Here is a 72,089-nt window from a genome sequence, read left to right on the forward strand (position 1 = left end):
CGTGCCTAGCAGGCAGATACCTGACTTTCTCACGTAAGCTTTCCTAGCGCTGTTAACAAACCAAGCCTGGTGCAAGAGCTGTATTTTCACTGATTCTGGATAGAGTGACTCACCAGGTTTACTGTGATGGAAGCCTGCACCTTAAAACACAACTACATGAATGTGCCATTAAGTGCTGCATATAATTTGCTGCATATTCTACATTAGGGTGCAGGCCTAAACCTTGCCAAGCTAAAGAGAACAATACCCACTCCCTCTTTGCAACACAGTGCTGTTATGTTGCCGAGCATCCTCTGAGCTGCCTCCCAGTCAGGCTGGACTCCTGGACTCATCACTGGACTCCTCTGAGTTTAAGAGCAGTAGATCTGAATGCTTCCCTCCCTTTGTGCTCAGCCAGTTTCTGCCTCCAGCATTCCTTTTTGACACCCATATTATAAAAGAGTCATTAAACCACTCCATTTTCTTATCTAGAATGAGTTTCAGTTTCAATACTTTTCTTAAAGTTTGAAGAAGAGTTACCCATTTGCCAGTTTTGACAGTAATGTCTGTGCAACACCAGGGAGCACTACCATAAGGTACTAGTCAGGTCCATCACAGCCATTCTGGTCCATAAAGTTAAGACAAGCTGTTTCCAAATAAGTTGCCACATGACTTATGATATTAGGACCATTCATCTGGCTACTCATTGTCCCATACAGGTCCCTTGTTTTGGGTTGTTTATAACTGTTTGTTTATTCATTGAGTCAGAAACAGGTGAGTGCGCTCTCCTCCCCTTTGGAGTCCTTCAGCATCTGAGTGCCACTCACTCTGTTCACCAACAGCCATCCACCAAAAGTCGCTCGCTCCCAGCTTGAGGCCACCAGCAGCACATGTCCAGGAGAGCTCACTGGGGAAGACAACAATTTTACCTGCAGAGTTTATGAAATCTGGATGCATTTGAACAGCTCAGAATTGCCATACAGGAAGTGCTTCTTCCCACTGTTATTCTGTAGTGCAAATCCATCTACAACAGGCCCCCTAGATTTATGTGCATCCATACCTAATCAATGCTTACCAGTTACATGATGCACTCTATAAAGTCTTTTGTGAAGTCTGCAGATAAAGCAGTTATGGACAGTCTTAGTTCTAGGGACATCTGTTGTATTCTTTAAACTTACTCCTTTATTTTGGCAGTTGTATTTCATCTTTCCTTTTCCTCTGATTGAGGCCAAACAGACAATTTCCTTTATTGCCCTCCCCCCCGACCTCAGGTGTCATGTTTCCTAGACCCCGTTGTGGCTTTAACTCCAGTGATCCAGAGGAAGGAGCAGCCTCCCCCTTCTCAGTTTGACGGTCAGAGGAGTCAAGCACCAAACCCCCTGCGGAGTCAGTAATTTTTATCTTGTGACCTAGGAGACATCATTCATGTTGAAACTTGGATGATATTTCTGGAGCGAGACATGAATTAATTACTGGAGGCTGGACCCATGGAAAGCATTCCTGTTTGTCACCGATCCCCACCAAGAGCAATGGAGGCTTTATGTGAATGTTTTGGACACAGCCACATTAGACTGATCAAGTCCAAACTGAGAAGTGCATAGAGCATTACACTTGCCTTTGTGCATCCTGCAGGAAGATGACGGGTGTCATCCAGTAGAGCCTAACGTGTCATGCAGTACACAAGTATGCCTTTGCATACTTCACAGGTTAAATATTAAGTTGTAGTTTTTTAGGAAACTAGATGGTTCTCCTGCTGCTTCACATGTTTCTGTGATACTTTAATCAGCTGCTTATTTGTCCCAATACAGTCTGACTGTATTGCTCTAGCCATCTAAACTAGCACAAGTTTATTCTCTTTCTATCTGGCATACAATCATTTTTTCCCCCACCTCAAAAACAGTGAGGGCAAAAAGAAACTGACCCATTGGCCCCATTACCATGTCAGTCATCCTCAAACCACGAGGCTTTTATGCCAATTACAGCACATACATAAAACTGCCATCTCTGCTTAATGCCCAACTTCATTTTCCAGGGGTTTAAAGAAGTTTTGTCAGTCACATTACAGAAGTACCATCTACTTGGGCCCACTACCTGAGACCACCTTTAGTCCAGCACTCCACCCAGGATGCTTACAGTTTTTAACCTAGAAATAGTTTTGGACCGACTGTCTTCACTAAAAGAAGGGCCAGAAAGACTTACTTTGCCCTCTTTGTCCCCAGCATATAGCTATGTAACATGTTCTGGAGACTGAATATCTGAAACAAGAGATAGCCATTTGTCTTTATGGGCTGCATCAAATGGTGGATTTAAAACAGTTGGAAGTATACAGAGCAAGGGTAGGAATGAGGAAACTTGGTTTGCTTCCTTGGCAACAAAATCTACAGCACAGCAGGAGAACAGAGCATGATAATTAGGGAATTACAGCTGTTAGTCACAGAAAATATGCTGCAGTTGCAGGTCAGGGACCTGAGGTTGTGGCACAGGAAGGAAAACTGTAATTTAAAGTCTGCAAGGAACTCACTGCATGCATTAGACTTCTTGCTACTTATAGCATCCCTACACCTGTTTTCCAGGGCGGAAGTCAAACAGACAAGAGGAGAGATCAGCAACAAGCCATCAAGAAAACAGAGTTTCTCTACAAGAGTCAGGACAAAAACTATTTTCATAAGAACTATTTTTAATAAGAAATGGATATTCCACCAACTCTTGTTCGCTCCCCCTCCTTCTCAGCTGGCAACCCTCCTTCTAAGCAGGACAATCAGAAGTGTAAACTTTAGGATGAGGGAGATGACAAAACTTGATCCACATAGTTATTCTGGGAGCAAGCTTAAGAAGCACCAGTTGTTACAAGGGACGTACAATGCGAGTCCCACTGAAACAGGGCTTGGTTTGGAGACTTCTGTGTATTAACCCAGAGTCTGTATTAGTTTCCTGCAAGGGGTAGCTGTTTCTGAAGGGAACTGAAGGATACAAAGGGAAATACAAGCCTCAAAGTGAAGACGATTCCACTTTATTTTCCCAGCCTTCACCTTAAAAATGCCAAACTCTAATCAAATGCACAAGAACAAGCCCAACAGATACTCACAGTAACATCATTAAAGCCAGTCTGATCATAGTTTGCCCACAAGCCATTAAAAGGAGAGGACCCATTGATATAGTTTATGACCAAGGCACTCACGAAGCACCTTGTGTGAAATGCTTTGTCAGCTCCTCTCCTTCCAGTGGAGCTGGTCCCATCCCTGAGGATCAGGGTGTGCTACAGCTACTGCACACCAAAAACCTTCACCTGACTTTAGCTGTTCCCAAAACTCACTAAGAGGCTGTCATGGCCACACACTTTCAGAGGTGGATTTTTATCTGGACAGAGACCTTACGGTATTTTCCTCATCATACTCCAAGTAAAGTTGTAAGCAAAGCCACCTGGAAACTGGACTCCCATTTCAGTTGAAAAGACCTTTCAGTTTTCCCAGACCTTGAAGGGTGTAAGTTTCAATATTCTTTCAGCCAGTTAAGTAAATTCATAGAATACAGACACATTCACACTGCACTGCCTGACTCATGGAAAAGCTAATCTATTACTCATGTGCTTTACTGTAACCTTTGATCCAGCTAAATCCCCATAAGAAATTCCTCATTGCCATTCCACTCAAGAGGAGAATTTTTATTTACTTCACCAAATCTCCTCCACCCTTTGTTCCACACTCATCATGCTTGGGTTTAGTTTTTAAATAAGCTTCCTTTCCAAAAAATTTAGTGTGTGGAAAAGCATCTTTCTCACTTCTCTGTCCTTAAATTAAGTTGCTTCAGAAACAGAGAGGCAATTTTTACAGGTGAGAACTGGAGCATAAGGGAACTTGAGGGAACCTAAACTTGCTGAGGAGCAGAAGAAACACCCACCACACCCTGAGGCTGACCAAGACCTGACAACCTCATTTCTTCAGGCTTGCATCTGTTTTGCCTGACCACACAGCTCAGATTCAGACCTCAGGCCATGAGGCTCAAAGTTCTCCATAAGGCGTAACAGGCTCATTCAAGTGTTAATAAACAAGACTTCCAGCATTTGCTTGCTGTACCAGCTAGTAGCTTTGCATCACATCTAAGCCAAACTCATTCTTTCCATGGGAGAGCAGCTATTAATAACTTCCTACTGCCCAGTCCAGCCTGCTGACCAGTAGCCAGGCCTGTGCAGTTCTCCTTGAAGGCTGACAACATGCCATGCAGATCAACCAATTCAAACTGTTTTGGACAGGAAGCTATTTCAGTGTCCTAGACCCTCAAACTGTCCTAAGCTGCCCTCTGTTTCAAGGTGGTATCACATGAATTCACTCATTGCTCTCCCCTGAGTGAGGTGTCACAGCAAGAGCTCAGAGATGAGCGAAGCCTCTCGGCCCAAGGCTAAAACCCTTCTCTCGGTCCTCTCCCAGTTCTCTGGATGAGAGTAACTGCTCTGAGAAACATTTAGAAGCAAATGTTCTCAACCAAAGGGCCAAAATTCTTCTTGGTGAGTTGCCAAACCTAGAACCTGTGTTTCACTCAGAGTTAGCTGTCAGCCAGATGGTTTACACACTAGGAGGGCGGGGAAGTCATGCCAAATGCTTGATGGAGCCTTCCTTCTTGCCCTGTTTCTGGTTATTAGCAGACTGGCAAAGGCAAGTTGGCTCCCAGACCCTACGCAGAAAACAATCTGTATTCTCCACCTTATTAAAATACAACACCTCAAATGAGAGACATTGCTGCCATTTGGGACAGAATCTCTTTACCTTAAGAAGAAACAGTAGCTGAGATGCACCTTAGTCCTGTAACCTTTCCACCAGAACCATTTAAACATAATAATGTAAAATTTGGTTTTAAAACCTTCCAGAGGAAGATTGTAATTTGCATTTTAGAGCCCCATGCACTGACTTGCCCAAAATGTACCTTCGCCCACTTGCTGGCATTTGTGCCTTCATTTCTACAGGGGAGACAAAGATTCACCAGGTCTTGGTGCAATGCACCCAATTCATCTCATCAAAGTTTTAAGTCCAATTCTGATAGTGCCAAGTGCTTGATGCCATTTTTAGAAAGCAGAATAACTAAGTATTTAAGGACAGATCCTTCCCCAAATAGACAAGTAGAGCCAATCAGCAGCTGTTTCTCTGGAAAGTTTTTGCCAGCACTACAAATGCTCCATATAGAAGCAGAAAGACACTACTTCTGATCATAAATGCATGTTAGATGACACTGCCACTAAATATACCAGGTGACTGTTAGCACAACTGCTTTTATTCCAGTCTGGTTCCCCTCTGGTGTGGGCAGCAAGGGCATCTTAATTGAAACAGCCCCAAGATGAATTTCGTTTAATCACTGAATGTGAAGTAGGGGGCAGGGAAGAAGGAAAGAGAACCAATATTAAGGGTGGAAACTAATACAAAAAGCTTCTGGGATATTAATAGTGTGCTGAACTAATAAGATGCAGTCAAAGCTATGAAGTTTCTGGAACACCGCAGCAGCTGCTACTCTGAAGTAAGAGACTGGAGTGGATCTGTGTATTTACAGCAGTTATCTGAAAGCCCAGGCATGTAATTCCACTCAGAATCCCCACCAACACAAATACATTAAAAGGAGACTGAAAAAGCTCCTCTAAACCCACTAAGCACAATAGCTAAAGTTTCCACAAGAAATAATTCATAGCATTAGAGTTATGCTCACAGAGATGGGCTAAGACCCTCTCTGGACCAAACACAGAGCAGAAGCTCTTGCTGAGAGCAGGCTATACTGTAGGAGCCCCCAGATACCTTCCAGCCCTCTTGATTATTTAAAAAGCCTTCTGGGACAGGAACCTGTAACATAAAGAAATCTGTCCCACAGAAGCTGGGCTAGACAGTAATTGTTTAAAAACCTTAGATTCACATCGGGGGTTTGTTTGTTTGGGGTTTAGTTTTCTTTGGGTTTTTGTGGGGGTTTTTTTTGTCTGTTCGTTTGTTGGGTTTTTTTGCATGCACCTACAGACAAAGTTCGTTTGTCCATGAAGAGATAAGATGAGGCATCCATTTCCTTCAAGAGCTTGAGAACAGGCACAGTCGGACAAATCCCCACAGAGGAAGGGTAAAGCTCACAACATCCACCACACCAGGTGGGAACTCCCTATTTGAGCTGGTAGATGGCAGCAACTTACAGTTCACTGACAGCTCTGCGGTGCCTTCCATGCATATTGCCACAGCCTTGCAAAGGCTGAAGAAGGCTGTGTGACAGGGAACCCTTACAAAGCACAGGAAAGGTGGTATTCGATTAACCCTACAGAAGAGGGAAGGGGAACGACTCAACATAACGTCCATGTGGCATCAACCATGCTAAAGACACACTAGGAAAAGCTGCAACCACAACAGTAGAATAAGTGCTGCTATTGCCCAGAAACACTACAAATCTGGGTATGGACCAGAATCATGATATGGAATGAGTAGGTCAACACATAACATTAATTTTCTATGGAATTGAGAGTAAATGAACGTGGTCTCTACACAAGAAGACACTGCAGTCAAACAAAGAGCATCACCACGATCCCTTTGGACTCTTCAAGATAAGCCCTAGCCCTAGAGTATTTAAAGCCCTTGCCATGGTTTACTATTAAAGTCAGAGGTCTCTGAAGGCTGAACAGGAGCCTCTCTTAATATGAGAGGAGAAAATGCCATTTTGTTAAGGAAGCTTTAGAGAAGAGTTACAGATTTGAATACTCATTTTAAGCTTTCGTCACTGGCAGGGAATGGGAGAAGTCAGGTTACTTAACTGCTGTTATAACAATTATCAAATAGAAGAGACCAGTGACTTGAAGAGAACATTGCAGTTCATAGCAAAATTCCACTATGCTTTTCATTAGGTGTGTCCAATTACTTCCAGTATAAATTAGCTAGACCGTTGAAAGCAGCTTTGCAGAAAATGAGTTTAATGCTGTTAAATGAGTTTAATGTGGAAAAAAAGAAAATGAAAACAAGGAAAGATTTGTTTCCCGTGAAACAGTCAAAAGTCTAAAGCTACTTTGGAGATCTCTCAGACCCTGAAAAATCTGTCAGACTTCCTATCTGCTTCACTGATAAGATCCAGGACTCCAAGACAACACTTGATGCTAACTCTGTGCAACAGTTCTAGGAATGAAAAGCAAGAACTTAGTAGGGTCAGCTCTAGTAGATCTGACTTCAAAGTGTACTTTTAGGCTGTTGAGCAACTGCAGATGCAAGCAGATGGCCCATAACTATTCCACAAACTTACTCACACGAATTGTTACTAATAGAGTCATGGAAGCAATATTACACATCCTGTTCCCAGCCATGCTGGGCTCAGTGACCTTTCATGCTGCAGTCTAACAAGTCAGATCCAGCATCTTCAATTAGGCCAGAAGACAAGTAGGGAAAAGAAAGCAGGACTGATACCATTGGTAATATGGATTGCAGTTCACTCTGAAAGTTTGGGCAATCCTGCTGACTCAGACAGTTTCTTGCAGAAAAACTCATGGTTTTCTATTGTACCAATATGCAGAAAGACAGACTCATCCTATATGTGATACCCAGCTCCAGCAAAAGCAGAGGCACATCACCCTATTTGCAATAGGGCACTTAAAAAGCAGAACACACTAAAACCTTGTTGAAAAGGTGCTTTAACCACTTCACATATTTCAAAACTACAACGGTAGTTTATCTGCACTTAAAAACAGAGATAGGGAGGGGTGCAAGCACAAACCTGAAGACAGAAAGCTTTGAAACTTCTGGTAACCCCAGGACAGCTGCTCCACAGGCACCCAAAGGCTGAGAAGCACTCCCACCTGAGCCCAGTGCCTGGTCACCCCAGCCTTTCCTCCCCTCATCAACCATAAAGAACCAGCCCTGACAAAGGGAGCTCTTGGGAGTGTTTAACAGGATTACACACACGAGGTAAAAAGAGCAGCAGCTCTGTGTTTTAAGGAGACTGGCACACTGCTCTCCAGTGAGCTGCAAGTTTCATAGGGACAGTTTGTCCACTAAGAGTTGCCCATGCTCCAAATTTGACCATCAGCTGCCTAAGCACCACGCAAGAAACTTATGTGTATTCTCTAGAAGCAGACCAACTGGGACCTGCTCTTTCACTGTCAGAAAGAGAAAGGGAGGGATCTACATGGAAATCCCAAAGTGCACCTATGCCTAGTTCCTCTATTGCCTGTATCTTCTCCTTTCTGAGGGGGATTAAGTCTGGAAAAAGCTTGATTATTTGGAACAGTGCTGTGATCCCACACTTTGCCTTTTGGCAGTTGGGTGGAACCAGACTGGGTGCACAGCAGTGCAGAATGAGCCATGCACACATGACTGAGATAGGAAGAGACATTAATGAAACCTTCAGGGTTTTCTCAGACCATCCTGTCATGTGGAATAAGAATCACAGAGGAAACAACTCCTCCTTACCTGAGCTGGGCATTGAAAATAGTCAGGCTCCAACCTTCAATAAGCACACACTTGCTCAAGCACAAGTTAGTAGTACAGAAGTGGGCTATGTGGCTTTTATATTAACACCTGGTTTCAACTAGAAAACAGACAATCAAGAAGAGACAGTCATATTTTATAGTGACCAAGATAGAGTTTAAGGATAATTTCACTATGGTACTCCTCTGTTCAAAGCAGAGTTTCAACTGAGAGGCATCAAAGACAACGTTTTCATGGCAGAAAGTTTGTTCTCCAAAGCAACATCTGTTGCCAGTTACAAAAGCCACACGAATATTCTGAGCCTTTACTACAACATACTCATAATACAGAGCTAAAGGTTACTCTCAGGTCTCAGCTACAACTTGTTATTGTCCCCCACCATTATGCTTTGATGTTTCACTGTTTCCTTGGTGCTGATTATGACTACCTATTCGCTGTAGAGCCTCAAGTCTATGATGGAAGAAGGCTAGTTAGCTAGGAGAAGTAGTCAGCACATGAGCTCAGTAACCCCACACCTGAGCAGGCATGCAGAATTAGGCAATAGCTTGTCCACTGGCAGTAAAGACAACAAACGTGCTTGTTGCAGAAGCAGGTGACCACAGAGTGATAGACTGCCCCTTTCCTCAAGTTCACAGCTCCTCCCAGCTCCAAAGGGCCCACCCATCAAGACTTTACCACTTGCTCCCTCTACACGTCTTTCCCAATGAGGGAGAAGCAAGAAGACAGAGGGGCTGCCCATTTGGTGTTTTTGCTAACTGCTTCCATGGAGCAGTGATATCCCAAACAATACCAACCAAGCTCTACCAGATTTTTGGAAGTCTTAATGCAAGAGACCTTGCAACACCCCCATGCGGTTAAAAAAAGGATATTGGCTCATGCCACCCACCACTGAAACAGACACCCCTAGGCTGGGATGAAGCAGCTGTATGACACCATGCAGCAACACTTCACAGCATTTTAGGGTAGAAAGCAATTAACCTTTGGCTGAATCCCCTTAGCTCCAAGCTACAAAAAGTGTGTTTGTTCTGTTTTCTTCTCTACCCCCCACCTCCCCCAAGTCTGCGCAGCTCTGGTGTTCTCATTAGCTCACTGCCCAGGCTGCTCTCTGGACCCTGAAATGGAGAACAACAGTTGTCATCAAATTAATGGGCTGTTTATCCAAATATTAATTTTGTTTTTTCTTGCTTCTGCTCCAGGGTAGTGGCAGCTGATTCCAATAAAATTCGGGTGAGGCTGTGATGCATTGTCTCTGTTCAGACAGTAAATACACTAGAGCTTACACCTACTTGAGATCTCAGATGTACTTTAAAGCAAGTTCAGAAAATTTGGGCAACATCCTCTTTATAGATCTGAAGAGAGTAACTGCTCCAGCTGAGGAAAGACATCTTTCTGCCCTCTACTGCTTCTTTCTAGGTTTGATTGAAATTTACTACTACTTTCTGTACTTACACAGAACCTTCATCTTCACGTCCTGCCCTAAGACAAAGCTTCCCAGGATCCAAGTCTGCCAGTGACATCATGAAAGCTTAGAAATCCCAGCAAAGTCAGATGTCCCTTAGATTTTTAACTCCTGAATTAAAATCCTGTATAGCACAGGCAAAGAGTGAAAAATGTTAAAAGTCTGAAGGCAGGTAAATGAAGACTTGGGGATACAATCTGTGCCTGATCCTTCAAGTGGGATTCCTCCACTTCGCCCCAAGCACAGATTTCCAACTTCATCTGCCTCGTAGGCAGAGAATGTGTTCATCTCAAAGGCTACCATCAATTTAAGACAGATCTGGTGAGTCCTGTCCTTGCAGGACCCTTATTTCCATCATCTAGGCTCACTCTAGTCAACTCCCTCTCCAGAGTAGCATGCATATGCACCTCTGTGCATTCAGCACAGCCCTCTGCTTCTGCTGCAGCAAAAATCGGGTGTGGGTTGTCTCAGAAAATGTATCAAACTCTCTATAGCTGCATGCCAGCTCTGCATTTAAGTCAGAGTAGTTCCCAGTCACATCAAGGAGATGCATTAAATGACCTTAGGGGTCACATTACATAGAGAAAAACAGTACGCTAGCAACTTTATCTTTCCAGGTGCTGCTTATCAGCTTCATCCCAATAATCTTTCGACCTCTTCAATAAAAAAAGTATGTTCCTAAACAGACATGGTTTGTAACTGCACCACTTCAACAGTTAAAGAGCCTACTCTGACACCTTCATTTTGGTGCATGCTTCTAACATGAAGCTTTCCCAGAGATGCTCAGCTCTGAGCCACTAGAAATGGGAAGCCAGAGCAGAGGCTTTGGTCACCTCCAGGAGCTCTGGGCAAGCACAGACAAACCAGCAATAGTCTGTAAACAGCAGGAGGAGTGTGCAAAGTCAGCCTGAACTGGGGGCAACACACTTGGTGCTCTGGAAAGCACCACTGAGAGGGTCTTTCCAACAAACTTCAGGCACCACTAAGACCAGCTCGGTCATAGGACTTGCAAGTGCACACCTCCTCTAAATTGGTGGAAGGAACAAGCCCACCTTAATTCCTCAGCCCCAAGGCAAAATCTATTCTGCTACCTTTTGTTTCCATCACCTGAATGACATGCAACCTGTCACCAAACCTTCCCAGACGAGGAGTGAGCCAGATTTGAGACATATGAAGATACCTGGGTTTAACTTGCTCTTGTTTTGGCTTCAGGTGGTTACTCATGTGAACCTGTCAGTCCCAAAATCCAGTCACAGGTAGTGGGGGTCTCTGGGCCATGCTGTGCCTAGCCACTGCACCCCTCTTGGACAGCAGAACACCATGGGCTGTACCTGCACCACAGCAGGTTTGGTGCCCAGCCAGGGCAGCAGCAGCAGGAGCGCCACTGAACTGCCAAGAGCAGATACCACCTTTCCTTGGGGCTATAACAGTAGATTTGAGAATAACCTGACACCTTCCCACTCCTATTGTGGGTCTGGTGTCATATTCAAATATGAGTGTTACATTAATCTTTCCCGATGCCTCAAGTCCCTTTTGCTTTGGTTATCTACAGAAGAGGCTGCTGTAGGAGCTCCTTCTGCAGGCAAAGAAGAAGTCAGAAAACAAAATGAGGAGTCAAAGCAAAGCAAAGTGCTTTCCCTTAAGTCAGCCTCACTAGAGTGATGCAGGCAGGAAAAGAGAGCCTGCATTAGCAGATACCCAGCTAGTGGGCTTAAAGGGGAAGGAATCCATAAAACCTTCAGGCATTCCAGCAGGCTGGGTACCCGGGATCACTTTCACAGTTTAGGAAACAGTTTCATCTCAACCCCCACAAACTGACCTTGGCAGAACATCGAAAGTTTGCACATAACAGCCATGTCTTTGCTATGAGTAATCCAGTCCTCTAAGCTAATGCTCCATTTTGTTGGTGGAACAAAATATCTCATTATCATGTGAATGAGACATGAAAGGAAAAAAGACCTAAATCACATTAAAATGATATTTAGGATAATTTCCTAAATCCATTTAACAAGATCCTTCTACTCATGGAATTTCCCTGGTTTGTGCATCTTCATGTCTTTCCTACATAATTTTCAGTTTTACACATATTGCATTTTTTCTAATACACCAGAATCAAAGCACACATGCTCAGGCTGAAACAACAAGGTGTTCTGGGCATTAAATGGGGGAGTACCTTCTCCAGAAGAAAACCAATGTCAATCTTTTGATTACACACTGCTCAGTGAAAGAAGAGAAGGTTACTGCCTACATTTACAGACAACATACATAGCCTTACAGTAATATCTGCCTTTTGTTTTTCCATTTGACAAGCTTATTGCACAGGCTCAGAGCTAATCCCATTGATTAGCAGCTCAGGTTAGAGACCCACTGTGCACCTGAACATGACAGGACACTATTGCCTGCTGCTGGCCAGCAAGGGAAGGAACAGCAAACTGGGACAGCCAGAAGCAGGAAAGTATTGCTTTCACATCTGCTGTCTTACCTGCTCAGCTAGGTCAAAAAATGAGAGTACTGTGTTTAGAGGTTTGTAGCTAAAATGCATTTCTGTTTTTCATTCATTTTGTATTCCAACTTAACTAGTTACAGCAACTCTTCAAATAGCCTAAGCTTACACAGAGTTCAGCATGCAAAGAGAAAATTCAGGAGCCTCATCTGTGTCCTATAAATGCCCCAAGATGGTACATCTATGCTCTGCAATGCTTACTTTAATCTCTTAGATGAGAAAGCAGCTTCAGCAAGTAATCCGTGCCAATTACATGAAAATTAGGTCAGGTATCTTACCTATATTAGTCACCTTGTAATCATTTCAGAAGTACTCTGAGATACAGCATTTTCTGGAAATAAGACCTAATGGATTTGGCCAAATAAGCTGTAACTTGGGGGGTGGGAGCAGGGTGAAATATTTCAAAGCCAGTGAGGAGTTTGCGTCCAGTGGAAGAGAGATGCCTGCTTTTCTAATGAGACAAGGTGCCCATTTCTAGCTCAGATGGGCCAGGTAACATGAACTGTTATAATTTGCTTATATTTAAAATCTAGAGCCAGTGACAAGCTGGCTTGTCACAGCAAGATGCTGAAGGAACCAAAACCATGAAGGACAGATTTAAGTTGTGGTATGTCTTTGAAGTCTTGAGCTATTTGGCATTAGAAGGATCTACAGACAAAAGGAGAAATAATGCATTAAGGAGTGTGTGACAGCCAAGTTCATATAGCTCCTGGCTTTGCAGGTTCTCACAGAGTTAAGCACATTCACATGTGTTAAAGGGTGGGTGTATAAATAGACCATACCTTTGGCTGCATTAACACCAATCTGATTTGTACTGGTAATATTTAGGCAACCCTTTCCCTCTGCCTCTTCCATATAGACACTGTAGTATACTGAACTATATTAAGTAGCTCATGGGTAAATGCTTCCAATAGAGCTGAAGCTTTGCTTGCCAAAACCTCATCCACTGTGCTATGAATTCAAAACTGCAAGACCACCTTGCACGAGGTGAGCGCTCTGCCTGACAAGGAGTTTGGGAGCAATGGACACAAAGACAGGAGCTGATGTGATGATGAGGAAGCTAAAGGTGACTGATGTTTTCCCAGTATCTGAAACATATCAGATAAGGACAAGGTCACCAGTCCTTAGGCAGTGGACACAGCCAAAAACCGCAGCCCTGTTTATGTCTGACCGATGCAGAGAGACGAGCAGGTTGTGCTCAGAGTGCTGAGCAGATGAACACAGCACTCTTGCCACCATCTGAGGGTCTGCAGCTTTTAGGTTGACATCATGGAAATGCAGCTTTTCAATATGGAAACAGGATGATTCCCTGTGGTTACTTATACCTCTGTGGTCCAAGTCAACACAAGGAAAAGGAAAAACATCTTCTATTCTAGTCGGCCCTGTCCAAAAAGTGAGTGTAGGCATGGATATATTGCTGAAAGCCAAGTCTAAAGAGCAGCCCATAGGGACTTCCTGCTAGACACCAACTAGAATAACTAGCACAGAGTGAAGATGAGCCACTCCACAGGAAGGGTTATAGAGGCAATAAACTCCTCTGGAGCAGAAAGAAAAGGCACAGCTCTGAGGTGTCTGCACACAGGTTCTCCACAGACCATTCCCAAAACAGTGCAGCAGACTCTATGCACTACCTTTGCTCCCTGTACACACAACACACACACACAGAGGAGCTTTGAAGGAGCATTCTGCAGGATGGAGGTGAAAGTTTGTTCCCAGCTCCCATGCTTATGCTCACAGCCCTTTCCAGCAGTGACACCCACTCTGACAGTCACACATGCAGCACATAGGCTTCCCTAGCTCTCCCTTCCTATGGAGATACAGTCTTTTTGCTGTTGCAAAGAGGAAGAGGGAAGCATATTCAGAAGAAATGCACTCAGCCCAGTGTTATCTGGCAATGCTGAGTGAGAGAACAGGTATTAAGCAGCTAGTGCAAACCCCCTGTGCAATAACTAACTGACAAGCTCCTGGAAGCTCTATAAAGTGTCCTTTCATTCTTGCCTGCCCTCAGATGGGCAGGTGCAGGCAGTAAGGCAGGAGTGTAGAAAGAAACCCTTAGCCCTCCAGACAGTATAGTCTCCAAAGCCGATATTATGGTCAAACAGCACAATCCATAAGCCAGCCCTTCCCTGTCTGTCATCATTCTTGCCTTATTGTCCTGGGCTTTGCTTTGTGCTCTGGGAGCAGGCATGCTCCAGTTCTCAGCCACATGCCAGCAAACGTGCTGGCGTGCTGCCCACCCTAAGTACCGTGTAGGCAGGATGGCGCCTCCGATATTTAAAACAATATTTAATGTTTTACATCATTGTGGGCCTGTAGATTATTTTCTAAATCCATGAAGCAACAGTGGATCAGCATGTGCTGTGTTAATGCTGCACAAGGAAATAATGCATGAGGGGAAGAGATTAGTGGGGAGCACTTGAAATTACAGTTGGCATTAGCTATAGGATAATGTGTAACTTGGGATGACCTACTCTTCCCAGTGCATCTAAGGGTGGACTCCAAGAAAGGCACATATGGAATAAAGCCCTAGCAGCAGACAGTTTCGCTTTTCAAGTTCTACCAACGCAAACCTTTGAAGAAAAGCTTCTTTAGGAACTGCTTAGGGAATAAAAATGCTAAATATCAGCAGGAACATTGTTTTCAGAAAAGAGGACACAGGTCTAAAGTAAAAACCTCAAATACAAGCCTCCTTCTCATGTACAAGGAAAAAATCAACATGGCAGGCATGGAATGACATATTCTGATTGATGACATATACCACAGACCTCAAGATTATACTTACAAAGCACCAATGGATCATTCTTTCTGCCACTAGTGTTAAAAGTCACCTTAAGGACCCAAGCAAACATTATAGCATTGAAGCGTTTAAGACAGTGGTAGAAAATGCAAAAGTTCAAGAATGGTACCATAAAGAAAATATTTGACATTTGTCAATAGGAGAAAGTTATCTCAAACCACATGAGGATATCTTAACACTGTCTTCCCAGCTATATTTGTTCAGTGATCAACTTGGTAATGAAATTAATTTTGCAGGATCAGTAATAAGTCCTTTACGGTTACCTTACATTTGTCACTCATGAGGAGACAGCAAGGAGTTCATTTCCAGAACAGAAGCCTGACAATATAAAAAGAATTTGTCCAAGATGAATGGTGAAGTCTACTGACTCAAAGTCAGGAGACACTTAAAGCTCAAATATTGCAGCTCAAAAAGCCACCCATACATTTGCATACTAACTCCTCAGTAGGTACTTAGAGCTGAGACTAAAATACAAAGAGGAGGACCTGACAAAAAGAGGGGTCAGCCACTTCGGCACATAAGCAACCACCTCCAAAATCCAAATGTCTCGGTCCCATTCAGACTCTAATACAAGTACAAGCTGTTCTTGTCATGGTGACTATCCCTCTGCTTTGAAGTGGAGTTGCTTCAACAAGATGTTGCAGGTTTAGTGCTGGCTATCAGGTTGCAGTCATTGACCAGAAGTGACTGAGCACGCCATGGACATGAAGATCCAGCAGAGCATAGCACATCGTCCTTCCCTGGAGGGAACACTGACAGCAGAGCAGCTCATCTTTATTTTGGTACCAAAAACCTTTAGGACCAGTCTTCAAAGAAAGTGTATGCAAACTTAAATGCATTTTAATTCAACTTAATTACTTAATTACTAATTTAATTTACTCAGCATTTAATCACTTATCTGATCTGACCCTAAACTCAAGTAGTGTTGAGCAAGGTTTAACTAGGAGAGCCTTCCCTGCATATTTGGGGATGTCCCTCCTGCCCCAACCCCACTCCTCCTCAGTGTAAGAAAACAGAAATATTTTTAAGTTACATGTACAGATACTGTTCACTATGGTCATTCTTGCTGGCTTTTCCACTTCACATCCTTCATTCAGTGGTCAGAACTATTTTCTGATACAGAAACTTGAATTCAGACTCTCCTTCTGCTCTGCCAGGCTCATAGGAGAGAGGAAAGCATCAACATCTTTGTAACTTTATTGCTAAGCCTACTGGCCATATGTAAAGAGGTAGAGATACCCACACTCCCTCCCACAGGTATCTTGGAGCCTGCATGACTTCTGAATTCTACTCTGTTAATAAAAAACAACAACAACAACAAAAACAACAAACAAACAAAAGCAAACAAACAAACAAGATTCGAAGACCCCAGATTTCTTACTGTTATTTGGGGGGGAGGGGGAAGTTTAAAAATACCTCAAATTGAAGTAGTGTCTTGTTCTTGGAACACAATAATGCTTTCTTCATTCTCTAAAAAGTTTGTCTGATCCCAAATAAATTTTCCTTGCCTGTACAACCATCAAACTGAAGAAAAATAACCAATTATTCGCACACCTCAGGTTTTCAGCAGGAATCTGCTGAGAGGAAGCTTCCCCACATATACTTCTCAACACTGTTCCTCTTCAAAGAGTATTACAGTCACCTTCTCTGCTTATTTACAGTACTGCAGTAAAACACATTTATGGTGTTACCTGTATCCTAGTAAGTGTCATTACCTCATATGTAGTGCAATTGTTATTCTTTTTACACTGAACTATTCTACTTTATTAAATGACTCCCAGCAGTTGCTGGATACAAAAACAATCGTGCTCCAGGGACATACACCTCCCCTACGACTCCAAGATTATTTCCTCTAAAATCTGATAGGGAGATGTGAAATACTTTGTAGTATGATCCATTTCAACTGTGTTCCAGCAAGGTAGGTAATCCTACACGGTCCCAGTTTTATAAGAATCCAGGCAATTTGAATTAATAGCATAGAAGTATAGCACTTGCCATAAACATGGAACAGTTGCTTTATTGCACTTGTCAAATGCATTCCTCTCTTTGGTCACAGTTATGGTCAAAGAATTTAACAAAAAATTAACAAGCCATTCACAATAAAAAGGAACTCAAAAAAAGTCAAAGCTGGAGAAAGCATCACATACCCTACATATTTGAACTCTTACGGTTTTTCCATCCTGGTTCTCACTCTTAGTTCCAGAAGTTTCTTATAAACACCATCCCTTGTTCAATACAAATTCGAGTGGAAAGGACACCAGAGAGGTGTCAACTCTGAGACAAGTGAGCGGATGCTGCACACAGGATAAAGATCTGCCCTATTTGCAAAACAGAAACAGTAGCTATGCACAGAATGGCTGACAGCATTGCCCAGGTCATTAACACAGATGGCTCATCCTGTGCACAGCCATCTGCCCTCAGCTTAGCTCTACATCCCAGGTATCTGAGGGGAGCCCGCAGGCCTCCGTGCCCACACATAGCATGGCTGGAACACACAAATCCTGCAGCACTGCTGGCCCCACACTCTCATCCTGCTGCCAAGCCCTCAAAGCCTGACCACCAAGCAAACACTTTAAAGTCTAAAAACTTCTTTTTTATAGCAGCAAAGAACAACAGGTCACAGAAAGAAATCTCTAATGTGCTATTTAGAAAGCAAACTCCTTTATTTTTAAAGGGCAACAACCGATCTGAAAAAGTCATGTCTGCTATAGAGGAGACAAATAGCTTGAGAGACCCACTATAAAACAAACAATTTACCATTTTGATGTGGCACGGTGGCGGTAGAAGGCATAATTTTATCTGCTTTTACTGTGCTGACCTCTGAACCTTTGCATTATAATTTGAGAAGCAGCTGTGTATTTGGAGTTACAACACCCTGCTCTGTTCCTGCCTGCCAGGCACGGCGAGTGTCACTCTTGGTGATTAGCACAGCCACTGAGGAGGCTGCCACAGGGGAAGACCCAGTGCCCCCTGCCCGAGACAGGTGCACACCCCTGTCACATCTCTAACATGTGTCCTTTGGGCTCGTTACCGCTGCTGTCATCAAAGCAGACTATCATTGGCAAGTGCAACATCACACAAGACGCTCCCAGTGGTTTGAATTTAAAATCTTAGTGGTGCTCCTCAAAGGCTTGTTTTCTTCCAGAGATATAGCAGGAGCAGTTTAAAGATAAGGGAGTGGGGTCAGAGCAAAAGATGCTGGAGGAATCTATTTTTGTTCTCAAAAAGAAAAATAAAATATTCTCTTAAACAAAACTAATTTGAGGTCGGCAAATAGGGTTTCTTCTCAAGTCTGCCGCAGGCCTAGTCAAGAACTATACTTTGTATGCAAAGTCATAATACAGCAACATCTCATGAAGTTTTTACTGAAAATGAAAAGTTTAAGAACATAAATATCCAATATTTGCCAGTCATGGGTGTATTTCAGTACTCTTGCAGACCCAGGGGTCCACATGAAGATCGTGAAAACTGCAGTTACTTGAGAAAGGGGACCTCCATCACATTAGCATTTTGGCCCTGATCCAAGAAAGCACTTAAGCACGTGCTTAACTTTAAGCACATGAGTGCTCCCACCCACATAAAAGGACCACTTATTCAGTGAAAATTAAGCATCTGCAGAAATACTTTACTGTATCAGCTTCTTCACTGAGTATCTTACAGGATTACACCCTATCAAGTGACTCTCTGGAAAAAAAAAAAAAGAGAAAAAAGAAAAAAAAAAACAACAAACAAACAAAAAGAAAAAGGCACACTAAAAAACACTAGAAGTTGACTTCAGGGAGGATTGCCGATTGCCAAGGGCTGCCTAAGCACATGTGGCACTGGGCTATGGAGGTCCATGTCCTCCCTGGCTCTTGGAACAGCTGCACAGCAGCGAGGAGCCTCTCCCAAGGGCAGTGTATGTTCAGAGCTGCTGCCTCAGCCTTTGCCTTCTGGTTCTAAAAAAAGCCATGTAGAAGCTATCCCCTCTGAGCAAAAGCCTCCCTGCTTCACTCAAGGCTGGGATGTAGAAGCACAGACCTGCCATAAGGCACTACACTGCTTAGGTAGGCTAAGAGTTGCTACCAGTTAACATCAACAAGGCGTTAGGATGAAAATAGCCATCTATGACAGACCAGTTGCTTTGGATCAGGCCCTAAAGACCTTAAGCTATATACAGAAGAAGGTGGTGAGGGGATAAGAGCAGCATGGGAACTAATGTATACAGGCAGAGGGCGAGGCAGTAAAATGCTAAGCAGGCAGTGGAAAAATATTGTGTCCTGTCTCAGAAATGCATTTCTGGAAGGTCATTACAATCACAAATGCTAACTGTGGTTCATGCTCCCACCACAGAGTAATACTGATCAATCATCATCATCAGTTCCATTTAGAAAACAGAAATTACTCCCTTAAGAAAACTCCATGCCCAAGCACCCTCAAGCCCTTCTGGGATGAAGCTACTTATGCCTCCCTCTTGCATGCTGGATCTCCCTCCTTGGGAAAGAAACTCGGGTGCTGAAGACCCAACCCCAGTAGGAGCAATTGGGGAACTGCAGGCTCAGTTTTGTGTTCCACAAAAACCGTTTGCCTTCACACTACAACTTAAGGTTATCGTGACTGTTACAGAGTGTAGAATTGAACCCACCCTGAAGTCAGAGCATAAGCAGTAGTCAGACCACTTTAATGAAAAGCAAATGTTTCTAATTCCACACCAAGTTGTACAACAGGCTTCTCCTGAGCAGAGAATTTGAGTCATTTGTACTGCAGTCACAGGCTGGCCACCCACCACGCAGGTTTCCTACCTGCTGCTCCACACCAAGGCACACCCTGCTGCAGGACACCAGCACAGGCACCTGTCAGCCCCGTGATTTGTGACCCATCTGACAAGGGCGGCTGCAGCCACTGTTTACAGCCCAGTGTCACTTTTGGCTGTGTGTGTTCCAGCTGCTGTTGTTGGGAGCGTTTTCTTTACTGATTCAGATCAAAGGCTGCACCGACACAAACACATGAGTTTTACAAGTCAGTCAGCTGTGCATTATAACGAAGGTGTGCCTGGGATGCTCCTTAACATCTCTTACCGTGCCCAAAATTGGCGTCAGCTTGTGTGAGGATTAAGATCAGGTAGACAGGAACTATCAGCCGCAATGTTGGAACCAGATGACGAGGTGACTTTAAACAAGACTTAGTAAGTGGTTTTGAATGCACGTACAAGACTGAGCCATAGTTCTTACTCAGCTTTCTGTAGTGGGACAAATGCAAACCAGATTTTTTTTTACTAATCAGATACACAGACTACTGTGTATCTGATGCATGAATCATGACCAGGCTAAAATGAACACAACAGAAGTCAAAGTATCCTCCATCATTATTTTCTTGTGGCTCCTGGTTTCCAAGTTCTACAGGAAATAAGACAACCATTTCCACATCTGACTATTTAAATCTGAAAGAATTAGGCTTAGCTATTTTCTTTCCATATGTGTCTGGTAGGTATATTTATCATTGTGAGATTTTTCTCCTCCTCTTCCCCCCACTTAACAGCTCTTGACTTGTGTGGCCCCTCTATACCAGCATATTGTTTGTGCTTTTTGCAAGACCCTACTTTAAAGTATGACATGTTTATGTAAGAGGCATTGATGGCTAACACAGGCTTCGGCTCAGTAGGGCATTTGGGATGGTGTCAGCAAGGAATGCTCTCCCCTGATTTATGAGCATGTTATAGTTATTCAGGTGGAGTGGCAGGACCTGGCAGTAAGCACCATCATACAGATCAAATGTGTTTTAAGTTCATAGATCAGGCTGAAGCGCTGCCAATCGCCACAGGGTTGTGCAGTGGAAACTAAGCCCTCTGTTTTTAAAAAGAAAGCAGTCTCTGAAGACAAGGAGCTGTGCTCCTCCTTAAGCTTACTAACCAAAATCTCTTGCACTGTTCTTATGAACCAAGTTCTGCAATTTGATGATAGCATACGTGAAGATTCAGAGACAGATGCTTAGGTTAGCCTGCAAGTCTGACTTACTACACCATTCTTTTTGTCTGATTCACTTGGTTGTTTCCAGATACTTCTTTAACTACTTGAAAAAAGCTCTTCAACTCTTTCCCTTTTAATCTATTTTATTTAAAAAGGTACAAGTTGAAGTTCTTTTGAGGCATGTGACTGAAGTGCTCATGTTTCTAAGCCCACTCACTCTACACTGTGCCACCCTAAAAAAAATGAGCTTCGGAGCACCACCTGCTTTCCCAGCAACCAAACCCTATCCCCAGTGTTTGCCTGCATCCTTCCTACACAAGGTGTTTATTTAATATCTTCAGCTCTACGAAATAAGTTCCCCTCATTTCCTTCAGTGTGAATAGCTTTGCAGTTTGCGCCCTTAATTAAGAGATGTTCAACTTCATTTTTCCCTTGTGCTGTTACACCTTCCTCTGATATTATCAGTTTGGCAACACAACTCTGTAAACTTATATAAAAGCTTAAACTGGATTAATAAATCTCACAAGAAGTAACAGGAGCAAAAGTACTTCAGTTTTGTAAGGAAGAGGGGAAGAAAAGCAGGACAACAGCAGGAGAACCCTCAGCATTTCTCATACTAAATCAATTTGACAGACTGAGAGAGTTGGGGCTGTTCAGCCTGGAGAAGCAAGGACTCCAAGGAGACCTTACAGCATCTTCCAGTACCTAAAGAAGTCTTACAAAAGAGCTGGAGAAGCACTTTCACAAGGGCATGTAGTGACAGGACCAGGAGGAATGGCTTTAAACTGAAAAAGGGAAGGTTTAGATTAGATATTAAGAAGAAATTCTTCACTGTGAGGGTGGTGAGGCACTGGAACAGCTTGTCCCCAGAAGCTGTGCATGCACCACCCCTTGAAGCATTAAGGTCAGGTTGGATGGGGCTCTGAGCAACCTTGGTCTAATGGAGGGTGTCCCTGCCCATGGCAGGGAGGTTGGAATGAGATGATCTTTCAGGTCCCTTCCAACTCACACCATTCTGTGATACTAAAACTCCTGGAGTTGCTAAAGTGAAGCCATTTAGGATACTAATTTTTTTTAGGAGAAAGGCATGCATAAAGACTTTACCCCTAAAAGTCAGTTCAATGTTTATGTGAGCTTTTTGCTTCTGCTCTCCCAATGCTAGTGAAGGTAACTTTGCACACATTACTTCAAGTTAGGGAGTTACTTGTCTCTACATCGAGCATCCAAGTGATATAACACATCACAAGGTCGTCTTTGATACTTTTTGTTGTCTTGACCAATTTAAAAGTCCTATTCTCTTTCAGCAAAGGAGGAGAACACACACACACATACATTGGGGTCGATAAACAGGCTCAGAATTCAGCTCAAAAAAACCCAAAAGACCCAGCCAGAAATAGCTTCATGTACAGTTCTGTACAGAGCAGTCATACACAATGATAACCAGCCCATGGCTTCAACCATTCCACCCAGGTTTCCAGACAAACAGTTCATGTTTACACAAACACAGGATGATTAACTTCCAGACAGACATTAGTCTGGCAACAGAGGGAAATACCAACATAGCCAAAACCTGACAGGAGTGAACTATTTTAAACACTCATAATGCGAGACCCAGGAGAAAACCCAAATCGCAGTGCACTGGAACATACCAGATTGCTTTCTTTCTGCAAGATCTTCATGGGTTATAGATCAGGTTTTGGAAATTACTTTTAACTTCCTTTTCAACAGCTACAAATCCAGAACAATAAATCAAGCTTCAAGAGTCAGTTACGCACATTATAAGCAAAATAAAAGGTAGCAGAATCTGTTACCATATTTCCCTATACTCAAAGAACCTCAAATCCACAACCCTCCAAAATAACTGCCTCAGCCATACAGTGATTCTGTCCTTCAGAAATTACCTTGTACTCATTACTTATTACTTTAAGATGAAAACGCCTTTTAGAGGCTCATTGCTGCTCTGTGAAAAACTCAACATCAGTTGAGATCATCTCAACGAGCACACCTTCCATGAACTTCAGCCTCCCCTACTGCTGTGCCTGAAGCCTGCTGTGCCTCTCCCTTTCCCCCACTGCTGTTTACCCTGGCTGTAGCAAACCTGCCCAAGTGTCCTCATCCAGCTTGGCCAGGGCTGCGCTCAGGTGCAGTGCTCTCATACTGCAAAAAACACAACTTACAGCACAGCTGTCTCACCTCTTTGCAAAGAGCACTCAGCCAAATTTCTGTCCCCTCACCATTCTCTTTTACAATTACAGTCCCAGACTTAAAACTGACTGAGATACAAAACACCCAGAGACTACCTGGTTTCCAGGTAGAGAAGGTTCAGGTGAAACTTATCTGAAAGAGGAGGATAAAGGAGTCATTTGCAGCTGGGTTAATTGTAAGTAACAACCCCTGCTATGGAACAGGACTGGACTAATTGACTGTTTCTGCTGTCTTTGCTCAGTGCACAATGACCATAGACAATGGAAAAGCCAACAACGTAGCTTGCTGGATTTGAGGTTTTGCTCAGTCTGCCTAGGACTCTGCACATTAACTTAGAAAATACAAATCTACATCAAGTTGCTCCTCATTTTTTGAGGCAGTAAGCTCAGAAGTAACAATTTACCAGTTTCGCTACTACTGTTCTCTGGCATTGCTATTTTTTGTGCCAGTACTGTCTCTGGTACAACAGTTATTTGAATTAGGAACAACTAATGGTTATTTAAATATAAATAACAACAGTTATTTGACTAGGAAATGGTAAATGTGCAAAATACAAGTTTGACAATTACCTCAAAATATTCTACTGAGAGTGAGAGATTAACTCTTAAAGGCAAACTTTCCTCTTTCTCCCTACCCCCGAAAGAAAAATGTCAAGAGAGGCAAAGCCTAGAAATATATTGGGTTGCAGGGGCTATCCTGCACTAATTGTGCTGGAATGAGTGGAGGTTTCCCTAGCTTCCTTCTGCTTTTGTTTCATTTGCCAAGATTTGAAATGCAAATGAAAAGTCAAGTTTGAGTCCCTGCAATTGAAATCTTCTAAACATTATTCACCAACAGAATGAAAGAGTAATCAAAGATTAGAAAGTAATGAGTAAGAATCTATTTTCTCAAAGAAATTCAGAATTCCAGTGTTACCTTCATTCTGAGTTTCTTCAAAATAGTCATATTTGGTTACACATTTTTTTCCTTGCAATTTTTTTTGTAATAACTCCAGAAATCTGAGCTACAACATGAACTGTTTTAGTAAGCTACCATTAAAGAGAATCCTTAAAACCACACAAAGAATTTAACTGCAGTTATGATGACACTGAAAAATTAATATGGATGATGCTTGTCAGCTTAAAAAACGAAAGTACTGTTAACTACATGTATTTACATTATTGGCATTGCAACTGTTGTTCCATGCCAGTGCACACCCAAAACTACTCTATGCCAGGTCAACTGCTTACAAAGTAAGGTCTACTAGAAAATTCTCCATTCACATGGAATTCAAGGCTCTATAAATTACACTGGAAAAAAATGCCCTCTGCAAATAGTTTCATTTATCTTTTTAATTGAGAACTATTACTGCAGTAATAGTGGGTCAATCAATAGTACAAATTCTGAGCATCTCCAAGGACAGAGAAGCTGCCTCCTCTCTAAGGTCCCTGTTCCAAAGCCTAGCATGTTCTTTAGGAATATTTTTTCTAGCGCTTCCTTTGAATTGCCCTTGCTTCAACTTGGGCCTCTTGCCCGTCATGCTGTCCAAGACAAATGTGACTCTACCTTCCACAGGCTCTCCAAGCAGATGGCTGTGGACAGAGAGAGCACCTTTCCAGGCTTAGCAAGCCCAGTTCTTTCCTGGTATATCACAGGCTACAGCCCCTCACCTTGGTGGCCCATTCCAGTATGACAACAGCTTTGTTGTACAAAGGAGACCAAAATTGGATGCCATCCCTCAGGATGCTGTGCAGAGGGGAACAACTGCACCCTGTGACCTGCTATTCCTGCTAGGCATGCTCAGGATGTTGCACTGAAGGGAACTGAAGGGGGAACTATTTGTATGGGCAATTCTATTTGTAAAAGTGACCTGAGGAGATAGAGCCTGTACAAATCATTGTGTTTGAATATTAGGCTACATGGAGAGTACGTGTACAATATTACATGGATGTTTTCATTTATTTCTAATAATTAATGAGTATGCAAAATTAATGGGGTTTTTTTTAATGACATTGTGTCCCCAAAGCTGAGGTTCATGGAACTGAGTATTAATCTTCCCTTTTAGAAAACATAAGTAGTGATATACTACTTTTTCCTCACCATGAAAGAGAATATGGCACATGCCTGCTGTCCATGTGGCACATCAGACAGCAACCATTACCAAAATGTCCTTGGGCCACCAGGCATTTCTTGGCTAAATATTCTCAGTGTATTATTTGGGATACATTACACAAGCATCTAAAAAAAATCTAGAAGGTGAATGATTTGGAGAGGCCTGGTGAGCCGGTTCCTCCCACAGGATTTACAACTCATCTCCACATGTTCCACTCACTGTCACCAGTGGGTGATTGTGTGGTACACAGCCAGGGCATGTAAGCCTGTCTGGCAATCCCATTTTGGGTCCAGGCTCTGGGAAAGGAAAGCAAAGTTTCCTTTTTTGATCTACTGAAATGCTTTTAGCTGCTTTCAGATTTGTCAAAACAACAATACACTTAAGGAATAATCTAATACAGGCTTAAACCTCCATTTCAGTACAGACTGCTAAAAATGCCTTTCTCAATTTGATATGCTACACTGATGTATTGCACTTTTCTGTATCTGTTTCATTCCCTTATGATGTATGAAATTCAAAGGTATTACACAAAGCAACAGCTAGCCCCAAGTGAGGCAGCTAAACCCACAAATCTGGATGTACAATGAACATGATGTAGTCAAAGCTAATTAATTGCTCCATATCCATCATCATTCTGCCATTACAAAGTTCCTTTCCCTTCCTCTCAGGGGCTTTTCTCCTCTCAATACCATTTCTGACTTCTTTCCACTGATGTACAAAGCTCTAAGGCTCTCTTACACAAACCTAGGCTTCTTCCCCAGGTCTGCTGGCATCATTTCCATGCATGTTTGTCTCAATTTCTTGCTGTTTTCTTCCAAAGGATATTTATCTTGAGTTTAGTCCTGAAGATCTGAATTGAACCAAAGTTCTCGTTACCTCGTGGGCGCAGCTCTGAAGATGTCTGCTGCTCCTGCTTCACTCTCCGAGTCCTATTCTGAAGTCAGCATAGACAGGAGCAGGAGCTGCAACTACCTTCTCTCAGTATCTCCTCTCCTCCTGTTTCAGTGGAGGGAGCAAACTTGAACCTTGCTCAGGCCCCTCTGCTTTCTGAGCAGAGGCCCAGGCACACCCTCAGAGGCATCACACAAACCAGCAGCTGGCACTGTCTGTCTCCCAGCAGCAGGGCATTAATAACCATTAACAAAATGCTATACAGTTCCAACATGATATCAGTGGTATTAACCTCTGTCATTCCTGTATCAGCACTCATGAATGACTGTTTTTCCTTTTTTTTTATCTTTAAAACTTATCTTTTAAATACCCCATAGTGTTAAAACCAACAGTGACTACTTAGAACAGCTCTTATTTTCCGAATTTGAAAATGAATTCTCAGTAATCAGTAGTGACTATGTCGAGCAACAGCTGAATTTCTCTCATCTATGTTTTTTTACCAAGCTTTACAAAAAATAAACCAAAGCCTTTATACCCAATTTGCCACTTATTAGAGGGAATAGGTGCAAGAGGTTTGGGAGTTTTGTGGAACAGACAGTTTATGAACAGATTACTCTGAACTGGTGTATTACAGCAAATCTTCTATTGCTTTCAGAAGCATGAAATAAAAGTATCTTTCTTCAATTCAAACCAGTAACCAGGCCAGGAGCAAGTCTTTTTAAATGGTATATTCATAAAAGCCTCTTACAACCTTACAGTATGCATTGTTTCTCAGCTCAAAACAGAATAAAATGCCAACACTATGAACAGAGGAGATAAAGTCTGTAGGAAGAGAGAGTTGGAATCATTTATTACAGTAATAAATACAACTGGAAGAAGATACAGTTCTCCATATATTCAACTACATCTAAATTCCTAGATCACTAACCAAAACACACCTGCTGAATTTCCCCGTGATGATTCAGGATCAATATGCCTTAAGATGATTTGAAACACCGACAGATCATTAAGACTGTCCTTTTCTTTTTACAGATTAAGAAGGACATATTTCCATTGCTTATATAAATTGCTATTTACTGGAATACTCCAAGATAATGAGAATGCCTAATACCAGCTTAGTTTAAGTGAATTTACATCCCCTTGTCTCCAACAATGATTTAAGATGTCCACTTTATCACAGTGAAATCTCTGGTTCTAGCAAATAGGATGGGGCCACCAGATGAATGTTCACATGGCAGAACTAGTCCTGTCCATCTCTGTATCTATACTCATGCCTAACAGCTATTAATAGGTACAATGAGTGGATGTGCAGGACCAGAGTGGGAATGCTTTGTACTCCCATGCACTAAATCAGCCACACGATGCAGCTGTTTCTCCAACTTGGGTTCTATGTGTGGGGTTTGATTTTTATTTTTTCTTTTTTTTTTTTTTTTTGGTAGGTTTTGGTTTTGTTGGTTTTAGGTTTGGTTTTGGTTGTTTTGGTGGTTTTTTGGTTTCTAAAAAATAAAAAAGCTTTACCTCTCAGAAAACCTTGAGAAGTTCATGTGATGTAGACCTTCAATAGAAAATTGAAAGAGGTTATAGGATATTTGCCACTTTTGGTTCCTGTAGGTAGAGCAGCTGGTCCCAGTGGAATAAAGGCAAAGATGAAGCTGTCTTCTCTATAAATGACACAGCAACAAGGGAGACTGACACCAAAACCAAAGTCTGCTCTGTAGCAGCCCGGTGCAAACCATCACAAGGAGCGTTTCAGGGTGAGTGAGCTGAGAGCACAGCACGGGCACTGCAGTCATGTGGAAGCAGATGACAGGAGTGAAAGGATGAGCGTTTGCAGTTCTCCAGCCCAGCTGCAGACCTCCTGAGAAAGTGCGTGCTTCAGGTTACCTCAGGTCTTAGAGACACCCTCTACCAGGCAGTGAATCAGCCAGCAGCACCTCCGTGAGAGGCAAATCCGCATCCCTGTGGAAATGGCAGAAGACCAATTAATTTAATTCCACGCCCTTCCTAAGAAAAGATAGTAAGAGATAGTGAGGAGCAAAATTTGTACAAATGTACCAGTGTCTTCTTCCTTCTCTGGCAGAGAAAAGGAGGAGCAGATTCCATATGTCCACCCCTCCCCTGATCACAGCAGTTAGTAGAAGGGGGGAGAAGGAGTTTTCTGCAAAGCCTGTGCCTTTGAGGCAGCAGAAGGGCAAGAGTTCAGTTTTACGACTCTTGGCCCCAACACAATTTACCATTTACAAACTAATCCTCCTCCGTTCGAGAGCACAAGGCCTGCTAAAGCTCTCGTGTCCACTTCTCTGATTCTCCATTGTCCACACTGACAGGGAGAAGCCGAAGACCTAATCGGTGTGTAATTCAATCGCTGTCCAGGCTGTGTCACAGCACAATGCTGTGCTTGTAGTGCCATGGGGTAAGTCAGCCAGCTACTGTTATCCACCACAGCAGGTGTGAAGAATGTCACTCGGTCTGACTGTGTGTTGCCCCTCTGTCCAGGTCCATTTCTGATGCTATGTGCACTCACCACTTAAAGACTGGTTTTCCCTCTGGCAGCAAGCTAACTGTCAGCTCCATGGTAAAAGGGTTTTTGACACTGAACTGGGAATCCCTGCATAACATAATATATGGGCCTCATACAAAGTAAGTCCCTCTGCTTTCCAAATACTCAAAACATAGAGGCCCGCTAACAGGATCTTTATTTCCTTAGTCTTAATCTAGCAATTAGTAAATTACGATTTAATAAAAACTCCTTCACTCTGTTGTTCCTAACCAGACACGACACTGGACATTGCCACACCGCTCTTCAGACTGGTTTAAATCCTAAAGCTCCTTGGTACCTAATTACATTTTAATCAGTAAAAGACAGATGATTCAAAAAATTCTTAGTCACATGTAGGTGGTTAAAAATACCTGGAAAACCAAATTAAATGTGCTGCCACACTAAAATACAGATCTTGGGCCACTCTGAGAATGACATTTGTTTTGGTTTTTTAGCAAAAATTTACTACTCCACAAAGAATAGGAAGTTGCATTTTCATTATTCTTGAGTCATACCGCGGTGCAAGGAGGCTGAGGAAGAGAAGCACGGAGGAAGGAGGCAGGGCAACACTTGCCACTTCATCACCAGTGAAGCAGCAGTGGGTGTGGGCATCAGCACACACTACCAGGCAGATAAGGAGGCAGCAGGGAACTATTGCTCATACACCCACAGCAGCACCAGGGAACTGTAATTTACTCAAAGTAGCAAACATGTAGGGACAGTAACAAGGAGCATGTGAGGGGATGTCTCCCTTGCACACTTCTGACAGCCGTGTGCGATATTTCTTTCCACGCATAACAGTGACTTGTCCAAGGGATGTGAGAACAAAATGAGCACAGAAACACCCTATTTCTAATATATCTATTTCCTTAACAGCCTTGAGAATTTCATTCATGTAGATTTTTGGTGCTATTTCTCCGATTCCTTAATTTTCATGCAGAAGCAAAACAAATAACAGGAATACCTGATGGAAGAGCTACACTGGGACAGAAATTGTACAGGCCTGTACCGTCAGCAGTTTTTCATTCAAAAGAACAAACAGTGGAAGTCAGCTGGATAACCTGACCAACCCAAGAAGTGGATAAACCAAAATGGAAACAATTTCCCTGCCACCACATAGATGATCTTAAATCAATATATTTGGCTGTCCAGAGTATTTCTATGTAATTCTATACAAGAGTTATGGTTACCAATCTTACCTAATCCTGTAAAGGGATGAAATACTTCGTCACACTTTCAAATTCTGTGAAGGCAGTGAGCAGATGAAGAAAGACGATCCAGCTTCTTACCACTTGCTACAGAAAAGTTCATAATATTCATTATTCAAAATATGAATTGGACATCTGTATTTACAATGTTTAACAAGTCTTGCTTAGTGCTGAAGCCAAGCTGCTCATTTCACCCATACTCATCTACTGTCATCATCGACGGCTGATTTCCAAACATGGCCAGACATCAGTTTTCATGGCAGGGGTCATGAAACATTCTTGCATCCTGAATCAGGATTCAGCAATGCCATGTGCCAAGCCTTAGAAGCATGCAGAGCATTTGCAACTGAGCACCTGCGGAAATCCTATTTCCTGACAAAGAGAGGCCTCCAATATTCATGTTTTTCTCCTGCTCTTAGGCCATGCTGTAATGCAATATGGCCTGAATAAACCTTTTATAGCTATGCAGGGAAATGTCCTTGCTTAGCATTTACCCCTCCTTATGGAGGTTCAGTGGAGACTTGGTTGAGCAATCAACAAAGATGCACAAAGTCTGGCTGATGGGATACGACCAAAACAATGCACAGAGCAGGGATATAAAGTGGACATGTAGGTTATCAGAGAAACTGGGCAGACTCTGGTAACTTTAATGAATATAGGTAAGAGGACAGAACCCTACGGAATCACAATAAATTCGGTGTTAATGCTGACAGTGACATACGCAGGCACAGACAAAGAGTGCATGCTCATGGAAAGGGAGGCCAGGAGTGCTGTTGCCAGCAGCATGTGAATAATTAGAGAGTGCAGGACTGCACAGGAACCGCTGCTGTGGGTTACCCCAATCAATGGGTAGAAAGTTGAAGGCATGCTGGAAGGGACTTGGAAGGGGCTGATTGTGACACCAGAAATGGAAATTACTTCGAACAGGTTCTACTGAGAGACTCTCTGCCCTGCAAAGCACCCTCCCATTACCTCCTGCTGCAGGTCTGGGTTGCCCTTACTCTAAGGTGCTTTTTTTCCTTTGAAGGCAGTGATTCCCTTACTCCAAGAAACCTGCATCCTTGTCCTGTCCCCTTCACTCTAATCCTGGGTTGCTGCTGCTTTACCTCTGACATGGAGCTATCTGTGCCTCCTCCTCCTCAAACTCTGGCTGCTACTTCCCCACCATCACATGTCTATATGCCCCCAGGTCGTCCTCTCTTCCTCCCTTCCCCTGGCACTGTCTCCTTCATACCCCAGATTATCTCTGCTTTTGTTTTCTTCCCTCTGGCAGCGTGAGTGTGAATCCCAAACTGTTACACGTAGCAGACCATTAGTCCGTACACTGTTCTGTGCCCCATCTCACTTTTGCTGGTCCACTCACGGAAGCTTTAAACCAGCGACTACAGAGACCAAACTACTGTGAAAAACTACCAGCCCTCAAAATTTCTCACACACCATCACATACACTTATCATAGCTTCAAGTGACAATACAGAGCAGTTTGGCAGTTTGGAGATCAATCATTTGTCATGGTCCTGCTAGTCTTTAGTGGTCCGTCAACCTCATTTTGGGAACCATAATCTATCGTGGCAGGCTCAGTGGATGCAGAGTGACAGTCACTAGCATTTCCACAAGGAAATGCTAGAACAACTTCTGTCTGATGGGTATAAAAATCAGGTCTCCATGGCACACTCCCTTTTCCTTCCTTCCTGCTGATCAGTCTTTCCTCTGGGTCTTCAGGGGACCTACCCCCTCCTCTTGGCCATGACAGCCTACATTCAAACAGCTGCTAGGGCTGGATGAAGCACCTGCTCTAGGCAACAGCAGCTGGAGTTCATTTTGGGTCCAAAGGGCTGAGGCCAAGCAGGCTGACTGCATGTGCACTAATCCAGTATCATCAACAACTCCACCAGCAACAGGTGCCTCTTTGAAGAGGGAGGGAAAAACTATTTGGGGAGGAATCAGAGCTTTATAAAGGACATTATGGGCCAAGTCCTCAGCTGGTTCGTGCACAGTAAAAGCATGTACTCTCTTGAAGTTATATGAGTAATGCTCACATATATGAGTAAAATATTTGGCCCACTCTCAGTGCTGCTTCTCTTTTTAGTTTTCCTAAGGATTTTTCACCTCCTGTCTTTGCTCTGAACTGATCTTACATCAATAAAGAAACTTTTCTGTCCCTTGCTTCAGACCAAACAACTGAAAGTCAGAAGCTACATATACCAGATTTCAACATCCTCCTCTGCACAGGTAACACAGTCTTACCGTTGCCTGACAAGATTTGTCCCTCAGTCTTGCTTGAATCCTGGAGTCCAGATCATGAGCATACATCAACAGGAACAAGGGCGATCCCATTCTGGAACAAATCAAACCAAACCCCATCAAGGTCCATTAAGAGAAAATTTTCAGCACAGGCATTCTAAGAATTGCCATGCACTTGCTAAGGCCAGTGGTCCCTAAAGGCCTGTGTGTAATTTCAGTATATGACCACTACACACTGACATGGGAAGAGTGCAAAAAAACCCTGACAGAAGTAGCTATTGGCCAAACTGGATCCAAGGAAAGTTTGATTCTTATCTCATTTTGCTGGAAATTTCTTTACCACCCAGTACATACAAATCTCTTTTATAAGTCCCTCTTAGTGCATTTCTGATAAATGCCTGTATTAATGAGAGCCTCTTACATTTTCTTCTTTTCTGAGTCCTGCCATTCTGAGCTCCAAAGGTCGGTTCTCTAAATCTGGTCTCACTCCTTGCAGTTACTTTTGTACCTGTTCCTAGAGAACCTAGAAGCATTCTGGAACCTGAGAATGGAGCTGGATTCACAAAAGTGGCACCACAGAGCACTGCCAAAAGCAACAGGAGAAAAAGCAGCCTTTCCAAACTCCTATTGATGCACTATTAGAGGAAAACATGACCTAACTGCAAGTTGGTCATGTGAACCAGTCTTTATAGCTTGTATTCCAAAAATTATTTTCCTGAACTGTATGTCTTTTAACTCATGACTTTCCAAGATTGAGATTGAAGTTACTTTCCCCTTGGAACTATGTCTCAGCTTGGTTATATTACACAAAGAAGCCAAGTGGAGACAGTTGGATGAACAGAACTGGTGGTGAGAACAGCACAGGCAGAAAAAACAGTCTCCAGTCCATAACAGTTCCTGGCATCTCATCCACAAGCACACACGTGCAAACTGTACTGTGTTGACCTGACTGTTTAAACGAGTCTCCAATAATTTCCCTTGACAAACACTGCAGTGCAGGCCAGGCAATGCCATTTCCTCACCAGCAATGGGATAGACACACAACCACACAGGAACATCCACTGCTAGAAATTGTAGCAGTACTCTCAGCTGCTGCAGACTCGCGGATTCCCTTTGAGGCTTTAACCACAGCTCCAAAGTCAGAAAACACCAAAGCATGTACAAACATACACAGAAGGCAATATTGCACACTTGTGCATCAGGTTTGTCCACATACACGCCTGAGGAAACCACAGGGCAATCGCTCTGCACGCTTAATACTGAGCAGTCAGGATACCTACACGTTAATGCCCTTCCCAGCCAAAGCAATAAAACACTGCAAGCATGTGACAGCACAGAGCTCTCCCTAACCCTCTGAATCCTCGCTGCGGTTGCTGTCACTGGGCACATTTCATGCAGGCCAGCTGCACGGGATTTATTCAGCCAGTTTTGGAGTATCAAAGCTAGTTTTTTTTTTTTTGGTCTTTGCCCCAGGCAGGCACTTGGTATGCAGGATTTAAAACAGAGAACAAAATGTGCTGTGAAATTTGTAAATACTCAGCACAGTAATTTCTAAATTCTAAAAAAAGATAGCAACTGGAGTGGTTAAAAAATCAAAAAGTAAAGCATTTCACTACATCACTGTGAGTAATGCCACTGTGGCCTAAAGACCAGTCTAAATAAATTCCCAAGATTACCAATTAATGGTGCTGACTGCCTTAAGTGATAGGAGCCAAACATATTCTGAGTTTTATTCCATTATTTCAGTGAAATGAGGATAATGTCCAATTCAGCAAGTGCTCTCCATAAAGATCCTGAAATTGAAAAAAAAGTTGTTTGATCCCTGCAAGTTGGCACAAAAGACTTTGCCTGGGACATAGTGCCACAAACAGACCACAATATAACACCTATCATGACAAGATTTTTATAATGTATTTAAAGCCATTACAATGGAATTAGGCAGAAAATGAGATACCCTAGGGAATCACAACACTTACATAATTTAAACGGCTTAGAAGAGGTTTTTTTGAGCAGAAAGCAGCGATAGAGGGTCATTTTTGACTGGAACTAGAAGAGGAATTAATTCATTGGAATTTATCACTGCCTTTAAGGTCTATGACATTTCAGTGAAATTATCCACTTCTGCTTTGCCTGATTCACCACCACTGACTTCATATTAACAAAAATTTTAAAACAAACATTTAGCTGATTAATGTTCACATTAAAGTTGCAAATAAAGAACCTTTTGACATTTTTTTTTCTCAAGCAGTTTCCCTTAATCTTTGAAAGGATTCTTTTTCACAAAAATTGTGAAAAGGGTTCATTTGGGTTTTTTTGGTGACTGCGAAAGCCAAAGTATTTAGAATCATTTCCTCTTCACCTGCAAACATTTCACACTCCTCTTACCACATCTGTGCCATTAATTTCTTCTCTCTCAAGCCAAGTAGCAAATGGCATTAGTCAAACCAGTTAACTCCCAGGAGTACCTGAACTTCAGAAGCAGGTGCTCTTGGTACTAGCAGGGATTTTATGAACACTGATTATCAGTAGCACAGAGCAGCAAGACAATAAATGGTTTCTGCATCTTCATCCCTTGCCCATAGTTTATTTCACAGAATAATTTCACAGAATATTCTGAGCTGGAAGGGACCCAAGTCCAGGTCTCCAGTGAATGGCCCCTATGGGGGATTGGACCCACAGCCCTGGTTTTATTAGCACCATGCTCTAACCAGCTGAACTAATCTTTTTACTTTGCTAGCCCAGATATTCCGAGCATGTACAAAGTGCACCACCTTATGCTCACCTCAAAGAGGTAGGTCTAATGTTCCTTCAAGGGCCACCTGGAGCACTTACTGAAGTTTACATTGCCTGGAAGTCATTACCTGCATCACTGATTTCAGATGGCACAGGCTGCACACACACACACACACACAAAAAAAAAAAAAAAAAAAAAAAAAAAAAAAAAAAAAGGCCACTGCCTTTTTCAACCTGTCAAGTCTTATTTTCTCATTTGTCCAAGAGTAAGTACAGATTCTTACCTGCAGCTGTCAAAAGGAAGATAGAATAGAAAGGCAAGGTATGCAAATTATAACAGACTTTAGGCAGTTTGGCATTGCACAACTCCCTTATGCAACTCATTGCCTAGGGCGAGCCACATTTTTTCAGAAATTCCACAGAACCCCCTTAAATATGCTCCAGTGCTGAGGCTTAGTGGCTTCAACCTGCAGTTAGTGACTGGACTTATGATACACCATGGACAGATTGCATGGATGAGCCTTAAGTTTGCTGGCCTACGCTTATTTAAATGTGACTTGAAATAACATTTGCAAGATCTCAGAGGCAGATGAACCCTGACAATTAATTCAAACTTACTCCCAAGCACAGCCTTTTTATAAAAATCAAATGGGTAGTATCAGCCAGTACCACTTCAGATGAACAGTCCACTCATAGCTTAAGTGTATTTATAAGAGAAAATGGTGACTGAAGGGCCAGCCAACACTGCTGGCCAGGCTGGAGCTTACTCAGCCAGTCTGCCAGTCCTCTGCAGCCACCAGGCTGGGAGCACAGACATCCCTCAGGCTCCAGCTCTCCCTGCTGCCTCTGCCCAAGACAAACCATGGGCTTCCTCAGTGCTGGCAGAGGCTGCGCTCCTAAAGACACAGGTGAGCTGAGAAGCTGAGTCTGCACAGCTAATGATTTTGTAAATAGGAGAAAAGACACGGAGAGATTAACTCAGTATAAGTGATTCATCAACGTTTAAAATTGCACTGGAGAGAGTGATACATGCTTAAGTAACATATAGCTTCTAGACATGAGTTAAATAATGGCCACAGCTCAGTTTGACCTGCAGCCCCATCATTAAGAAGCCTACACACATGGAGGCAGTCACACAAACACGGTCACGTGCAACTTGACTTGAGATGAAACGTGAAAGCTGAAGGTGTCAAATGCGAACCAGGTCAGAGCAGAACAGTCACAGCCAGGAGTCTGGCAATGCAGTTTGCTGTGATGCAGGCTTGACTGACCACACACAGACCTCAAACCTGTCATTGGCATGAAGTCTTCTCAGCAGTCCAGAGAAGCAAGAGTGAAAGCAAAGGAAGAGAACAAGTCCGCCTGACCACTGTTGTGACACAAGGTTAAAGATAAGCTTTGCTTGTATTTCAGAAATTCTTACAAGCTTATCCCCTACGTTAGCTTTAGAGACAGCACAGATATGCCTGTGGGTTATGGACATATTCTGTTTGAAGGACAGATTTCAATCAGTACAGTTTCAAGGAGTTCTATATATTCCCTATATATATTATATATAATGCTGGATAACAAAAACCATAATGATATATCTATATTTTATATATAAAATATATATAAATAATATAAAAATATATCTATAAATATATATAATATATATATATATATCATCATGGTTTATGTTATCCAGCATTTGTAAAGTTCCTTAAGGAAGAACTTCATTGCAAAAGAAGAAAGGCAATAAGCCAGCTTCTCAATATCTGTGCCATGCAGACTTGTGCCAAGGAAGCCTATGGAAAGGAACTGCACGAGATAAAAGCTGTATCAGAAGTGCAAAGCGTTGCAACTTTATCAGGCTACGGATGCAAAGTGGGAAAACTCAGTAAAGGCGAAAAAGACTTGCTCTTTCCAGTCACAAGAACATTCTTAAGCATCTCATCTGGCTTCAAACACTGCAGTAATGGATGTTTTGCAAACACCAAAATATCCGTGAGGAAGAAAGTCTTTGACTCTAGAAAAAGAAAGCAATTGAAAACTAAATTTTGGAGTATTTGAGGCTAATGCCAAAAAAAGGCACTTAAAAATCACTTCCAAATTTAAAATTAATCCAAGTATTTTTCAAATAGGATTTCATTATGGTACTTAATTTTATTAAACTGAATATATACAAAATATGTGTAGAACTGACACTGCATGGTAATTTTCAGTACCTATAATCCCAAAAAATAGGCTTCTCTCTGTTCTGTTTGATACCAAGATGGCTCTGACTTCAAAAGGTCTAGACTTTTACTTTTGGGAAATCCTTTTTTTGTATCAATAAAACATGCTGATTTCACAGCACTACAACAAACTAGACCTTTCCATTTGCTCACTGACATAAAGACAAAAAGCATTTTCCAGAATGTCCACCTGACAGCCTGAGGGCCATCTCATGTTTTGCTGATGACTACCTTTACCAAGAGACAGCTAAAAGAAGTTACTTTGCTATGCCTACTTAAGTAGTAACCTCCCAAATTTTTAAAAATTTTCTTTTTTAACTTGACGAGTTACACGGTGCAAAAAGGCAACAAAACAATTTTTGCCAGAAAAGCCACAATTCTTGCTGGCTTTTCCTCTGTGGAAAAAGGAAGTAAAAAAGAGTGAGATTGGATAAAATAGTGAGATGAAGCACCTGTAGAGAACAGAAAAGCATAAGAAAAATGGGTTAAGTGACTTCAAGTCCAATAAAAGCAATTGCAAATTCATGGGTGTTCATATGAATAATTTTTAATTTCCTGCCAGACAGCTTTGGTTTCACTTAATTACAAAAGAAAATGATGAATGAAGAAGGCTATTTCACAGGCACACATATCATACATTTATTTGTTTATTAATTTTTCCTTCCATTTCCATCATAGCTATTGATGGGCACTGAATGATCACATAAAAGAAAGTCTGGCAACATTACATGGACTATTTGCAAAGCACATGAAGAATCCATCACAGCTAGAAAGAAGCTAAGAGATGGTAGCTGGATAGAAGCAACAGCCACAACTCTTACTACCTGTGGTGAAAGAATAAACAATATCAACTCCAGATTACAAAGTGCAGCCTAAAGAGCCTAGCTTTAAATGAGAGATTCAAGGCAGAAAATGGCCAGACACAACTAAATGTTTGCAGAGTAGGCTCACAAGAAAGGATATTTTGAGAGGATTGCTAAATCTCACTGACATTAACAGTCCTCTCTGCTGCACTCTACCAAAGAATAAAAAGGAGAAGGGGTGGAGAGGGGTGGGGAAGGTGTGGGTGTGCACGTAGGAGAGTTTATTTTGCTGGAGTTTTAATTGCAGTTCTGTACACCACACTGCGGTGGTTTGGCTTCCCACGCTGCCATGCACTTTAAAATGTGTTGTACCAAAATCATGCCAAATCCTAAAAATTAAAAGACATCTTTCATCAAGGCATGTGCCAGCCACCAACTCTATTTACAGATGTCATCAACCCTTCCTGCAATGACCTGCATGTAAGTATCTGTTCTTGCTTTCCCTCAGCCCAGATGACTCGGCGTCCAAACATTTTCACCCCAACATCAGTTCACCGAAGAAATCCATAAAGTACCTTCATACTCCAGGACTTAGTGGAAATAAGGCTCTAACACAGATTCATTTGTATCACAGTGACATGCAGACATTGTTACCCCAAGCAGGTAATAACTTCTCTGCAGCACACAGTCTGGGAGAGAGACATCAACACCTTCAGTTTAGGACAGAGAAAAAAAGGCAAGAAAAAAAAGCAAGCTATCTCAAGAGCAACCTCACCTGATAGCAGGCAGCTATGCTGTGCTGAAGTGTTGTAACTAAGAAACTGAACAAAACACTTGTTCCCCAGGATATAGCATTTCTTGAAAACCAAGACTTGAGATCACAAGTTTTTTTGAAACAGATGATACTTTCCTCAGTCCAGACACAATAAGCATGTGACATCACCTCATCCTATATAGGAAGAATCCCTATATTACTTTGCAATGGAATTTTTTCATGATACATTTGATAACAGCACAAATTATGTGTATTTCCTTTAGTTCTATAAAGTAAAAAGCAAAATAAATTGAATGGTGTTCTCATAAAAAGAGGAGTTAAGGGATGTATGGAGATTAAGGAATTTTAGTCAATTTTCAGATCAGCTCCATATATAATAAATGGCCTTAAGCAATGCCTTTGTGTCTTACCTCTCCATCACTGAAATGGGATAACTTATTTTTTTCCAAAGACTGAAATCCACTAATAGAGATGCAAGCCTCTATGAGCTGATATGGTCAGAAATTATTGTCATGAACACACACTTAGCAAAGCACAACTACAGATTTTTCCACTGGTACACAAGCTAACTTGCTTTCTATTGCAGTTTCACACTTCAAATTATTCAGACTGGCCGAAGAAACAAGGTCATCAAGCATTTATTTCGATTGGGATGTCAATGCATACACACACAGGCACCACACTTGCTCTTCCTCTTCTGAGGCAGTCAGAGGATTATTCTGGAATAGTAAAACACTAGCAACTATTTTAATGGCTAAAACAAGGACAGCTGAAGGGGAAAGAGCTAAATGGTAACTGTTAGAAGTACATCGTCCCACTAAAAGTCCCTAGGAGCTCCAGTGAAAAAGAGGACCCTTACTGAAAACAAGTGTCTTGTCAATGAATTTGTTGAAACTGAATGAAACAATTAATTTAGGCACTTACTTTAGCCTTGCAAACACTGCAGGTATACTTTAGGCTCACGCAGTTTTATTCAAATGCTTAAAATAAACAAATGCTTAAACACGTTAAGGTTTTTTTAAGGGAAACTTCTAATTTAAATACAGCATGAAGAATGAGAATTAAAAAATGGATAATTACAGTAAGCAAAGAGAGCTGCACAGCCTATGAGATGGAGGCGCTGAACTAGAATTACCTAAGTTTCTCATGAGCAATGTTCTCACATCTTTACATGACTGCTCTCAGATGATGCATGCTCTGCTCTAGGTAGTCAGATCCAATAACAATTAAAACACGCAATGGAATAATGATTCTGCCCTCAGCATCCTGGCTTTGTGGGGAAGTGGGGTAATCTACTAAAAAATATTCCACAGAACGGCATATAACATTGAGCTTACTAAACAAAGTCACTGAACGGAATTTTAGCAATTTTGAAAGGTGTTGAGTACTCATATTTCCACTCCACTCTTTTGAATCTATCAAAGGTAAAAAAATGCTCAAACAATAACATGCTGAGCTCCACCCATATGGTAAAGCAGTTGAAAAAATCAGTAATCTGTATTTTGAAGTTACTGTACAAACCAAGTATTATCAATAACTAAAATACTGAAGATGGTTTACACTGCCTAGGTACGACCAGTTCAGCACCAACATTTTTACTGCTAAACCAAAGAAGTTAAAGAATTTGCCCTGTAGCCAAGACATACATAAACATACCATAAAGTTCCCAGGATTTTTCACAGCTTGCTCCCTCCCCAGGACTACCTCTGCCTATGTGCTCGCACCAGCCACTTCAGCCTTGGCCCAGCCTCACCTCACTCTCAGCAGATACTGGAGATGCCGAACGCGACCGCCTGCAAAGGGGCTCAGCTCTTACATTGGAAGAGTTTTATCCATGGCATTGCTGTCCCATAAAAAGAGTGTATTAGACACAGGGAGTGAAGGAGAGCCACCAGGTTACACTGGCTTGAACACTGGCTCTGCACAGCTCCCATGGTGTGGAGAACGAGAGGTAGCAGTTGTGATTATGCCAAGAACCAAACTGAAGGAACTACAGCATCTTCATCTGCTGGTTCCCTAAACATAACGTGTGCAACACAGCAGAGCTTTTGTCTCTTGGATATAACTCGGAATACCTGTAACTGTGTATCAAGCAATTGGCTTGTAGCCTCCCTAGGAGGGGTAAGGAACAAGGCTGTGCATTTAAGTTCTGCTTCTGACTGCCTTCCTTGCTTTCATCTATTACTCTGCTTAAATAGGAAATACATTCATTTCAGTTGTGTTGCTCTGTTTAGGAAAAAAAAAAAAAAGAAGCGTTAAACACACAAGTTTATGATTTTCTTTGATATTTTTACGGTATCTTGAAACACTACAAAGCTGTGACACCATAAAGCATGTGCAACCATAAGCCATCCAAGAGAAAATACACACTGGAATGTTTTATTAAGAACATTCATCGAAAGATCTGCATAATTCTTGCTTCCTGAAGTCCCTCGCTGATGTTTCTGTTGACAGGATAGTCAAGATTCAGTGTTTTATAACCACTTCCTCAGACCAAGTGTGCGGCATGACTTCAAATGGAGCACAAGCTAACACACCTACTTTACAGTTGAAGTTTTACATCGATCACTAACTATTCAGGATATTCGCAAACGGGCAGTGGAGCGAGGGGCCCGGCCGGCACCTGCCCGCTCCCCCTCGGCGCCGGACCCTCCGTGGAGGGACAGAGCCCCCTCGGCGCCTGCCCACGGGCACGCAGGAAATGGCAGCACCCGCCCGGCCCCCCCCGCATCCACATCCGCATCCTCCTTCTCCTCCTCCCCCGGCGAGGGCGGGCGGGCGCCGGGGAGCGCGGCGAGGTGTGTCCCAGGTGGCCGGGCTATATGAGGCGGCGCGGCGGCGCGGCGGGGCGGCGGGCTGGCTCCATGGCGGCGCCGGCCATGGCCGAGCCGCGCTCCAAGCGGCCCCGCGTCACCCTGCCCGCCTGCCCCGCGCACCGCCCGCTGCCCGCCAGCCGCGTCCGACACGGCTTCCCCGCCGCCGTGGAGGAGGCGCTCTGCGGCGTCACCGGCGCCCAGCTGGAGCTCCACTACTGCCTGCAGGCGCTGGTAAGGGCGGCGGGGCGCGGCCGGGCGCGGGAGGCGGCCGGGGCCGCGATGTGGGACCCCCCTCGCCCTGCCCGGGCAGCCACCGGCGGCGGGGTGAGGAGGGTCTCGGAGTCGGGCAGGGACGGCGGAGCGGCGTCTGTTCCCAGACCCAGGGCATTTGGGGGCTCTCCCTGCCGGAGCCGCCGCTGCCCCTGCGGCGACACGGCCACAAAAACAACGACGAAGGTCTGGGACGCGCGGGCGATGAAAAGAGCGCTCGTGTGTTTTTGGGTAATTCACAGAGTTCTGCCTGTGGAAAGAGGGACAGGAACAGGGAATGCTAACAGCTCTGGAGTGTGACTCGAGTGGCTTTTTTTACCCCAAACTTCGTATGTAAAATAGTTGTGTGTGGTTAACTGTAGTTTGTGGATGTCGCTGCCGGCTTAGGGTTTTTTGCTCCATAGCATGAACTTTGGACATGAAATTAAAAAAAATTATCTCTGATGCCATGTAACACGCATGCCAAAATTACATCTGGCTACCTATCGCATGTTAAGGCAACATATATTTTAACACAGCCATTAAAATATAAAAATTAGAATGATCAGTGCCATACCTTCTGATACTAAGCATCCACTGGGAAGCAGTAAACTACATTGAATCTCCAAGATCCTTCAATTGAGCTTGGTGTCAAGTATTAGTTCAATAAAAACTTAAGCATGCAGTAAACCCTCTACTGCTAAGCCTGTAGATTAAAAAAAAAAAAAAAATCTAGTGATTGGCAGCAGGATTGGATGGAGAAAGCTCAATCAACTATTCAGGATGTTCACATTTCTAGATTTGATTTATCCACAGTCAATTTCTAATTACGGACATAAAAGATTTACCTTAACAGTTAAGGAGACATGTTAACTTGTGCTCCACTTGAAGTCATGCCTCACACTTGCTCTGAGGAACTGATTGTAAAACACTGAATCTTGACTATCCTGTCAACAGAAACATCAGTGAGTGACTTCAGGAAGCAAGGATTATGCAAATAATGGCAGTGAATGTTCTTAATAAATCTTTCCAGTTTGTATTTTCGCTTGAAGAGTTTTTGGTCACACATGTGTACATATGTTACAGTGGCCATACAAATATAACAAATAAACATAAACTTGTATTGTGTGTTTAATGTTTCTTCTTTTTTTTTTTTTCTAAACAGAGCAACATAACTGAAATGAATGTATTTCCTATTTAAGCAGAGTAATAGATGAAAGCAAGGAAGGCAGTCAGAAGCAGAACTTAAATGCACAGCCTTGTTCCTTACTCCTCCTAGGGAGGCTACAAACCAATTGCTTGATACACAGTTACAGGTATTCCGAGTTATATCCAAGAGACAAAAGCTCTGCTGTGTTGCACACGTTATGTTTAGGGAACCAGCAGATGAAGATACTGTAGTTCCTTCAGTTTGGTTCTTGGCATAATCACAACTGCTACCTCTCGTTCTCTATACCATGGGAGCTGTGCAGAGCCAGTGTTCAAGCCAGTGTAACCTGGTGGCTCTCCTTCACTCCCTGTCTCTAATACACTCTTTATGGGACAGCAATGCCATGGATAAAATTCTTCTGATGTACAAGCTGATAGATCTGTTAGCATGGTTAAATATGGCAGTGGTTAAAGTTGTTGTTTTCCCATACAGAACAGAACAAGGCCTGCAGTGGGTTTAGGATTGTAATCCTTCTGCAATCACAGAATTGCCTGAGCTGGACAGGATCTCAGAGATCATCTAGTGCCATGCCAGGGACACCTTCCACTAGACCAGGTTGCTGAGAGCTCCAGTCTGACCTTGGACACTTCAGGGATGGGACATCCATAGGTTTCCTGGACAGTTTGGTCCAGTACCTCACTACCTTCACAGTAAACAATTTTTTACTAATATGTAATCTAAACCTGCCCTTTTTTCTGCTTGAAGCCATTCCCCCTGATCCTGTCACCACTTGCTCTCTCCATCTTTCTTGTAGGCTCTCTTCAGGTATTGGAAGGCCACAGTTAGGTAACCCTGAAGCTTTCTCTTTTCCAGGCTGAACAATCCCAGTTCTCTCAGCCTTTTCTCATAGGAAAAATTTTAATCAACCTGGGGGCCCTCCTCTGGACTTGCTCCAATGTTCTTCCTGACATGCCTTCCTAGGCATGAGCTATGTATAATGAAAGTGTATACAGAATAGTTAAGTAGCAGTATTCATTATTTTGGAAGAGCATCCATAATGAAGCTGCTAAATAGATACGAAGTTATGCTGCTTCTCTTTTTGGTATTTACATCATCTTTCTCATACCTTTGAAAGCCAACTTTTGACTGGAATGCTGACCTGCAGGGATAAATTTTATGTTTGCTGTGCTGAGAGTATGTTTAAAAAACAAACCAAAAACCCTAGGCAAAACACAATTACAAAACACACACATGCTAACCACTCATAAATAAAACATTCTGAGGATCTCTGACTGCTACTGGGAGAGTGACATCAGTACCACAGTTGCCTGTCCAGTATTAAAAGAGTAAGAGTTCTAGTAGAAGTACAGACATTTTTCCTTTCAGGACATAACTACTTACTTCATTTATTGTAGAAATTTGTGACCTTTGGATTAAGGTCTCCAAAGTTCTAAAAAGCCAGGTTCTTCTGCGAGTCCCATCTCCAGCAAATCTTAACGCTCTTGTTTTTGTGCTTAGGGTGAATATTTTGATCAGTCGCATGTGGCTCTACCAAATATTTCAAAGTTCTTCTTGCATCAAGCTCTGGAAGAGAGAAAAGCCGCAGAGGCATTGATGAAGTATCAGCAAGAAAGAGGAGGTCACTACTGTTCTAAAACCATTCAGGTGGGTAGTAGACAAGAAGATTTCAAGCAGCTGCAGTCCATTTACCTTATTGAATTATACTGTTTTACTTCAGATCTCTGTATTCATCCACTATGAGATTTCCAGATATAATTTACCTGACAGTGTACTCAGTTTTGCTCTTCTTGATGGTGGTGCTTAGAAACTGTCAGACATACAGTCCTAACACTATGTGGTTGAATTCTAGCCCAAAAGAATATGAACAGTGTTTTCCTTTTCTTTTATTCAGCTGGACACTGCTGTTTCTAGCGTGCTGTAACGGATTATGAGACTCCTTAAACTGTGCTGAAACAGCCCACTTGTCTCCTTCACACTAAGTAGACACCTAGATATGATTAGCACCTAAGAAAGGTGGTAAGGAAGGAGGTAGAAGAAACATCCAGCTTGAGGCAGTAGTTGATTTGCTAAAGCACAGCTCAGGACAGAATTTTAACTACAGATTTAACCTGGGCTTGCACAGGTGCACAGTTGTAAAACAATAACTCAGAGTTTTCAGGGGAAAAAATAACCCACCTCATTTATTTAAGACCAAAGGGCTGATTCTCCTCTACCAAATTAATTTTCTGTAAATAGTTAATACAGAATGTTCTTCTTTGGTCCATCATAGCAGTTGTTAAGCTGTAGAAAGTAAAAAGGCCATTGTGAAAATCTTTCTAAATAGTCAGTTTGAAATGGAGAAGACCTTAGGGTGACCTTTCAGTACTGAAAGAGAGTGGGTTTAGATTAGGAAGAACCTCTTTACTGTGAGAGTAGTGATTCACTGGAACAAGTTTCCCAGAGTCATGAATGGCCCAGCCCTTAGAGTGTTCAAGACCAGGTTGGATGGGGCTTTGAGCAGCTTGGTCAAGTGAAAGGTGTTCCACAGCAGGGGATTGGAACGAGATGTTTTTTTTAAGGTCCCTTCCAACCCCTGCCATTCTATGATTGGGTTTCCTGGTGTAACAATGCTCCTCAGGCATAGCTGCTGCTATCTAAATCCATTCCTTGAAAAAGTGCTTGGGCCCTGCCACTTGAATGTGTTCACAGCCATAGCACTCTGCAAAAAGTAGATGCTCCAGACTAGGAGTTGTTGAAAAAACCTAGTACAACTTGTTTGGAGTGCAATTAAGTTGCAGAAAACCATTGATGAATACAGTAAGATCAACTGTTCTGAATAAACATAATTCTGTCTTTGTTTTTAGAAACCAAACTGTGATTATGCAGTCGGTCTGATGAAAGCCCTGGAATTAGCAATGGTACAGTGGAAAACTATGCTACGATACTTTGAAGAGCTTTATGCCCTGAGCGTTGAAAATGCAGACCCTCATAGTGCAAGCACTATGAAGAAGCAATTTATTGCGCCCAAAATCCGGAAGATCAAGCTAATGGGAGATCTACTGACGAATGCTCGCAGGCTCGACTGTTCCCAAGATGGCAGAAATAGCCTTGGGGATTACTTCATGGACCGGCTGCAGAAAGAGTTCAGAACAAGCATAGAGCCAGAGTCTAGTGATCACTGCAGCCCCTGCCGACCTCTGCAGCAGTGCACAGGAGCTGCAGAAGGTCTGAAGCGACCCCAGAGAGAATCTTCGCAGCACAGAAATGGCATAGGGCCAATATATGCAACCATACACTGCACTACGATGCTGCCACAGTGTAATGATGGGACAGGAGCAAAACTGAAGCAGGGCAGGGAGGGCCTTTAATGCTGTGGCTACTACAGGGCAGCTCCTAAGGCAAACCTGTCCAGAGGGTGGAGTTGGGATCAGAACTCAGGAGACATGATCCTGTATCACTCCTGTTTTACACCCTGCCCCCTCATCCTCTCTTGAGTCACAGCTCAAAATCTAGCCCATGCCATTATTTTGTTTAAATGATAGCAAGGTTGCCAGCTACCTAGATTGTCAGCCCTAGTCACACTTATCTATGCAATTCTTCCTAGAAGCCAAAAGCTTTTTAAGATTCTTTTCTGGTTTGAATGATTAACAGGATTATTTAGTGCAAATTTTTAACAATTTATAACTTTTATATAAAAAAAAAGAAACCACTGCACCCTTAGTACAAGGAAACTTCTATGTGGCAGAAAATCCAAATATTTAGTTTTCTATTCTTTAATATTTTATATTCCTGAATATGTATATTAGATATTTTATAATACTAACAAGTATACTAGCATAATGAACTTGTTTTTAAAAAGACTTGGTTTAAAACAAAGTTTTCTTATTTCTATCATAGTAGTCAAAATAATTTACTTATCAGCTGTTTCTAGTGGCATACTTCTTCAGGATGCAAACATTTCCTCTCTATAGTTATGTGCCTAGTTGGCTTTTCTCATTGTCAGAAAACAGATGAGAGAGAAATTAGTTCTCATTAGCTGAGATCTTTACAGGTTCTACTCGATATTTTGCAAGTGTCACTGAAGACACCAGCTCTAGGGCTCTGTCCAGACTTAACCTAGGATGGTTGCTTTACTTTTCATACAGACCTCTATTTCAGCTAGCTCAGTTATGGTATTACTATGGTACTCCTCCTATTTCTTGTATTCCCTATTTGGTCCCAAATAGAGGCATAAGATCCTATTGAAAAAACAGTACACTTAACTAGAATTGCATCAGAGAGAGCGGCCACTCATTAGTTTTGCCTTTCAGCTGGGGCAGTATTAGCCAGCTTGGTTAAAGTGCAGAAGTTCAGAGGCGTCTGAATTCTTTTCCTTGGTCTCCTGCAGGAGTGCCTTGCTTTTTCTACCCTGGCTCCCAAGGTCACCCAAGAGCAACTGGCTAGACCAGCTGCCTGCAGCTAGAGTTTGGGGTTTTTTTGTCATTATACAGAACATCTTTTATGCAATTGGGGTTTGATTTATTGAAAGACTGCCTCAGACTTTTATGTAATACTGTAAGTGATACTCCTATTATGCTTGAAAATAAATTCAGTTCAATGTTACAAATGGTTCTTTGCATCTCCATTTTACTCCTCAATTCACCCCCCAAGTATGTTGGTATTATTCTCCAAGAGATTTTGCATATGTTTACAAAACTTCACCAGTATTTTTCTTCATCCAAGAAAGCTGGATAGAAGAGTATGCCACAGAGTGAAAATAAATGCCAGAAAACTTCATTACTACAAAAACACTGCACAGTTAAATATTTCCAGTAAACTCTGCTGTTTATACAAAGCTGCAGTTGAATAGCAATTTTTGCAAAGCCCACCTACTTTCTGTAGGTGGTCTAACAGGGGACAGACAATTACAACGTAGATGCTTTCCCAGTCTTTCTGTTAATGGAATTTAACATTTGTGGAGGGGGAACACACAACCCCTTTAAAACAACCCCTGTATTCATCCATAAGAGTACTGCAATGTGCCACAAGAATGGCTCAAAGCACTTTAACCAATATGCTAAATTTGCCTATGTTGAGATGGCTGCTCTCTAAAACAGCAGTAGTTTAAAAGATATTTCCAACTGGGCTAGATTCCATCACCCATCCTCACGCTGAGCATACCTTATTCAACAATTAGTTCCACTGACTGCAACTCAACATGAATAAGAGCAATGGAATCCGTCCCTCTCAGTATTAAAAGACAGCTCACTAAGTGTGAACGGAGAAAAGCTGCTAACTGAAGTATAAACTAGTGCCATATAAAACCCCTTCAAATGCTACTGGTAATGTTTGACCTATTTCTACAACAACCTTCTCCTTTAAGAGTTGGTACCTTCTGAAATGTAGGTATAGCCTCCTCCATGGTTTCCAGCACTTAAGACTTTCTTTTACCTTAAGCAAATTCCAGCATACCAGCCCAACATCAAAATTTTTCAAAGCAAGACTTACCTCTTATTTTTCTGTGAAATACTACCATGTCTGTTTCTCAGGCTTCTTATACTCATCTTCTAGCCAAATGTATCCACAGATTCTCATAATTTAGGTCCTTCTCTCTCCCTTTTCCAAAATCACATTCTGGGCCCTCTGCCTGAAAAGACAGATAAACTCACAATCAGCTGTTTTCCCAGTCTCTATCTTCTGAAAAAGAGAAATCAATCAGTTACTGTAGATAATAAGCTCTTCTTGTCCACATGTTGCTTCTGCTGAGAGGGGACGTATGCTTGTGAATATGGTCTCAGATTTGTTAATAATACCTGTCTGCTGTGTATCAGGTGAATCTGTCCATGATTCTCAGCGTAAGTACAATCTGCCTTGACTTCTGATCATCCTTTTCAATCACCTCATTAAAAAAAAAAAAAAAAAAAAAGGAGATGAAGGATGAAATGTGGAACAGGCCAACAGTGTTTATAAAAACTTTACAAATTCTCCTTCCCTGCTGAATGCTTGTTCGAATACACTCTCAGTATCTGTACTTCCAAAGCAATGCCCAAAGCATCCAAACACACGATCTCGGCAGCTCTGAATAGCTAGTTCCCTAAAGAGATTCCAAACTGGAATCTCTGGAGAGACCTAATCTTTACTGAAATTATGAATTACAGCCACAGAGGCTTCCAAAGAGCTTTAACAATAGAATATTTGTAATACTTGCCATAAGCACTAGCTATGGTTTCTGACTCTCGGTGAGGAATGCACCTAAAGTCTCCAAGTGGAGATCATGCTGTCCTTCATCCTCTTCACTATGGCCACAAAAAATTGAGATAAGCATTTCTGGATTTGTTCTTTGCAAGGACTTTTTTTTCAGGCCCCACTGTATAAGGCAACATCTTTCCGGACAAATGTGGAAATACTGGAAAGTAGATGTTAGTTCTGATGGCAGTGGCAGGGAATCACAGAATTGTTAGGGTTGAAGGGACCTCTGGAGGTCATCTGGTCCAACAGCAGAGGAAGGTGTCCTCAAGCACACCTTCAGTGGAAGATCACTGCACAGAATGCACCATCTGGTCATGGTCTTCTCCTGACCTTTGCACTTGGGTGAGTTCATGCACTTAAGTGCATTCATGGGCAAATACTGGCAAACTCCTCAGCGTGCTTGTCGAAGTCCCACCATTTGTTACCACATTGCCCAAGGTACACTACATGCTCAAGTACCAGAGTATCTTTTCCTGAGGTTACATACAAGCTAGAAATGAGCAGTGGCAGAATAGGCTACAATACTGACTAAATATTACATAAAATTGCCTTTTCCACAGATTAAACTAATGGTCTGGAAAGATTTTAAGTGTCTAGAGTGGGTCAGACTGCCAGCACCAAGCCTTGATATCCCAATTTACATGTTACAGCATACAACTATTTCTCATTGATACTTACTTTGCATTATTGTATACCTGGCATTACTTTGAATACAAATTATTTTTATTAACTGTTCAATAAAGATTTTAAAATAAATCATAGTATTCCTTCTGGATCAAAGAACCCGTGTAATAACAGTGAAGTGTTTCCACAAGCTTGCCACTCTGGCTCTCAGAAACAGCTGGGAGATACATTTCTAAATGTGTAAGGGTGGTCAACAGCCGATCTCCTCGGGACATATCAGTTTTCACCACTGGATACAGTGAAAGAATGGACTTGCATAGAGTCCAAAACATATAGGTTTATCTTTAAATAAAACTTTTATCTTTTGGGGATAATGATAGAAGGTGACTTATAGTTCTTATTGTTGTCTGTACTTGAAAACATTTAAGTAAATAGAAAATGGGGATTTCTGCAGATTAGGAATTTTTGCAAAAAACCAGATCATGTAACAACAAAAGAAACCACCATCACAACAACCCATATGAGAAGTCGTAGGCACATGGACTGGGGATTGATCACTGATGGATGTCTTTTACCTTTGCAGATTCTGTCAGTCCTTGCCCCACTGAAGACAGAGCTTTGCCATTGATTTTGAAAGAGTTGATATTTTTAACTGCAGAACAGAGATTAATTTTAGCTCTTCATACATTAAAAATATGCATAACTATTTTAACCATGAAGTCAACGAAATCATATAGTTGAGTTACTGAAGTGCCTCTGAAAAAACCTAATTTCTTACATCAAACGATATTCCAAAAACAGAGTAAAAACTATTAGCACCCTTGAGAGGCATTACCAAAACCCATCCTATTTTATAGAATCATAGAATCAGCCGAGTTGGAAAGGACCTGAGATAATCAAGCCCAACCCTTGATCCACTACTACCGAGCTTCTCCAAGCTCCAAACTGCCACTGCTAGAAATGAGCACTTAATGCACAAGCAATCCGACTGCAGTGCAAAACGCCTCTGCACGGGGTCGACTCCACCTCTTCAAAGGTTTCAGAATAAAGGTAAACAGAGGCTCGAGCTGAAAGAGGAACCTGAAATGCGAATTTACTCAGGGACACCTGACTCCCGAGGGAAAGGCCGGCGCACGGCACGGTCCCCGGGCACGGCGTCTTTCCCCGAAGGGAAAAGCCGACACTGCCCCCCACGGGCGGCCCGGCCGCCTTGCGGGTCCCGCGGCCACGACCTGCCCGTCGCGCTGCTCCCGCACGGTCCCGGGTGTCTGCCGCGCCCCGGGGCCGTGCGGGCTGGCTCGGCCCCAGCTCTCCGCGGTGTCCCCGGCCCTGCCACTGCCCGCTCTCACGAATGCCCCCGCAGTAGTTACCCTCGTGGCCGCAGAGCCGCGGCCGGCGCGGAGAGACCTGTCCCGGCGCTGGGGGCTTCTCCCCTGGGAGAAGCCAGCGGAGCCGCCGCCGGTGTGCGGTGCCGTGCGGTGCCTTGCGGGGTGCGCCGCTGTTCCCCCCGGGGCGGGCGGGAGGGCGGCGGTCCCGGCACCTCCCGGCATAGGGACGCCTCGCTCCCCCTGGCGCGCTGGCTGCTTGGAGCGAAAAAGCGGGGGGGGGAAGAGCCCTCCGCGCAGCCGAGCGCCCGGGACGGCTGAGCTTGGGGCTGCTGGGCTCAGCGCTGCCCCAGCGCCCGCGGGACACCGCGCCCCCCCCGCCGCCCCGGTCCCCGACCCGCCCGGCCGCGCCCCCCGACCCGCCCCGTCCCGACCCGCCGAGCCGGGGGGCTCGGCCATAAATACGGCCTCGAGTGGCGCTCCAGGACCGGCGCGGCTGGGGAGGGGGCCGGGGCAGCAGGCAGCGCTGGTGGCCTCGCCCAGGAGAGGCTGCGAGGGTCTCTGCTCTGCGCACCCGCCCGGCCACGGAACCGCCCGGCCGAAGCCCCCTCCTTTCTGATCCCTTCGCTCTTCCCTCTGGCCCAGCCGCTGTCCCCTCTGCTGCCCCCATGGACTTACTAGGCCCCATGGAGATGACGGAGGGCTCCCTCTGCTCCTTCACGACCGCTGATGACTTCTACGATGACCCGTGCTTCAACACATCGGACATGCACTTCTTCGAGGACCTGGACCCCAGGCTGGTGCACGTGGGGGGTCTTCTGAAGGCTGAGGAGCACCCGCACCACCACGGGCATCACCACGGGCACGAGGAGGAGCACGTTCGGGCACCCAGCGGGCACCACCAGGCTGGCCGCTGCCTGCTGTGGGCGTGCAAGGCTTGCAAGAGGAAGACCACCAATGCCGACCGCCGCAAGGCCGCCACCATGAGGGAGCGGCGGCGGCTCAGCAAGGTCAACGAGGCCTTTGAGACCCTCAAGCGCTGCACCTCCACCAACCCCAACCAGCGCCTACCCAAGGTGGAGATCCTGCGCAACGCCATCCGCTACATCGAGAGCCTGCAGGCCCTGCTGCGGGAGCAGGAGGACACTTATTACCCTGTGCTGGAACACTACAGCGGGGAATCGGACGCCTCCAGCCCCCGCTCCAACTGCTCCGACGGCATGGTGAGTGCCCCAGGGAGGACTCCCTGCCACCAAGGTGCCCTGAACACTGTCAGTCCAAACCTGATCAGGGCAAGTCTCCTCTTCCTGCCTTTCCTATAGCAGCTGCCTTCTGTACCTCTCCAGGCAGAAGACAAAGCCCTTTCTCATGCCTTGAGCTACCACAGCAAAGGGAGGTGGGGTTCCCACATCCCACAGTCTCAGGGAAACAAGAAAAATCTTTTACACACTTTTTTCCCCGGGATAAGAAGTTAAGCAGGTCCCCCTGTGTCCTGGGGACTTTGGAAAGCACTTTAGGAAGTTGCCTGGGATGCGTACCTGGGGGCATGGTGAGGTCTGAGCCCTGCCTGTGCTCCTATAGCTCCTAAGGCATCTCTTGTGTCCATCTTCGGCTGTATCATTATCTTTGAATCCTCTACGGATTCAAAGCAGAGAAGAAGGGCCCTCCTGGACATAGTAGCTACATGGGAATCTTGTTTTCTGCCTTTCATCAGGATAGCAGGAGGAGGGTCTAAGCAACAGGACTTATTTCTCTTGACCCGTAAGAAAAATGTTCTCTATTTCTCTTCTCACTCTCTTCATCCCCTCCATAGACATTTACTAGCAATGGGAAGGAGAATCCAGGCTTTCAGTGCTGTTTGTACCTAATGGGAATGGGAGAAGAAGGGTGAGGGCCCAAGAGGGTGTCTCGTCATCATATCTTTTGACTGGGACTATAGGTTCAGACTCTGGTCTGACTCTGGGGTGTGGGACACAGTGACTGGAGTGCAGGACAGATGTGTGGATGGGATATCAACAGCATTTTAAAACTGGAGATTGTTTTCTGTGCTCTGGTGGAAATAATCATTACTGAGTTGAATATCTGTGATTATGAGATAGTTGACAGATTGGAAAAAGATTTACACAAATGATCCCTCTTTTAACAGAAAGAGTCATTTCATTGGGGATTCAAGTAATGGAAACAGACATATTGGTCAGTGTTTTGTAGCTTTTTCTGTATGAAATGGAAATGGGAAAAGAAACTAAAGGCAATACAAAGGAACAAGGGTAGACAGAGGCTTTTTAAGAGGAACTCATGTTTTGCAAATCTTCAAAACTAACTAAAAGACCTAATTGTCCTTTCAGTATCCCTGTTCTAAACTGAAAATACATGTAAGGCTGTATCTGATCAGAATGCTGGAAGACCTCATATCATCTGTAAAGCTTCAGCATTTGATGCAATAGTGGTAACAGCTGTGCCACATAAAATATTCTGGATCCCCTTCTAGCTGTTACGTTCTTCCTCATTCAAAGAAACTACAACTTGATGGCATTTCAGCCAGGACTGGAATGATGGCCCAGACCAAAGACTGAAATATGAAATTAGATGGTTATTGGGATTTCTGTAAGGGCAGTGACCTCACTCAGATTTCTCTCTTTTCCAGATGGAGTACAGCGGGCCTCCTTGCAGCTCTCGCCGAAGAAACAGCTATGACAGCAGCTACTACACGGAATCACCAAATGGTGAGTACGTGCCGTAACGGCAGTGTGGAACACGGAGACAGAGGCAGGCAGTGCAGCAAACTGCCTTGTGCCTGCTCCATCTCCAGCTGGGCTGAAAGAGGAACCTGCCTTTCCAGCCAGCAAGCTGTTGCTGCTTGAAGAGGCATTGAATTTCCTCTAGATGTATTTGCGAATATGAGGATATGTTATAGCTGCATTTCCTATTTTGCAAATACAACATTTGGATAAAAGTATTTTCCTCTCTGCAACTAAGTTTCTGTGTTTAACCATGTTTTGCATGAAGATTCTTGCTATTCTTTCTGTCCTTGATCCAAACTGGAGAAATTTCAGATTGATTTCAAATCTTCCCTTTCTATGGACTAAGTGAAGCCATGGCCTCAGAGCAGCACATTGTGGTTGGGCCTCTTCGTTTTGCAATTACAGTCTCTCTTTTCTGATAATTGGCATCCTTCACTAATATTAATTTCCTCTGAATCTTCACATACTCACAAATGTGTAACTGCCTACTGATGTTAAGTACCCGCTGGATAATCTGAGCCCCTTTCTGTCTGTTTTTTAGATCCAAAGCATGGGAAGAGTTCTGTTGTCTCCAGTCTCGATTGCCTCTCAAGCATTGTCGAGAGGATTTCCACAGATAATTCCACATGTCCTATACTGCCTCCAGTGGAAACTGTTGCTGAAGGGAGTCCCTGTTCCCCCTCAGAAGGAGTGAGTCTGAATGATAGTGCAGCCCAAATTCCTTCTCCCACCAATTGCACCCCACTTCCCCAGGATAACAGCAGCAGCAACCCCATCTACCAAGTGCTGTAAGGGCCGGTCCAGCTGGACTGCACTGAAAACAATTTGCTCCATCTGGCCATGCTTGAGACCTGCCTTCTAAGATCGAAAAGACTTCTTAAGACTTGTTCCACTTTTAAAATATCACTCAAAATTCCTTCAAATATGTAACTTTTCAGACCTGTATCACTTCAAAATACACAGTTATTTATTGGTTGTTAAAGTTATTTAATAAGTCTAGAGATAAAATTGTATACCATGAAATGGCCAATGTTTAATATGGGCTGTGGGGAATAGGAACCTAGCTCTTAAATGTGGAGGAAAATAGAAATCTACAACAGTAGTGGCATGACAGATCCTTCCTATTAGTCCTGTTCTGGCCAAAATAAGGTTGTGGACCATTTTTTTTAAACTTTTTGTATAATTGTAAATAAGAGTTGCTTTGCAAAAAAAAAAAAACAAAAACCCACAAAACACAAACAAAAACGGATAAAAAAAGGAAAATAAAAAAGAAACAAAATAAAAAATTAAACAAAAAGGGAGAAATTTAAAAATATTTAATATTGCTTGGTTTGTTGTGTCAAACTTTAACTTTATATATTTATACGATGTGATTGCCAAGAATGTTTTCAACAGTATTCTAAATAAAGACCCTTATTTATAAAATCTGTGGTGTTATCTTGACTTTCATTAGGGCATCTAGAATTACTAGTGCATTTAGGAGTGGTATTAGATTGCTGCCTTGGCAGGAAGAAGATACAGGCTCTGATTCAGCAAAGAAATCAAGAACATGCTTCAGTTGCACTACTTTCAACTACTTTGCATAAATATGTCGCTGAAAAGGGATCTACTTTCTCCATATTCTATCTTGGTGATTTCTAAACCAAGACCTGGGCATCACAGGTCATTATTAAAGGGATCAGTAAATAAGCGTGTTTCTCCTCCTGCCCCCAAAATTTACAATTATATTATAGGACTTGATCTTACAAAGATATATTGAAACTAGGGATCACAAAAAATGAGACTCTCCAAATTCCAGTGCAGCTACTGATACATAAAGTCATACAAGAGTATCTCACAAGACCATTTTTCGACAAATGTTCCCATTTTTTCATTCAACTTCTTATTTTCAGGTGTTTGTAACACACTCATGTATTCTCAGGTATTAGAAACTAATTGCAAAGGATTTTTTGTCGTAAAGTTCAAGTTATAGATCACAGTTTTCCTCAAGTTCATATTGGAATTTAGGCCAAAGATAGGCAGTTTTAATTTGGATTTGAACTTTATGCATCTCTGGCAGCACTACTCCAGGGATTTACTTCTTGTTTAGAGCTCTCTAAAAATAACCAGTGGGCTGTGTTTCATTCAGTATATATGTGTAACCTTGAAAGCTTTCCATGCAACTGAAAAATGTTAAGCCCTGAGCAGGTTGTCATTGGAAAGTAACCATCAGGGCACTTCTGTGCATCTGGTTAAGAATATCCAGCAGCTACAACCAGTGTGAAACAACCTGTGATTTATGGCTTTTGTATAAACATAACAGTAAAATAAAAACAAAAAACACACTGAAAACCAATCTAGATATCGTCATCAGCTCTAAATACTGTGATGACAGATTAGTCATTGTATTCGCTGTTAGGTCACTATTAAAGAGGGAATTTGTACGGCTCTTACCTTTCAAGCAGGAAAAGTAAAGAGGGAACAGCTAATTCCAGAGAATGTCTCTGACTCCTTTAATCTTGTATGGCCTTGAAGATCAGCGTTCTGTGAAGAAGAGGCTGCCCTGTGTTGCGCAGAGCAGCGCCGTTGCTTCTCTTTCTTCCTGGGGCAGAGTTGTGCTCCAAGCTTGCTGATTTTCCCTGTCCCAGAGGCACAGAAAAGGTAGCAGCCATGGGGATTTCTTCCACATCCAGGTGCTTGTGGTCATGATTGATGAGAAATCAGTGTCAAGGCTCAGGACCATTCTTGTGGAGCAGGCCAGGATCAGAGGGGACTCCAAGGCAGGACTGCCCCCTCAGCATCTTCAAAGTCCAACTTTGTAAAGGTCTCCCAGTGATTTCACTGTGGGCAGAAAACACTCCATCCCATAAAGATTGAGCTTCTCTCTTTCATCTTTCCATTAAAAATAAAAATCAAATTAATTTGATTATGTGCTTATTCATACTAACATGAAACAGGAGGGTCTCTACCGAGGTCAGAAACTTGGCCCAGGTTAGTTGGATGCCCGTATCACTAACTTACAAACACTAAAGAGAGACAGCTGCCTCACAGATCAGGGCCTCACACATCACCAGCATTTTCATTGCCTTCAGCAAACGCTTGATCAGGCCCACAGTGCAAAAAATGCTTTTGTGAAATATTAAAGATGTTGTCATACCCATATAATTTGAGGTTGGTAAAAGTATCAATTTTACTCTCATTAAATGGTAGCCAAAAACATTGTGCCAGCTCAAGAACTACAGAGGCCCTGTAAATACTGGCAGCACACACTTTATGCCTGCCTTGCCGCAGCACCCCACTTATGTGGGACACAACAAGGTGTACCTGGTTGTAAAGCTGGCATGGCAGAGCGGGCACAGAGCGCTTGTGCTCAACAATGTACATGTAGTTCCATGTGAAGTCATGTATATTGCATTTCACTGATTTATTTTAGCACCCAACTTTCCACATACTGATGTTAATGTTACAACAGAGAACAGGCATTTAGCACATCCCAAAATAGATGGATGGATGATGAAGAAAAAATACTCATAGATTTCCTATGCAGAGCCCACCTTTCTCCCATTGATGTCATTGAGAAATGTCCACTGGAGTGGGGCCAAAGGCTATCAGTGCTAATAAATACATTTTTAGGTTAAAAATATATTTAATTTGGGGCTTAAATAAGGAAAATTGTTTCCTGTGTTATTTCTTCCTGTTTCTTTTGGAGGTAATATATTTAAAACAAATGCCTAGAGCTTCTCTACTCCCCTGTGCATCAAGAGGACAGGGTGTTACTGACAGAAATGTATCGCAGTCTATGAGTAAATATTTCACAGGTAGCAATATTTGATTCAGAGCTTGATTTTAGTTCTGACAGGGCTGAGGAGCAAATGTAAAACTGATCCAACATTTACTAACTTTGGTTCTTAAACTTAGGGCTGATCCTACGAGACAAAGTCCAGCCTGCCTTGGTCTACAGAAACACTGCAGCATGGGCTACAAACAAATAGTCTGAAATCTTCAGTTTATGCCACACAGGTTCCAGTTCAACATCCTGCAGGATGGAGAACCTAAAGAAAGACCATCTGAGTTTAAAAAATCTGAATCCCACAGATTCCCTGGACATGCAAAGCCTGGGAAAAACTGAGGGTGACAGCAAACCAGACCATTCCTTATCCCCAGCTGCCTTGACAGGACAGTATAGAACCTCATCTGAAACAACCCCACCTGAACAGGGGTTTGGAGCTCTTCACTAAAGATATTACAATTATCTGATGTTCCATATGGAACGCTACCTCCAAAGGGAAAGTCATCCAGATACAGTTCAAGGAAAGTAACTGTCTTTGAACATAATTGTAAGTATGTATTTTAGGAACGTTTGATTTGATCTGGTAACTTAGGAAAGCACTGCATGACAAACCTAGTATTACTGGTTTATCTTATTCAAACTATTGCTAGGGAAAAAGTGAAGAGGAATAAATTTATACTTCACTTATATATGCTAAGTGCTCTTATTTTAGATTTTATCAGGTAATTTGCATAAATGAGAATGAAAATGATCATTTTTCTTCTTTGAATATTTCACAACAAAGTGCAATAAAGTTGCTGGGTTTTCAAATAGCAATGTTAAACACCATTTCCCATATTACCATTGAAACTGCTACAGAAATTTTTCACATGCTAAACATTCAATTTTAGGGAAAAGATGTATGAACTATTCCTGATACATTTTTTTTCCTTTTAAAATATTTTCTTATCTGTATCCAGAAATATTAAAGAAATATTGACAGTTGCTTTGCATCAGATGCTGCCTTCTAAAATGACTTGTCATTTTCAACTCAAGATAAAGACCTTACAAACCCCTATGAATGTGGAAGCAAAAACACTTTTCATTTTACATTTCATATTTTGCAGGGGTATTTGAAAGGTTCAAATTATGCAAAGGGAAAAAATTGCTCATTTTACTTATAAAAATAGTATTATCATCTTCAGAAGAACTACATCTCAGAAGACAAGGAAACATTTGTACCTCATATCCCATAAATTTTAATGAGAAGAAATTAATATTTCCTATTTGTTTAAAAAATTTCAGTTATTTCCTTGAAACCAGTGACAAAACTTCCAACTTCAGTAGGAATAGTTTCAAACCACTGCACAGAATGCTGTCTGAGATAGTGTTCAGATAGCAGTGCAAAGCCATGACAAACTCACTGCTGCGTCCCTTTGCTCGTGCTCTGGTGGCTGACCCGTCTGTATCACAAGGCCTTCAGATACGCAGCTCCCCAGAGCACAACCCTCTAAACAAGCTGCCAGGCCTTAGTGCTCACCTGATCTTGAAAATACAAACTAGAAACTATCCCCATAATAGCACTGAAAGCCTACAACAGTTCCAAACCGCGTGGCTGACAGGGAGCCTGTGATAGCAGGAGATGGTATGAAGGTCATCGCGCATAACTCGCATGTGGCAATCTTGGCTTCGCGAGCAGTAGGTGGTAAAATGGTCTTTGTATAGTCAGAGTGCAAATCTCTGACGACACGTCCTAGAGATCGTCTTGTGAGGCATATCCAAGTGCCTCTTTAAGCACTATTTACTAATGCTTCTCAGCTCGCCCTCCCTCAGCCTTTCAAATCACTTGTTTTCCCGTAAAACTGTTGAACAGTCAAGACTTCCTCTTGTGACCAATGCAGAGTGCTCCCCCCTCAACAGGTTTGTTGCACAACTGGGAATGCCATTAAGTGGAGACCTTTCAATATTTGAGATTTCAGGGCTAATGAGGGAGAGAATGGTCCGTAGAATAATACAGAAGAGCCTCCAGACAGTCCTTTCTCTCTCAGGACCCTCTCAGGTCCCACCAGGAATTAGGAACATGTCTGGCATAGAGCCACTTGGACCAGTAAAAGGAATACAGACATTTCCCTGTGGACACAGAAATCTCCCTATTGCATACACAGACACTTCTGAATTCAGACCTTAACATTGTAACTTAATGGTGAAAACTGACCTATTCTGTAATCACTGGGTGATAGAAAACCTCAGGGTTTTCCCAGTAATACAGCCAGCGTGGCACTGAACTCCCATTTTCTCTCTAAAACATCAATAACTTTTATCTTCTACAAGCGTCTTAACATCAGCAAGGGTGCTATTTTATGTAATAATCAATAACCTCATATTCATCAATAGGGAGGCAAACACTGTGAGTATTTATTAAAAAATTACTAAAAACTCTGACAGACAATAACCTTGAAGATTGAGGGAGATTAATCAGAAGACTGAGGGAGGTTGTGGTTTTGGTTGGGGAGGTGGTGGGGTTTTTTTGTTAGGAGTCAGTAAAAGGGGGTCTACCAGTCTCCACAGTCCTCCCTAACACAGCTGAACTGACCTTGAGCCTTTTTTGGTCCAACAGCCACATCTGCTGGGCAAGATGTAAACTGCATTTCTCCCTGAAATTGTCACTTGGTAAATTCCATGTTCTATCATCTTCCTGTAATGGAAAATTTGTCGGTGCAGAAACAGCAAAAATATTTAAAGTCTTCATTCAGCACCTGGAGCCCCCTACACTAGGAACAGCAGGAAAAACATATTGGGAAAGTCAAACTCTTCCCTACCAAGCACCTTCTACAAAAACAGAGAGGAAAAAAATGTAGGAATAGTATAATTGGATTCCTTTTTTAATACTGCACACATTTGGGGTTACTACTCTATTTCATTTTGTTTTAAGTAAAAAAGACAGACAAAAGGGAGAGAGAAAATGGAAGGTCTTTGAAAGCATTATATGGCCTGTTCTGTTGAGCAATGGTCCTGGGGGAGACAGTTTGCTTACCAGAAGGCAGGTGGGGCAGATGCACAGGAAGAGGAGATGACAGCAAGACCACAATGCAATCCTCTGGTGACCAAGTCCCTCATTAGGGCCCAAATCATGGCCAGTAGATTAAGGGAAGTGATTCTCCCCCTCTACTCTGCTCTGGTGAGACCTCACCTGGAGTGCTGCATCCAGCTCTGGGCCCCCCAGCACAGGAAGGACATGGACCTGTTGGAGTGAATCCAGGGAAGCGTCACCAAGACGATCAGAGGGATGGAGCACCTCTCCTACGAGAAAAGGCTGAGAGAATTGGGATTGTTCAAGCTGGAAAAGAGAAGGCTCCAGGGAGGTCTAATTGCAGCCTTCCAGTACCTGAAGAGAACCTTCAAGATAGATGGAAAGGGACTATTTTCAAGAGCATGTAGAGATAGAACAAGTGAAATGGCTTCAAACTGACAGCAGGTTTAGCATAGATATTAGGAAAAATTCTGTACTTGAGGGTGGTGAGGCACTGGAACAGGCTGCCCAGAGAAGCTCTGGATGCTCCATCCCTGGAAGTGTTCAAGGCCAGGTTGGATGGGGCTCTGAGCAACCTGATCTAGTGGAAGGTATCCCTCCCCACGTCAGAGGGGTTGGAACTAGATGGCATTTAATGTCCCTTCCAACCCCAACCATTCTATGACTCATTTTATGATTCTATGAAATCACTTTGGTGTGCACAGTAACCCCCACCCAGCATACAAGTGTAGAATAGCACAAGCTGAGAATCAGTCCTGCCCATTTGGAAAGACCATCTGAAGCCATGCAAGGGAAAGGTAAGCAAGTGTAGAGGGGACTGTCTAAAGATCACCTACCTTGTAGTTTGGCCATACAACATTCCTTTCTTTCACACTGACACTTTACTTCTGAATCCTAAACCAAATCAATCAATACCTTTCTGTTATCAATGTCTTTGCTTTTTTCATGCCATCCGTGGGTTTCCTGAGGTTAGAGCCTACACAATCCATGTGCCTGTGGTACTAGGAGGTACTTTTGGTTGCTGCTGCTTGCTGTAGTGTGAAAGGAAAGTACATTATGACTAACAAGTAGTTTGTGCGCTTTTCTCCAGACCACCGGAGGGCAGCATTTCCATGAAAAAGAGGACTTGTACATCTTTAGTGCATACATTTTTATTTTTCGTAAACTTTCATATAACTTTCATAAACTCTTCCTCGGCTCAAGTAGAGAGCATCATTTCACACCAAGACTACTGAAATTAATGAGCCGAATTCCTAGGTAGTGTAAATTCATCAGTCTTACTGGCAGTTGACACATAAGGTACCCTTATCTGTTGGAATTACCACAGCAAGTACAAACTCATGGTTTGAGTTTGGATGCTCAAAGCTGCATTTTTATGTGCAAAACCATAGGCTTTTGTGTCTATAGGGCAAGGTATCTCTATGTTTTGCCTAAAGGTTGTTGCAATGAAGACCATCATAAAGCAAAGCATTTATACAACAACCTGTGAAGGGAGACCTGTTCTTCAAACAGGGCACGTAATGCTCTCATTACAGATCTAATACCATAGAAATACAAATGTATGCAGGGAGGTACATGTGTCACACATGTTCCTCTGTATGGAGAAGGTCATACTTACATACTTTTGTTCCTTTTGGAAAGGAAGCATAGTATGTGCTAGGCACACATGCTCTACGTTCTCAAAGGCTGTCCTCTACAGAACTACACACTTGAAACAGCTTGCACTTGAAAGCCAGCTGCACAATATGTAGTCCCAAACATGCTTTTCAAAAGCTTCACAAATGCCAATTACATTAAGCGATATGAAAAAAAGCAACAAAGTAATGTGCCTAATTAACAAAGCTAGAGATGGAGCCAGCCATTTAGTTTGAAGTACTTCCAAGAGAGATGTTAAATGCAACGGTCAGGGCAACTCTGGAAGAAATAAATTAACATGCTGGGTTAATACTTCAAGCTCTGTGGGAGTAAAAAGTGTGTGTGGTGAAGGGAAACAAAGGTAAAAATATCACAGGGTGCTATTTCGTTTGTTTTTTTGCCAAGGACACTTTAGCTTTGGCCATTTATTATTCTTCATGGTATGCTAGAAATTATGCAAGAAGACATGAAAGTATCAGCATTATGTCACTGGATTTCCTAAATTTATCCTTTCCCCACCTGTTAAGTCTTAGCTCAAGGTCAATAGAAACAACCATTTTGAGTGAAGGAATTATGAGATAAGACACATGCACGAGAAAGACTTTAATGGTGTTCTTTTATCTTTAGTACTATCCACAACCACAGCTTAAAAGATTCCTCTCACCACAGGACTTCTCTGAGCAATAATCTCTGTTGGCTTGTTCAGAGAATACCCTGTACATGTCTTTTGTTCCACAATAGTGGTTGTTTTCTGGTCCCCATAGCTAAGAACTGATTCTAAATCTTAGATACCTGTCATTCTGTAAGCTCAGGCCATCACAAACTCTCAAGTTCCAGCAAGTAGCATGGCTTGAATCTGTTCCAGTCCTCATCTGTTGGCAGCTGTTTCCATCTGCTCCTTCTTGAACCGTTCTGCTCAGTCCCTGGGGAAGTGCAGAAAGATTGTCACGCAATGAACTTGCTTGTTGTGAGTTGGCTGCTCATGTTATACCTGAATCTGTCATTTCACCTCGTCTGCTCTCTGGCCTTTTTTTGCTATAAGAATTCTGCTGTGCACCAAAGGAAAGAAAAAAAAAAAAAAAAGCTATTCCTCAGATGGGGATGACAAAATGTTAATCCTTCTTTTTAGTACGAATAATTATTATTAAAAAGAGATACAGAAAAGATTGATCAGATCACTTAGTCCTCACAGCTGCTAGGTACATAGTGATTCCTGCATGTATGTTTTGTAGCTAAACATGTCTGACATATCTTTGCTTTGTGATGAGGGAAGACATATGCCCTTCAAGCACTCCATGACCATTAACTGTGGTCTTTTTTTGTTTGTTTTTGTGGTAAAACACCAAGTGTAGAGAAAAAAAAATAAACCGAAACCGACATTTTCTGTTTTAGACACCAGTGGTTAGGTTTCCAGACTTGCAGCTGAGCCTTTAGGAACTTTGGTTGACTGAGCAAATGTCTATGTGCATAAGGCTCCTCTATTAATCTATCCTATTGCTATTTATGTACTTATTAACTTGATATCTACAGACTAATATTAATTTACCAGAGTGAAGCAAAAGCTTTTACTTTTTCTTGACAAAGATAATTAGTTTTATATTTTTATCTCTGAAAGTTTTAATTCATATTTTCATAATGCTAAGGGCTGTATAAGCAAACACTCAGGATAACTGACAGCAATTTCATTGACTTCCCACGTCACCTCTTCCGTGGTGCACTGTCCTTTGGAGCGTATGTCTCTCTGCTTGGACTATGCAGTAGCCAAACTGGGCCACAGAAGCACCACTGTAGTACTTCTGCATGAAGACCTTTCCATATAATGAAGAACTCTTAAGGGGTTTGGCATGATAAAGCAAATAAGAAGCATCTTTGCCCACATCATGAATTATTATCTTTTTCTGACTTTTTAACAGGCAGGACAACTATGAGCTGGAGAACAATTTTAAAAGAATCTGCAGAAATCTATTTTATTTTTTATTACAGTCTGACAAATTACAAAGGAAAAAAAAAAAAAGGCCTTTACTGTGGATTTGAGAACTGGACACCACTTATCTCTCATTCCTTCATAGAAAAGCCAGTAAACATGCTATTATTGTAGGCTGTCTTATAGGATGAGAATCCATCCTAGAAAAACAGAAAGGTCCAATTTTGCATGAGAATGGAACATAACTGAAGGAAGACCTACTTTGATTTCTTGTTGGCCAACTCTGAATATCTTGTCCCACTGTGATCTTCCTCTGCCTCCTTGTTATTTCCCAGTCCCTTCTACCTAGAGGCAAAGATGACAACTGCAGAATGTGGCAGAATCCACAGATGAATCAGACTGAGTCAGTAAACAATGACTAAAATGCAGTCTCATGGGAACAAACATATCACTATGCTTTTTAATCTAAACCATTTAAATACAAACCTGCTGCAAATCCTATATGTTACCAGGAATCCCAGCCACAATCTGGAGGGATGGGACAACTCCTTTGCACGGAGGCTCCTACAGAACGCTTTCCCAGGTCCTGAAAACTCTGGGTAGAGCATGTTCCTGCTTTCTGGAGCACAGAGACCATTCATGATAGTATATCCCAGAAAGAGAAGGCTGAGGACAAGCTGATAGAGGTGTTATCCCTTCACTCTTTGCTTTAACAAAGCACCTCATTTAACTGGAACAAAAGGCTGCTGTTAATGCTGAACAACAGGCCTAGGCATGAGATAGGATCAGGAAATCTGCATTCCCAGCAGCTGGCCCAAGATTTGTGACAAAAGCTGGATTTTGCTTTCCATTCACTCACACTTATATTGTATAAATCCTGGTTATTGACAAAAGAAATGCAGCAGATTTCATCTCCAGTGCCAATTATTTAACTAGCATCACTGGAACTATTATATTTTATATCTCTTCATATGCAGCATACAAATAATTACTTCAACAGGATTACATGTCACATTTCATAGGACTGGCTGCGTAAATATTTACAAAGCTAAAGAACAGCAAAGACATCTCAGAGTTATTGATTCATGTCAAATATTGAGAAGCTGGGTTAATCAAGGGATTTAAGCAGTGCTTTAAACTTTTGAGTCAGCATTGTTGAGATTTCTTTAAACTACTCTTACCTTTCAACATCTAAAGTTTTACAAATCGTTTATAACAATAAAGATTTACAGGCCATTTCCCATCTGCTTGTCTGAGAACATTTCAGTTCTATTGTGAACTCAGAGTAGGCTGAAGAAGTAATAACAGCTGTGAAAAGTGAATCACTACACAAAAATAAAGTTCTCATTTCAATTAAAAAAAAAAGGGAAGAAAGAAATGTTCTAATTATTTTGATGTATTAGAGAAATAGTCAGCTGACAGGCAAGCACATACATTGTATAAAATAGAGAATGTTCTATACTGCTTGGTCAGAAACAGACCCTAATTTTTTTTTTTTTTTTTTGGTGGTTAAATGAAAAAGATACACTTGCAGCACTGAGAACTGCATGCTTTTTTCAAGAAAAGACTAGCACCTCCTGTTCTGTGATCTGTATATAGTAGATGTGAAATACATATGTCTGTATCTATGTGTTTGTGTCTGTTGCTATGTTCATGCACCTGCAAATTGGCTGAACTTTTAAAAACATAGTGACAGCATGAGTAGAGTTTTGTTTCCAGAAAAAGCTGCCTAGGCCAGTCTAAAAAAGTGAAGGACCTTTTAGGCCTCCCAAAAACAAGTCATCTAATAAAATAAAGCCAAATCCCTAGCCCTTTCTGAAACTCTAGTCACAGTACATTGTAGGAGTTACATAGCTCAGACCTATGTGTGCTCTTTTAGAAATGCAGACCCAAGCCCTCAGGATGGCTGCTCTCAGCTCAAAACTTACCAGCTTCCATGAGTATGTTATGCGCTGACATGAAAATTCCAACTATGTAAGCTGAATTTTCCTGATCACCAGCTGGGTTTTTTTTTGCTGGATCACACCTAGATCAGCAGGAAGAAGACAAGAGACAAAATCTACACCCTTCCTATAACTCCTCATTGTAACAAAGTAGTGCATTAGCCAAGCTGTACGCCTGATTTCAGATACTTGAAATAGATTTTGCTGTGATTGAGCCCTATGATTTCTTGAGGAACAATTATTTCTGTTTTGGGGAATGCCTCATCAAAGACAAATCCTGACAATTTTATTAAGCCTTGACTAGAGAATATGCTCCAAGAGAAGCATGGTGCTTGGCCCATTCCAGCTACATGCTGGATTCAAGCACATGCTGGGGGTGAGACAGACAACTCAACAATTGTTCACAGGGCTTACTGCCCTTTTTGCCAGGAAGAAGCAATCTTCTCTTTCCACACAGGAAAGACAGTTTGGAAACCCCCCTAGTCCTTTAGCAAGTAGCAGAAAACTGCTTCCACCACCTTGCCTTGCTTGTGTGCACCATCCCCATCATTTTATCTGCTCGGTTCCGTCTCCCATAAATTTTCAGCAAAACCAAATGGATTCAGGTGGGAGTTTCTCTAAGTTAATGGAGTGAGTAAAGACCAATGATGATCTCTATCATGTCACAATATTACTTCCATTTTTTCCAGAGCAACTTCCATTTATCTCACAATTTCATAAGCAGTTTCTGAAGCATCCCAAAGGAATTTGCAGATCAAAAAGAACCTTCAGTCACAAATGTCAGCCCAGTACCAGTGGATGAAAAACAAATGCAATTTAGCAGGCAGAGCACAGTAAATACTTCTCAGTATAAAGCAAAGCCACACAACAGTTGAAGAACATGGATGAACATGAAGTGCATATTCAAGTAAAACTGAAGTAATTAAGAATCAAAAATCTAGACATAAAAGTACAGGAACTAGCATTTAGCCATTACTTCCAATGCTCTGGTTACTCTCATTAAAAGCATCATGACTTCTTTTTGTCAGGCTTTGGGCTACACAGCTCTTCAGACATGCAGAATCTCTATGACTCCCACAGTCAACATTAAGCACCAACCCACAATTTTCTCCTCCATTCTCATTCTTTCTATGGAAGGCTTTCATCCAATTAATGACAATTCAAAGGGGTAAATCTAACCTTTCAGGAAAGTAATATCATCTATGCAATTGCAGTTCCTTTATTTTCAAATGATTTTCAAGGACAAAGTGACCACATTGCATGCTGAAGTGCATCACAGCTTTCCATTTAAAGACCTCAAACCAAATGATTTATAATGATCAATGTTAACAGATAGAACAATTCAAAGCATGATGTAATCTAAAACTGATAAAGAACTGCACTGAAATACTGTTGAGTTGTCATGAATTTAATGCAAGAGAGCACAGGCTGACTTATAGCATTCATGCACTGCAAAAGTGGTGTTCCAGCCCTGGCTGCCTTTTGTTTTGAGATTATAATTCTTACAAATAATTCTCTCCCTTGCAGCTTCCTCCAGCTTTAAGCATTTTGAATGTGCTCTCCAGTTGCATTCATAGTTGTGCATAAAGTCACAGGTTCTCTCAATATCCTTTTTCCCTCTTCAGATTGTTACAATTGGTCAACATTTTTCCCTGAAGATAAAGTGACTGATGAACTCAGAGCTAGGCTTAAATTTTAAGAGTGAGAGCTTCGTTAGCTGTCACCATTGCTGGTATCCTCACCAGGAACCTTTATGAATGAAGAGGCTAAAGAGGTTTCTAGAATCAGCTACTCTTGATACATTAGTAAAGCACCAAAGTATACTTTGTGCCTATACAGTTCTGTCAATCCAGCATCTTCTGTAAGTGGTAGAATGTCTACATAAAAAATAAAAACAATTAAAAAAATTAAAATTTCACTTCAAATATATAAGTTACTAGGTTTAGGAATGTTAGGGAGTATACGCTCAGTCATCTTGCACATTGATAAAAAAGTTCCTTTGGAGTTAGATAGAAATCACTGCAGTTGTCAGCTAAAGCAGTAAGTAGAGAACAGAAGGATTAACAAGAGTGAGCCCACACTAGGTATTTTTCAGTTTGTAGAGACAATTTAGACTTCTGTCTAAAACACAACCTACCTTTCCTTGTATATGACTGCCCTAGGGATGCTAAAGTATAGGGCAGCCAAGGTGATCTGAGTACACCAGAGACAGAGGTGAAAGAAGGACTTCGTCTTCCTGTGTCATCAGAACACAGGAGACAGTGAGGTGACCTAACAGGAGTGATAATATTAGTAAGGGGACTGACTCTCTTTTTCTGTTAGAAAGTAGTTTAAAAACTAAATAATATCTATGGCTTGAAGTTATTCTTCCACTTTCACCATTAAAAATGTTGATTTAGAAGAACAGTTAAGGCTGTAAGTAGACCAAACGACTAAGGACTGCTCAAAGTGCACATATACTCTCCTGGGTAGTAGCTGCGCTACTCTGGCCTTTCAGAATCCTCCTACAAGGGAGGCCTTCAGAGAGACCTTTCTAAACTCTATAGCTTATTTTCTCCACTTATGCCAGGTTTTGGTCAGGCTCAGCTCACCGCAGATGATCATCAGAATCTCTCACCACTTATTAGAATGAACTCAGGAAACAAAATGTATTTCCGAGGCTAATAGTTTTTAATGCATTTTAAAAAATTCTGATAATACCACCTGCTGTTGCTGCTGCTGCTATACCAGAATTCTTTCCCAAACTGACTGAACTATTTGGATAACCTACTAAGTCTGTGTCTCCTACAGAGGGCTCCCAGCACTATTAAAGCTGGTTTAGTTCTTTTTAACATGTAAAACTTAGTAAGAGTAATTATAAAGTTAACTTAAAATGACAAATGATATCACAGAAAAACTAGGTAATTCCTGGACTTACACATCCACATTCACATTAAGTCCTTCTTAAAGATGTTGAACAGAAACCAGATGTTTAAACATTTAAAGATGCCAAATATAAACCAGAACAAAAAGCAGTTATAATGCTGTTATTTTTCAGTGGGACTAGGAGGACAGAAGTGCCACTGTATCATTTGGGATTAACCAAACTTCCATGGAAGCTTTCTGTCTGCAAATTAGATATTGGAAAATTAGTTGATTTGATTTGTCTATCACAGTCCAAACATTTCTAATTATGGAAAATTATTTTTTTAAAATTAAACTAGAATTTTATATCACTATATGTCAAGCTTAAAGCAAAACTTTGCTCACACACAGCACCCACTAGGCTGTCTTAAAACTTCCATTTCATGCAATCCAAAAACCACCTATCTAGTGGTATCAACTATCACTAATCAAACAAATGCAAATCATAAATAATCTACCATGCAAAGTCTTTGTGTTTTAATATGCAGTTATTTTGTGCCCCAATCCTTGTTAAATAAAGATATTATTTTCTAATACTCTCCCTCTCAAGCTTCAATATAAGCTTCAAACATGATGTTATCTTTCATTTTCCACATCAAAATACTGTAAAAACTTCATGTTCCAATTTATATTTCCAAAAGACCTTCCATTTTAGTAGCTATCTTGCTCCAGATGTCACAAGCTCCTGCTCGCCCATCAACCTCTGGTTTTGGGTCCTCTCACATCTTTTGAAATATCCAACTCTTCTGTCTCTACCAACACTCCTTTTTGAATTACAGCTTTAGTATCTTCAAAGAAACCTTGCAGGTCACTTAAGCGTGGCCTCCTCACCTGAGTCCACGAAAAGTATCTTTAAGTAAGCTTTCTAGTTTTAAATATATACTTTCAGATAACTTCTGAGGTCCTGTACCACCCTCCTTCAGTTCCCCACACAAGAAGGGAAACCCAAGCAACAGAAGCTGCATGATATCCCTTTCATCCTCACAGTCACCTTAGTTCCCAACACTGAAATGCCTAAAGAAGAATCATTCAGGGGGGTAAGGTAACCTGGAAGACAGGAACTAATGAGCTGGGAAAGAGCCTCTAGAGTTGTGGATGTGACCAGAAGGACCCACTAGCATAGGATTTAGAAGCCCTTAACTTCTTTCCTGGATTACCTGCCTTCCTCAGCATTCATAACTCTCAAAACCTACTCTATGATAGGTCTTCCCATTGATCCCCAGATCTATCATTATCAAAAGGAGTGACTTACTATGATTAAAAAAATAATTTTCATGTGTATTATTTCTATCAGTGAGTCAACATCCTCTTTTCCTTTCTCAAGCCCAGGCTTGGGTTCACAGATCTGCCCTCTTCTCCCTCTGTGCATTCAGGCTGGCAATTCTCAAGGACTTTAGAAAGCATTTCTGTACTTGTGATTCTCATATTCCCCCTCTGTCATCAACCTTTCTGCCTCTGTTCAGTCCCAGTGCTCAAGTGGCTGTCTGGCATCTCTTCGTGGAGATTTTGTCATCAGTTTTTGCTAGCTAAAATGCAGAGTTGCCATGATTTAACCTCACTTTCCCTTTTCTCTTTCACTGCTGCTGACACCAGTAACATACTACCACTGCTAGAGTCCTCTCTTTTCTCAAGAGTCACACACCAGGTCTCAGGCCCTCCTTCTACCCCACCAGCTTCAAGACCAATCTGCTACCATTTTCACTGACAAACTGCTGGTTAGACCCCTTTAGAATATCCTGCCACAATTACTGCAGAGTTTTCTTCTCTGCATCCCAAACATGCGATGCTCCTTTGCAACCCAAAGAAGCTGTGGGTGGTCAAACACCTCTTCTCACAAACCTGACCGCACCACTTGCTCCTTGACAGCCCTCCACTTTTTCCTCACCTACTATTCCCATACATCTGAATCTCTGCCCTACTTCAAAGCTCAACCTAACTTCATTCCCCTAGTCTACACTCTTCTGTTAAGCATGGTGTTGTCCCTACCACTTCTGCGCTCCAGCAACATTCCCTAACCACGTAACCTTCAATCGTATGTTTCTCCACCCTATCCATTCATCATGACATGACCTCCCATGATCAATCCACAATGGCTCATCTCCCCAGTCTCTCCCATAAGCCTCCTGAGATGCTGGCAGCAAATAAAACAAGATACAGGACTTGTCTACATACCTCTGTCACTTCCCTTCCACACAACCATCTTCCTGCTGTTCTTCAAGCTCCTCACAAAGCAGGAACTGGATTTTTTTTTTTAAACTTCCCTTGGCATTCATTGTGAATGAAGGAGAACAAAAAAAGAATAAACAACACAAACCCAAACAAAGGTGTCAGGAGAGAAACAAGCGAACAGTAGGAAAAGCAGGAGGAAAGATGGAGAAGTGGAGCAGGTGTGTGGGACCATGCAAAAGCGAGATAGGAAATGACAACCCTGGGCACCCCCGCTCGTGATGCCTGGGGAGATCTCGCGTTTTGCCCTTCAGCGAGTCCAGTTCTGGCAGGACGAGCACAGCCGTGACTCACTTCGGTGGTGCTTGAGAGGGTCACTCGGAGCGCAGCGCGGGCAGCGCCGCACACGCGAAGGAGACCCCGCAGTGGGGATTCCCCGCTGCGGGAAGGAGGCCGGCGACCCGGGAGGTGAGCTGGGGCGAGGAGGGCGCTCTCCTTCCAGCCGCGGGTACCGGAGCAGACATCCTTGTCCCAGCGGCACGGGTGGGGGAAGCGGCGGCCGAGGGGCGGCGGGGCCGGGGGGGCGCGGCCGGCGCTAGGACCGGGCGGGAGCAGCGCCTGCGCGGCGGTGCCCGGCGGGCGGGCGGGCGGGCTGCACCGAGCGCTCGGCAGCGGCGGCGGCGGCGGCAGCGGGAGGAGCAGCGGCAGCGCCGCGGGTCCCGCCGCCCGCACCGGCAGCGCTCGACCCGGACCGGCCGGGCGCAGGGGCGGAGGCGGGAGCGCGGCGCTGTCCC

General features: G+C 42.6%; 2 protein-coding genes and 1 long non-coding RNA gene across 6 annotated transcripts; 2 read left to right on the top strand and 1 right to left on the bottom strand.

Annotated features, from left to right (window-relative positions):
* Nucleotides 1-27,119: 27,119 nt before the first annotated feature.
* On the bottom strand, nt 27,120-48,906 carry LOC114059438. Of its 3 annotated transcripts, XR_003571664.1 has the most exons (7): nt 48,819-48,906; nt 48,514-48,702; nt 45,223-45,327; nt 44,428-44,610; nt 32,288-32,378; nt 30,033-30,124; nt 27,120-28,253 (listed from the first exon to the last, which is right to left on the bottom strand). It is a non-coding gene; the product is annotated as an uncharacterized LOC114059438 (long non-coding RNA). The 3 variants fall into 3 exon arrangements; XR_003571663.1 differs by lacking the exon at nt 45,223-45,327; XR_003571662.1 differs by lacking the exons at nt 44,428-44,610; nt 45,223-45,327.
* LOC114059437 (ferritin light chain-like) lies at nt 41,676-46,942 on the top strand. 2 transcript variants are annotated; one of them, XM_027887887.1, is made up of 3 exons: nt 41,676-41,858; nt 44,545-44,691; nt 45,891-46,942. In XM_027887887.1, the coding sequence occupies exons 1-3, from the start codon at nt 41,676-41,678 to the stop codon at nt 46,392-46,394; spliced, it is 834 nt and encodes a 277-aa protein (XP_027743688.1). In that variant the 3' UTR covers nt 46,395-46,942. The 2 variants fall into 2 exon arrangements, with proteins under 2 accessions (XP_027743688.1, XP_027743689.1); XM_027887888.1 differs by lacking the exon at nt 41,676-41,858 and adding an exon at nt 43,984-44,043.
* Nucleotides 48,907-51,767: 2,861 nt separating the features above from the next.
* Nucleotides 51,768-55,369, top strand: MYOD1 (myogenic differentiation 1). Its single transcript, XM_027887886.1, has 3 exons — nt 51,768-52,426; nt 53,848-53,926; nt 54,486-55,369. Exons 1-3 carry the CDS (start codon nt 51,872-51,874, stop codon nt 54,734-54,736), a joined length of 885 nt encoding a protein of 294 aa, XP_027743687.1. The 5' UTR covers nt 51,768-51,871; the 3' UTR covers nt 54,737-55,369.
* Nucleotides 55,370-72,089: the final 16,720 nt, after the last annotated feature.

The sequence above is a fragment of the Empidonax traillii genome, unplaced genomic scaffold (genome assembly GCF_003031625.1).
Source record: "Empidonax traillii isolate 1590-97213 ecotype Southwest subspecies unplaced genomic scaffold, ASM303162v1 scaffold224:size737649, whole genome shotgun sequence".
NCBI classification, from domain to species: Eukaryota; Metazoa; Chordata; class Aves; order Passeriformes; family Tyrannidae; genus Empidonax; species Empidonax traillii.

Excerpts from the sequence above, each read along its gene's own strand:
- LOC114059437 (XM_027887887.1), top strand. The coding sequence starts at position 41,676 with ATGGCGGCGCCGGCCATGGCCGAGCCGCGCTCCAAGCGGCCCCGCGTC. Across the intron at positions 41,859-44,544 it reads ACTACTGCCTGCAGGCGCTG|GGTGAATATTTTGATCAGTC; the intron begins GTAAGGGCGGCG and ends TTTTGTGCTTAG. Across the intron at positions 44,692-45,890 it reads ACTGTTCTAAAACCATTCAG|AAACCAAACTGTGATTATGC; the intron begins GTGGGTAGTAGA and ends CTTTGTTTTTAG.
- MYOD1 (XM_027887886.1), top strand. The coding sequence starts at position 51,872 with ATGGACTTACTAGGCCCCATGGAGATGACGGAGGGCTCCCTCTGCTCC. Across the intron at positions 52,427-53,847 it reads CCAACTGCTCCGACGGCATG|ATGGAGTACAGCGGGCCTCC; the intron begins GTGAGTGCCCCA and ends TCTCTTTTCCAG. Across the intron at positions 53,927-54,485 it reads CTACACGGAATCACCAAATG|ATCCAAAGCATGGGAAGAGT; the intron begins GTGAGTACGTGC and ends TCTGTTTTTTAG.